Consider the following 63,875-nt stretch of genomic DNA (forward strand, 5'->3'; position numbering starts at 1 on the left):
TTGCAGTAAGTGTGAATTTATACTACGCAATATCATACCAGACTGATAAGTCTGACATCCAAACAATACAATAGTACAATATTAAAGAAGTTACCTTTAATCCCAGATTCAAATTCAGTTCTCCACTTAAACTTAAAAGGGAAACATAGTCAGGGTGGGTCGATTGGAATATCAACTGTCCTGTCTGAGTATCTTATCGTAAGTTAACACGACACAAAACTTAATTGCTATTTGAGAAGATCCCATGTTACTATTTTAGTAACTGAAATTATGTCCCAATATGAGAGCTCTACTTTAAAAGGAAGATACACCAAGTCGTTATTTTATATTATACCTAAGTTATATCCAGAAAGAGAAGATTCCCTAAAAGTTTTAAGTATGAAAGGGGAATAAAATTATGTCTCAGCAAGAGAGCTCTACTTTAAAAGGAATATAACCAAGTCGTTATTTTATATTGACACTAAAGTTAGTGAAGATTCTTTAACAACTTTAAGTATGAAAGGGGCATGTTTCTGTCAAAATTACAATTAGAGTTATGGGGATTGTAACCACACATGCAGATGATGATTATTAGGAAATAGTTTTAATTTTAAGTCATTACCTTTTAAAGTACCAAAGATATGTCTATAAAGTTTTCGAAAAAAAATTAACATGAAAATAATTCGAAGTATAACAACTTGGTGACTCTGACCTTGGATATAATGGGCCCAGTCCCTGCACATACTTTGTTTGCATGCTGAACAATGTTAATGTGAAGTTACAATAAAATATAAGCAATAGTAACAAAGAAAAAACCAAGGTTGTCGAAACACTTTAACCAAGAAAGCTCACGCCGACGCCGACGCCGACGCCGGGGCAGTAGATTAGCACCCATATTCTCCGAATAGTTGAGCTAAAATGCAATTTCCTTTAATTATTTATAACATAAACATGACAGTATTACTAGATTATAAGTAATCACCTATTGACTTTAAAAGGACATGCATAGGTTTTTAGATATGAAATTGTAAGACTTTATATGTTGATGCGATGCTTTACAATTTACATTTTCAGTACGGAAACTTCTTTTCGGCGATACATGCCCTTTGGTGTCGATTAGCCGTAAAATCCAACTCACCAACTCACTCTATATGCAAAGTTTAAAGTCAATAACTTGAATATTTATCAGGTTATGCTCCGGACACGAAATATGATGGATAGTTTTGCTAGAAACGTCGTACGATTTGATTTTATTTAAATCAGACATACTAAATTTTAGTACCCTGTTCTATTCGCTACCCGATCCATTTCAATACATGTCTGCAAACAATAGCAAAAACCAACAATGCTGGTAATTTTCTTTTAAAATCTGGATTTGTTTAGAATATTTGAATGTTTCTAAAATGTTTATATATTGATATATCTAGACCACTTTTATATGGAAATAATGTATAAATATGTTAATGTAGTGTTTTATTGATGATATATTTGCACTGCATTATCTCATTTGCATCATATTTTGCGCTATTTTCATACCAATATCAAATTGTACAAAATTAATGTTTAATTATGGTGTTTTGTGTGCCTCATTTTCATACGGGGTAGGCCAATGAAATGTAAGGTTTCATAGAGTCAAAGTGACAAAAATCCTCACCATAATGTAGGCATTGTAACTAGAACCACAAATTCAAGTTGACCCTACTTAAAGTACTGCATTTTTACTTGATATATCTGTGATTAATTGCAAGGAATTCCACAATCTTACAAAAATACACGGTCATGTTCTTCAAAAAAGAGAAGTGAATCAAAACAAAAGAAAAAAAAGTTTAATAGAAGAAATTAAAAACAAGTCCGCTGAAACATTATTGCAGGCTTTAGGTGACTAGGTACTTTAGCTTAATTTCCCTCAAACCATGAGACATGGAAAAAGGATAATTATTCATAATTTCAGCAAAATGTCCATTTGATGTTTGATCAGGGCTTTAAGAAAAACCTAGGCAAACATCATATGAAGACAGTTTGGCGATTCTGACATTTTAAGTTGTGCAATGTATCAGCGAGCAGGCGAATTTTTAAAAAGATGACTTCACAAAGAGAAATATATTCATAAAGCTACTGAGTAATGATGCTTATACACAGAAAAAATACACTCTGTGTATATGTATCATAATTCAAGGTATATGCATCATGATTCAAGGTGTTAACACACATCTAGAAATATGTGAAAAAGTCAAACCAAACCATTTAATGAACACTATTAAATGATATTTTTTTTTGTTTTGTTGGGTTTAATGTCGCAGCGAAACAATTATAGGTCATATGAGGACTTTCCAGCTTTGATTTTGGAGAAAAAACCCAAAGTGCCCCTCCGTGCATTATTTCATTACGGGCGAGTACCTGGATAGAACCAACGACGTCCATTAAACCAGCTCCATGGCTTCCTTACATGAAGAACTTAATGCCCCGAGTAAGGATCGAACCCATATAGGTGAGGGGTAAGTAATTTGAAGTCAGTGGCCTTAACCACTAGGCCACGGAGACCCTTGTAAATGTTACCATGTATTACAGGTAACGTAGACAAATAACTTTGCACTATCAAGATTAGGATTAAGATTGACGAACAGTTTTCATTTACCAATATTCTATAAGCAGACAGTTTTCCCAGAGTAGCGAGGATTTTTGGGGAAATTTCAAAACTGAAAATATATTAGATTAGATTATTTACATTGAATATTTCTCCCAGTTATGCATGAAAGAAGATACATCAAAGTCTATAATAACGCACATGATACGCAAGACGATTTTCTTTGTCAATATACATCTACCCAGTGTACCGAAAAATTCGTGTTATCTGTGTTTTTTGGGCAACTCTAAATATTCTTAACGTCAATGTGTCACGTTTTCAATGGAATTTACGCTCTCGGTAAATCTGTTCATTTACAATCTTTCCATTATTATCTTTAATTTATTCATTAAACAAGTAATAAAAACATTAATGCAGATAGTGCAAATGGACAATGTTTTGATTACATTTTGGAATTTGATAAGAATATTTAATACATTTAAAAATGTGTATTTCAAAAGGTTAGTGCTCATTCGTTTATAACTTTGTACTAGCATTTCAATGTCATTTTTAGGCTTTATACGATAATTTTTTGGCAGTCGCTAGTTTCGAAATAACTTTAAATTCACGTGAAAAAATTGTGTACATACAGATTTTGAATGATTTCTTTAGAGTTTTTGCATTGATAAAGAAGGGTAGCTGTTAGTACATGAACAATGTCAGCGGTGCACGGCAACAAAGAATACGATAACAATGATATTGAGAATGGTAACAGTAGATTGGACTTGGCGAAAGACACACAGGTCGAGCTAAGGTAGGAACTACTCGTTAAACTTCAGTATTGTACAAAGTCATTTGTTAATTGATAAATTAAACTTTTTTCAACGGAAATGCATTAAAAACCAATGTGACCCACACCCTGCGATATAAGATCGATATTCGTGTCTTTATAAAAGGAGTCTAGAGATTGCGAGTCATTTCCGCCAACTTTGAAGTCTGAATTCCTACACTCTGCCATTTTCAATTTTATCGACAACTGTTAGCAACTTGTAGTTCTAATTTTTTTTTTACATTTTATCAGTCACTGAGTCGTCATCAGTAGCAGCTTTGCTTAGACGGTCATGAGACTCTACCAGGCGCCTGATATTATCGGCAACTACTTCATATGATTTTTTTTTTTTTTGCATAACGGATTATTTAAAGATTATGAACCAAATGACATTCTTTATAGCAGGGATTTTGGGATTGAAGCCGTTATATTAAGGCTGTAGGTGCTCTTCATCTTAAATTTTAATAAAGCTTGAATGTTTCTTGTATTTCTTACTGAAACAACATTTACACCGAACGTTTGCATTTTATCATGTAAATTATCTAAAACGTAGCCAGTGAACGTGAACTATATGAACATTTAAATGTTGACAATTTGTAAAGCGAAATTTTAAATATGTAAAAAGGTTGAAAATGAATAACATGTTACGCTTCACCGCTGCGCCGAAGTACATCATTTATTTAACTTCTATTTCAGGCTTAAATATTCATATTTTTTGCATTATTTCGGTGTATGTATGCCATATGAAATAAACTAGTTTACAATGTAACATAATAAGGCCAAATCGATCGAAATATATCTTTCATACATTTGTATAGAAATATTTAGCATGTTTAGGCTATATCTTAAAATTTGGTATGTGCTTAACCGGAAGTGACGGTGTAAGGTCATTTCTCCAGAAAACAATGTCTAATAGCCGTTATACGGGTAGCATAAATTTTGTTGGGGAATCTATCATTTCCCATGTAGTTAGTACTAATGTCATTGTTGAGGTAATTTTAACAGTACATAAATCCAAGGACTCATCCATATATGATAAATATTTCATTCTTTCAACATGTATGTAAATATTTTTTTATCAAATCTGTTCTGATATCAGTGGCGTAGCTTCTATAAGGCACTGCAGGCCCGGGAAAGTGAAAAAATAAAAATGCCAAATATGCAATAAAAATCGAAAGGTAAGGGGGGTTAGGCTGTAGGAGGTAATGAATCAGTCACTAACGGGAGCGTATCTGGATGGTTTTGAACTGTACGCTAGATATGAGCAGCATAGCAGCGATGCTGCGAGTATGATGTAGGTGAGGGAGTGGGTCTCCATCTCCCAGAAAGTTGAGATTTAGTGAATGTTTTAAGCAAGAGATGCGTTTTCTTGCTATATTCCACCGTTAATCTATTTTGTTTGTCACATTTGTATTACATATTACGGAGGTAATCATTTAAAATCAAAGTTTAGCACACCACGCATGCTTAATGGCAGGGATCGTGACATTGTCTAAAAGCAAAAACTGCAACTCGAGCAGCCCAGGATATTTTGACGAATACAGCCATTTTTTCGTATACTTTATTTACAATGAAGAGTTCTAATTAACTTGACCATGACATTGTGTATCGCTCTAGCACGGCTGAGACTTAGAACGTTGAAGAATCAGAGTTCTGTGAATTGCTCTACACAATTTACTCCCTGTTTTCGTACATTAGACATCAATAGTAACAGTAGATATATAGTTATGTTTCAAAATATTTGTGTCACTGAAACACTGTGTCATTCTATGATATATTTTATTGTACAACTGCCAATACCCGCTCACGCCAAAGGGGCCTAACACCCTAACACTATAATAGTTTGGGTAACTGCATCTAACTCCTACACACGTGAAAAAATCGAATATTCGAACCGTGTGCAAAGCTGTCACTACGATTATTCATTTATTTATTTATTAATCATTTAATAACCTCCACAACGTCAAGATTACATAGGCAATGACTGGAACGTTACCTAGCACATTAAAGGTATACTAGGTTTTTTTGTTTTTATCGTATTTGAAATCTTCTTCATTAATTAATACATTGCGTCTGCATCCGCATTTTGGTACGTTTTTGATACCTCGCACTTTAAAGGTATACTAGGTTTTTTTGTTGGTTTTTTTTTTGTTGTAATCGTATTTGAAATCTTCGTCAGTGTTTAATTTAATGCATTGCGTCTGCATCAACATTTTGGCAAGTTTTTGATTAATGTATCTATGCGCACATTGCAAACGTTTCAAGTTTTCTCACGTGAAACGTAACATTTTTTAGTCATTAAACATCTAATTTTGGCAAATGCAAATTTAAACTGCGCAAATTGCTAAAAGTACTTCCGTATTCAGATATGGATAAAGATTGATAGATGTTATTGCAATCATTTATAAAGTCTTCGATATCACGTAAGCAGTCACGTTTTTCTTACTCGAGATAACGGAAGACTGCCATTTTTATTCTCCCACTGCTCTGTTTTATTGCACCTTATTGATACTTGAATAGCAGTAGTAACTGTTCATATTTTCTAATATGAAAGTCTTTAGCTTGTATCCGCTTGTATCTTTGTAAGTTCGAAACCTCGCACGAGGTGTCTATTTTTTCATTTTTCATTGTGAGGAAACCATAAGGTTGGCTTTCTGAACAATTTATGGCTTTATCCAGGTATCAGTTCATACTACAGGTTGGCTTTCTGAACAATTTATGGCTTTATCCAGGTATCAGTTCATACATCAGGTTGGCTTTCTGAACAATTTATGGCTTTATCCAGGTATCAGTTCATACATCAGGTTGGCTTTCTGAACAATTTATGGCTTTATCCAGGTATCAGTTCATACTACAGGTTGGCTTTCTGAACAATTTATGGCTTTATCCAGGTATCAGTTCATACATCAGGTTGGCTTTCTGAACAATTTACGGCTTTATCCAGGTATCAGTTCATGGCCTAAAGTTATGTCCGAAGGAGACATCCGGGGTCTTTCTCCCAACATTAAACACTGTTAAAAGCTGGACAGTTCTTTTGAGACATAAACACGTACTTGTAAAAATTACAGTTGATGATTTTATACTAAACCTCTGAAACTGTTTAGGGTTTACCTACATAATTGTTTTCCATGGCATTATAACACTTGCTTTATTTTCACTTGTTGCTTGTTTCTACTTAAGTTTGTCACTTAGGCAGACAGAATTTTTAGTTCTTGTGAGACATATCTATGCGAAATGTCTTCTACATGTATAGAAAACTTCAACTAAACGGATGCACAATAAACACATATGTAATTAAGATCATATGACATTAAGAATTCATTTAAAATATACGAAACTTAAAACGATTCACAATATATGTTCGACATGAAATGATATGTCCGTACTCCCTATATAAGATTTGTTCACTTTTACGCTATAGATCACAATAATCCAGATGCCACTGATCACGTGAACTGCAAACTGCAAAGAAGATAAGTATGATATACAGAAATGAAGCAGTATCAGTATGCCCAGCTTTGTAAGCAATGTGTAATTTAGAAAGAAGAAATATACACATATATCGTTCGAAGGTGTTGCCACCGGCCGTTCCTGTGCGGTTCCCACTGTGTTCCTTTATATGTTCGTTATGTTCTCGCTGACAGTTTGTGTCGAATTTGAATTGTACGCACAGGCGTATAGGCGTATGCCCAGATACGCGCCTGGCCAATATTGAACATGTAATTAGAGCGTATTCATTAGATATTTCCATGATTAAAAAGATAAAACAGATACCAGTAGTTTTAATTATTTTCTCGCTCGTATACCACCGCCCCGCCAATTATCGCCCCACAACTTTATTAATTTGGCAAATAGACAGTACTTGCGCCGAAAAAAAGGGGTTGCGAATGTCATGATTTTACCAAGAGGGGAAGGGGCCAAGGCCTGTTATTTGAGGGGTGGGGGGAATAGCTAGGTATTTGAGCGATGGGGAATAAAAACCTGATGTAAAGTCAATTTTTGTGGAAAACTGCATGATTTAAAAGAAAATTACTGAGGAGAAGGGGCCTATCAGCGGCCCCTATTATGAAGGGGACAAAACCCTGATTTAATTCTACCCCTACACCTCGGTGCCTCTCAATAATCCGTGAATCTAATGCATATTGAAAACATAAACTGTTTCAAGTTTATTAAAGTTTGAAAGTATTGTTTTTGATTAAAGAAGTCTAGACTGTGCTGTAAAATCTGTTTTTCATAGTACAAAATGCATATCTTGAAGTGCGTATACAGCTTATTTTTCAGTTGAATAATTATTGAAATGTGCATCTGTTTAATAAATAATGATTTACTACATTTTACCGGTGAATAAATATAATCAGAACTTTGGATGCTTAGTAATTAAATCAGGAATGCGTAGCATGAGTGATTTAATTATTCGCATCTTTTTATCCATCAACAAAATACAGGAACATATTTTTATCAGTCACACTGTGAGTGATATAGGTTTGCTATTTCTTTATTCACTCCAGGAGAACTACGTTCCAACGTAAGTCAAGTCTCATCGATTTAATGTGACTTATCTCAACGATGAAGTTACGGTGTCGCTCCAAATGTCCTTGTTAATTCATTTATTTTGTGCAATAAACAGTTGATTCTACGTTTTCATAACTTAAAAGATGAGTTTGATGTGTGGAACCTATATTAGCTATTTGCAGCAGATTGGAAGATACAACGAACTAGTTTCAAATAAACTTATGTAAGCTACATAAATGTTACAAGTCCGCAACGATTACAGACAATATGTGACGACGTCTCACATACAGTGTTGCGAAGTTTCAATATCATAATTACCATCTGAACTTGTAGAAAATTCTTATGTTCATTTCATCTTTACGTCGAGAATATTTTTGTGACACTTTCATAAATGACTGGATGACTGGATGACGCGTACGCCTGAGAAAGGTACAACAATTTAACCAGTTTGACAAATGTATTTGTCGTCACCATTTTACACGTTATAGTCTTACGCACGCTGGAGTAAAATTCTTTGAAATGGATGCATAAAATCATATACAATTTCAGCATGAAAATTTAAAGGTAGAGTTTATGCTCTACAATAGAAACAAGTATCTTCAGGTGTTCGCTATAGAATTACTTTCATTTATATCAAATTCCATGGCAATGTTGTAAACATTGTTGGTGGTTCCTACACAATAGTGGTGTTCTGCTGAACTACTACTCATGCATTCAGTTTTGAAAAAGTGTCTACATGTTATGCATTTCATTTTATATTTTATATTTATCAAAAGCGGTCAGAGAACCTGAAAGGTTTTAATACTTGGAACAACATTACAATTTTATTGTTTTATATTTTACTGCACGTCTTTCTTCCTCGTTCTTTCTGAACAGGCGCATTTCCTGAAAATTTCATTATTTCGCGTTGTTTTCATCCCCCGATTTTCTTTTTAAAGTCACGAAACTTGTGCATTTACTAAGATACGTCAAACTTATGCAGCTTATTGCATCACCTTTTTACTTTTCTTTTTCAAACTCAATTCATAAAAGTTGTGCAGAAACTCGAATCTCTTTTACTTTGTCGTTTTACTGAATCTCCCTTTTCCTTTCTTTAAATTGAAGTCATGCAGAGATAAGCATTATTTATCTCAGACAGATTGTATTTTACTGCAGCCCTTCCTCTAAAAGCAGAATATAACTTTTGCTTTTTATCTGTTTCATTAAATATATTTTTGTCTTCGCTTCAATTATGTTCGCAGCGACTGGAGTATTCATTCGTGATCATTTCGCTATTTTTTCTGTTTAATCCCTTTGCTTCTTTTAAGTTCACAATTAATTAGATCTTTTGATTATACTAAAATTTCCGTGTAGTTTGACATTTTTCACGTATTTCTTGTTAAAAGATCTGTTTTGTTGCAATAGATTCCTTTAAAAGATCTTGTTTAGACTTAATTTACATTCAGCAAGATTTATAATATGATTTGTATGAATTTTACATAAATCATTTAAAATGGCATTGTATATTCTGTGCGCACATTGTAAGTTAAAACGTGAAAGGCCAAGGCGGCCAACGGTCGCTGACTTCGAATCGCTTGCCCTTTCAACTATGTGCTTGAACTTTAGCTTTGGATGTGGGATTTTTATGTAAGAAATCCATCCAATACGCTTGCAGTAAGTCGTTTGCTCTACCAAGATGCCCGTCCGTATATGGAATAATGATCAGAGAAGCACCAAGGAGTTTCCATGACCACAAACCTTAATATCTTTAATTGTCTCGTAGAGACGTATTGTTACTAAATGGTCTCAAAATAGCTTTTACATTCACACTTATTAAATAGTACGTACATTCGTACGCCGGTAATCAATATTGCATTTATAATCAGGATCGTGAAGCATTACTTCCAGAGCTTTACAAATAAATTGGCTATTTCCTAACAAATATTTTCGTCATCATGTGCAGGCATATTGCTCATTTTGTCCGCACATGATAATCATTTAATATTACCTGCGAATGTAATTAGGAGCCTGAGACGTCTTAACTCGCAATCAAGTGCCATCAGGACAGATATATCTATCCAATTCTTTAACACATGACTGCAATTTTTCTTGCATATCGAATACAATTATGCGTTTCTAACAGATCTTGTTTTATTGCATATGGTATTTTTACATATAATAATAGAAATTCAAAGCAAATAGAAATTCTTTATTTGCAGTACTCTTTCTTATGGAAGAGTATGTGCGCCCAGCGCAGGAAATTAACGTCCGTAAACTGAAGTTATAACGTTTCAGTGAAGCACAATAACAAAGTTTCACTTTAGTTTTATCCTTTGTATCGTAACGGTATGTTCTTTTCGTAATATAACGTATTTTGGACCGAGAAATATACTACAAAGGGACGAAGAGTAGGTCTCAGGGTACCTGATATTGTCTTAGTTCACATATAAAATACCATATATAATAAATGCACGAAGCGCTAGTTGTCATTACCAGCATGAAAATGCAGGCATGGGTAAAATCAACGCAACGGAAACGCCAGTCCGGTTTGCAAGAAATATGTTTTCCTTATTACACATCTGAAAATATTTTCCTTTTTGTTTGTTCCTTTTTGTTTCAATGGACCGCGATCGTGCAATATTTTTCATTATTACATACCTAAAATTATTTTCCATTTAGTTTCCTAAAGTCGCGCAATATTACCGCTTCAGAACAAGTGCATATATCCACAAACAAAGCTAATAACCTATACATATTGACTTTCCAGTTTCATATTAGGTGCGTGTCGTCAATTGTAACGTCAGTTTCATGGATGTCATCACGTTTTAAAATTCTTTTACTAGGACATTTTCAGTTCCACTCTAGCTAAAGAACAAAATTTATATCGTTGCTATAATGAATAATACACGTGTAGTAATTGTAAAAAAGATTTTTAGAATTGCATCGAGAACTATGCATTCATTCTTCCTAAAGTCGCTCTATGTTGCTTAGTTGCGCCATGTGCTTCAAAAGAATCTTTTTACAGACAACAATTAAAGTGTGCACATATATTAGTATAACTCAACTCCGCGCCACCTCGTACATATTGCTTTCATTTGGACAAAGATATCTTGGGGATACCATTAAATGATAAAAAAAAATCTAGGCGTACACACTTGGAACAAAATCTGATTTTCAGTCACAGACTTGCTGGTATGTTTTACTCGAATATAAGTAATGCGTTATGTCACAATACTTCGATGAGTGTCAGTAACGCTTGCCTGTGTCGCGTTTAGAGTTAGTAACATCATCGGTTAGAGTGAGAAACATGATATTAAATAAATATTGCGTGTTTATGATAAAGCAGTTGCAGAAATATATTTCTAAGATTAAATCTGTCATTGCCTTTAATCGTTCATTGACTGTCTGTAAGTATTGCTTTTAAAAAGGTGTAGTATATTGTTTTATTCTGGAAAATAGCAAAATGCTTTTATTTTCTTAATAACAGACGCCTGTTTTAAAAATCTAAAAGTTTTAATCAATCTATGCAATTACATTTGGAATCTGAATTCATGTTCATGTCAAGACACAAGTAAATATAATCAAAGTAATTAATATATATGAAAATTATATAAGCCGTGTCATATTGAGCGATACCGTAACCAGAAGTCGGTGAGATATGTCACATGATATCGTTTAGACATGACTTGCGTTGGAACGTAGTTCTCACGGAGTGTTATTAGCATTCAGCCAAAAATAAACAGAATTTGTTTGTTGTGAATGGATATGGAATATCACATCGAGAACTGATAGGTTATATATTACAATAACTCGCGCTACCTGCTCATGAAAGTATTTAATTGCATCAACTGTCAATGTGATATATTCCATATCCACTCAAAACAAACAAATTCTGTTTATTTTGTTTTGCTGAATGCTAATAAAAGAAATAGAAAACCTATATCACTCACAGTGTGACTGATATGGAACTGGTAATACTGATGTTTGGTCAGTTATACTAAGTTATGATAACTTAGTCATAAACTGAACTTTGATCGTTGTTTGTGTGTTGTTATTGAATTAGCATTGGTTTTATTCCGCCAGAATGGCTCAGAATGCACCATAGACACTGTTAGTTTTTCCAAATTTTCGTGGGGAGGATACCCCAATGCCCCACTACCAAAGTCGCTTCTTCGGCGCATCGGGCCTGCAATTTATAAAATGCCAACTACGCCCTTGGATATGGGGGCTCCTTTTGATACTTGAAGCATGACAATGATCGTATGTGCACGTGTAGCTCGTGATTTAATTGGCATTATACAAAATAAAATTCACAGCACACATTTATCAAGATTAAATGTTATTACATGTAGAAGTCGACTACAAACTCATGTACAAATGTTTTTGGAAATGTTCTCACTTTTGTAATAAATTAGATATCGATTCATTCATAAAAGGAGTCGTTTGAAACGCTGTAAAGCCAAATTACCAGATATAATATTGGAAATTCAATGAAATTATAAGGGACAAGCTGTGGCTCTATGGTTCCTTATTTGACAGCACAACGTAAAAATTTAGAATTACGTTGGCGTGTTGCAACTTAAGGTCAATTTATTATCTTATCATCGGACAAACTGGCATTTTGCTTGATCTTTTAACGGTGTAACGATTTAAATGGATAATCAGTACTCTTATTCGGCGAGAATAACCTTATCATTGTATATCAGAATTAAACGTGTTCGAATACGTGCTTTATGAGCGGTAGTAACGCTTTGTTTGGCACATGCAAATTACCACCTTAATACCCTTACCTATTATACATATTTGATAAATGTATACATTATGAAAATCTTTTTTGATGAAATTGTGCATTAATTCGAAATAATAACATACATAAGAAGCAATGTAACGACTGTAATTTATGTTTCGATTTTTTATTTAAAATTTAGCACACTGAAAGATACTTATTTTTTTAATCATGTGATGATTTAAAAGTATGTCTAAATCTACATCAGTTACTATGAACATTTTTTATCAAAATCTACATTTTGGAACGTTTTCTATACCCGAAAATGCAGTTTTCTACAGAAACCCATCATGAACATTAAACCTAAGGCCCAGTATATTCAAATTGGTAAAACAAAACAAAAAAAATCAAGAACAAGACCGTATCATTTTTATTGCCTGAAGCTCCTTCGAATACAAAGAGGCATACAAAATTTGGTTTTATAAAATTCTACATTGCAAGACAATATTTGTTGCAAATGTGCAGAACTACCTTGATTTATCTTGTTTCATCACTTCGGAAAATATATAGCAGCATGAGTATTCATGTAGTAAAAGACAAGTTTATCTTTAAGTTTCAACAAGGAAGAACCAGAGAAAAGAAGAACAACGTGCGAAACCGGACTCATTGTCCTCGTTTTTATTTGCTTGCTGGCTATAATAGGTTTAGTAATAGCAGTTGTGCTTATAAAGACGGATACCGATGACGCCATACCAGTCGATAACACTACACCGCCACCTAAGGATGATACCACACCTTATACACCGGGTAGATATACATGCTATTAATATAGAAATGCTTTGTCCAACATTTGTCAAGTAAACACCCAAATCTTTATTCAAATTAAATATTTGAAGACATAAATACTTTGTAAGAAAATTAATCTTCCCTTTTCAGTAATATTTACATAAAATTATACGGTATGCTTCTTCAGCACCTAAAGAGATAGGATTACAATTCTTATGAGCCGTATTCTTCAGCGTTTTGTAATATTTTGACATTCTGTCCTGCCGATGATACTATAATCATTTTAGAGGAACGCGACATAACGATACATAGAACGCGACAATAAGAAACATTTTATGTCGTGCTGGCGGCGCGCGCTCTCCATCCACAAGAAGTTCGTGTCGGCGCGTTTGCCTGCACGCCAACACGAAATGAAATGTTTCATTTATTTGCGATGGCGCTCAGCAAGACGAAATAAAATGTTTTCTTGTCTCGAATTGGCGTGCACGCCTGGACGTCTCTACGATAGCTACATAGCTGCATGCGCGCCAACATATCAAAATGGAATCTGTGTTAATAGAGTACACACCTTCGAGGAATAAGATGTTTTATTCTGTCGAGTTCTACTTTTCGTTATGTTGTGTTGTTAGCTTCGCGAAAACGACACACAGAACTTTAAAATTTTCGTAATGTTGCGTTAGCGTGGGCGCCAGGACGACACAACGAAATATGCCGCAAAAGACGCGACATAACGAATTGTCCTAAATCAACGACCATACCATACTTGAGTAAACAATTAAAAAACAAGAGCTGTCTCCATAGGATGACACATGCCCCCGATGGCACTTTTAATGAATAGTTATGGCCGATGTTAGAGTTTAGGACCTTTGACCTACGGACCTGGGTCTTGCGCGCGACACGTCGTCTTACTGTGGTACACATTCATGCCCAAATATTTTAAAATCCATGCATGAATGACAAAGATATGGACCGGACACGCCCATCAATGCACTATCATGAAATATGACCTTTAACGTCTAAGTGTGACCTTGACCTTTGAGCTACGGACCTGGGTCTTGCGCGCGACACGTCGTCTTACTGTGGTACACATTCATGCCAAGTTATTTGAAAATCCATTCATGGATGACAAAGATATGGACCGGACACGAATGCACTATCATGAAAAATGACCTTTAACGTCTAAGTGTGACCTTGACCTTTGAGCTACGGACCTAGGTCTTGCGCGCGACACGTCGTCTTACTGTGGTACACATTCATGCCAAGTTATTTGAAAATCCATCCATCGATGACAAAGATATGGACCGGACACGAAAATTGCGGACAGACAGACTGACAGACTGACAGACGACAGACTGACAGACGGTTCAAAAACTATATGCCTCCCTTTGGGGGCATAAAAACATAATCACATGATAAGGGTAAAACATCGTTATAATTAATTATTAGCCATTACGCCGTTTTGATCTCTGCGATATTCCTCTCCGGAATGAATCGGCAGTAACGTAATAATAATATGACGTCGTAATGATGTGATGGCATACACATAAAAAATTATAAAATCATAAACAAAATCCATGCATTTCAGAAAAATTAATTCCCAAATGATTTGTGAGTTGTTAAATTACCTGTTTATAGATACTCCTCAAAATTCCGCCATGTTTTGCTTTCAGAGCATTTAGTGTTATTATTTGCGTTTTACGAATCAAAAAGTATGAATGTTTTCCCTTATTTTGGTCATCAATTAATTCAACATGTACAGTCGTATGCAGTCGTTCGGAAGAGATCACTTGAATCACTCGTGCTACACACTCATGATTTTATTGTACAAAACAAAAATCCTATCTCCTATGAGTAATATAAAAGATAATTATTCCTAACATGAAATTAGAAGTAAAATAAGAAGTAAAAATGAAGGTTATATATACATGTAAATATGATTCCTCAAGCAATCAAATAAAGAAGACTTCTTGCATACTTTTCAAAATTGCAAAACTGGCAGTGTATTTGATACGCGAATGTTATTAGTTAAATAATGCATAGCTACATGAAGTATCTTTACATTTAGAAATATTGTGTCATTGCTTGCATTCGTTTCTCCATTTATCACAAATTATCTAACAAACTTGAACTTCTTGAAAGCTGAATAATAAATGAGTGTTATAAATGTCCGTGTTAATGTTTAAAATACGATACTTATTAAGGAAAAAAGGTACACAGCGTCGGCTTTCATATTAAGGCTTGTAAGACGGCGTTAAAAGTTTTTATCAGACCAGACAATACTAAAATAAATAAATAGAAATTACTTAGCAACAAATACAAACCTGTCAAATACATAAACAAGCTGGTTGGAATTAGTATTCTTAGGTCTATAATAAGCATGTAAATTCAACTGGATATATTGCAGTCTTGCCAGTTTTGTCGCGTAATACCTTATAGGTGTATTTGTTATTTATAAAATCCAATATGATAGTCAGTAACTAATCTGAAATATGTTTAAACAATAAATTAATTTGAATATGTTTAGAAAGACGATTGCAGGGTTAGGGGAAGGGAGGTATTAGACTACCTTGGATCAGCGGAAGAATATTTGATATAGTTAGACATTTAATATGTCAGAATCTAAAACTGGAAAAGAATAAATCACAGAAAGGAGTCTTAACATTTTTATCTTTATAGCTACATGTCTTTACATTATATAGAGTACGGTTTTGTTTCCGTCTACCGAGGCCTCAGAAATTCTTTACGTCACTTTAAATTAAAAGTATGTGTCGATCTATATTACCAAAATGTTGCTAATATACACCTTGAAACCTTAAAGCTGAGACCATTTTTAAGCCGACAGTAGAAACAGATTGATACAGTCTTACACATATATAACGTACAATATACTTCCTTTCTTTCAGAAATATGTTCGACACATGATTGTGTGCACGCAAGTAAGTACTGTTTTATCTTTAGAGTGAAACCATACACTTAAAAAGCCTTTGCTATTAACCAAGAGTTTACACAAAGGTGTTTTGAGATTGCGACATTAAAGGTATATTTCTAGTATCTGAGTCGTCAAATTATGACAATACAGCATGTCATATATCGCAAAATTAAAATAGCCTGAATTCCTGTTGTAAATTCCTGTAAAGCATACGCAATGTTTAATTTACATACCCTTTTAGAAATGTCGAGGGATGATTTATCACTCGTAAAGAACTTTACCTTCACGCAGTCATGTTTTTTTTAAAGAATGTATCAGAATAAGTATCTCTCATGTCACTTTCAAAACGATTTTTTTCGATAACTCCATAGTATCAAAAAGTTAAGAGCGAATTACCAATAAGTATTGTCGGTATCTGTGATTACCGTATCAGAATAAATAAATATATGACTGAAACATTTGTTTATGCTATAATTTTGATATGTACAATGTATTAATCCGAGAGTGCTAAAATGTTAACGTTTGCTAAAGTAATGTGGTTTTAAAACCGCTTTTCTCTTTTTTTAACAATTTAATGCCCGACGAACATAACTCAATACAGCGTAACAATACGTGTTATATTAATAGATTTATTGAGGGTATGTTGAGTAAAAAGGTTTTGGTCCTCTGAAAAAAAGACGGAGAAAAGTACCTTTTAAAACAGTCATTGTTGATTTGGGTCATGTCATAAAAATTCATTTAAGACTCAATAAAATATACATTACGTTAAAATCTAAGAAAAGATCAAATACAAATACAATACGATGGCAACTTATGGTATAGGCGGCGCTGTAAATCTCCCTTATTTATTCCTGTCTCTATTTATTGTCTTGGCATTCTGAGCAATGCTGATTTTGTGGATAAATCTGTAAAAAACTGTTACTCTTCTAATAAAAATGATCTGCAGCGCATAGAACGTTGAGTTGCTCCATATAGTCTCTATACTATCATTATAATACTGATGTCTTTACACCTTCAGGACGTTTAGGACTAAAAAAGGACTTATAGTTCGATAAAGTGGATAACAAGCAGTCTTGTCACTTGCCAGATAATAACTGCATCAGTGAAATTTTTACGAAAAATTCTAGATAAATAAGTGGATATGTGGTTGGCAGAAATATGCCACCATAACATTACACAAACTTGATTGTGTCTGTAAAATACTTTTATTGTGTATCTAGGTTCAAGAATTTTGCAGAATATTGACAAGGCAGTAGATCCGTGCGAAGATTTCTACATGTACTCGTGCGGCGGGTGGAAGAAGAAAACTGTTATTCCGCAAGATAGATCTTACTATGGTGTGTCTAGTGAGCTCACAGACTCTATCGAGGTTACAAATAAAAGTAAGTATTTATAAGTAAAAGACCCGCAACAAGGGAAGTGACTAGCCATTTAAAAACTTAAGGAGGTAGGTTACCTTGTTACAAGGGTAAATTCAAATTAGTTGAACCGCAACGTCTTTTTGTAGTCCGTGTTATATAAAGTTTTAATTGCTAAATTCTCAGTTTCGTTTGTCTCTGTTCCTTCAAGTTCAGTTTTTATCCAGGTTTGAAGAACATGACCCTCCAAAGGTATTTCATATGGAAAGAAGAAGGAAAATACGGATATTTAACACTTTTCAGTGTATTTTAGTTTCATTGATATCCGTGGAAGTCAGCATAATCTATATTTTTACTAGTATGCACGTTAGCTTTCTAATATAAGCTTAAAATGTATATGTCGCGGGGCTCGTGTTTCCATGGTAACGCATTTTCTCTCATTTTTAGACAGCTATGTATAAAAATAGGGGTTTTCGACGGCTTCAGTGCCATTCTGTTAATGAACAACATGGAATATTTGGGTAATATCATTAGCAAAATACCAAGCACTATACATGGTACCCTATTTTTCTTAAAGTTTAAAGTAACCATGACAACAGAGATGTTTAAAATGGCTTATATCTTGCTTTTTGTCGTAATTTCTTATAAAATAATATTGAATAATATTATCTTTCGAGTTGATGTAGCTTTAAAACATATTATTTCTAACGTAAGTTATATTTTCGTGTTATCTGCATTTATTCAAACACATTTCTAAGCTTAGAATACTTACAGCAGTACCCCTCGTCTGGCATTGTTCATGGAAAAATCGTTCAGCATGCTACTGTTATTCTCATGGATATTGATGAAATGAAAATAAAAAGCCGAATCTGTGTTTCTTAAATAGACTAGTGTGAACGCTTTTGAATTTTACCTTTAGATACATAGGTCACGGGCTTCGTTTCCATGGTAACATCATTTCAATTCAAGAAACCACAATTTTCTACTGAAATTTGAACAATTTTAGATCTTAGTTTTAGTATATAGGTAACAAATTATCAACGGAACCTGAAAAATAGGTATTACAAATCAAACTGCTAGATTTTTTATTTGAAAATGGCCGTAACAAGTAACCTCTCACCTAACTATATTCCAAATAACATTGGTTACCATCATCCATTTTCGTACATTCCGCATAACATTTCAATGTAACTACATAACAGAAGCAAAATATTGATTATTATTCAGAGCAAAAGACTCATAAAAATATTTCAGCAAATAATGGTTATTTGAAAATAGTTTGAATAAAGAAAATGCACAGAATTACGTACTTTCAAGATAAAAGCTATTAATTTTGCGCGGTAACTGACACGTAACGTCATGACATCAATGACGTCATTTTAAGGCAACATTGTTTTGAAGCGTTTCTGCGGCAATTTATTCATTATTTCTGCATTATTAAACCATAAAGCATCAGATCGAAGACACGTTCATGATTTGTTTTCAGAAGAATGAATATACAAACACATTTAGTTTGTCGTAAACGTCGTCGTAAATCGTCACGTTAGCTTCCGGTTAGACATGTGCACATACAAATATGAAGGTAACCTACCTCCTTAATGAACATTATTATAAATTTATAGTTATAAAACTGTTTTTTGTCTTACCGACATATTGTGAATTCAATTCTACTCCTAATGTATTTTCCATAAACATTATCTGCTTATTTCATTTACCTCTCCTAATGCAGTGAATGTTTGTTTTTTGTCAGCAAATTCTGGAGCTTTGTAAACACCGTTTGATGCATATGCAGCTACTGATATATGGCAAAATGCATGCTGTATCGTAAATTTGATAAAAGCCAAGAGTTGATTTTCTACATGTGACCGTTGAAAATTGGCATAAAATCCATTAATAATTATTTTTTTCGCAATTTCAATGCAAAGTAGCAACATTTATTACCATCGAAATGCAAAAGAAGATACCTTGTATGTGATGGTTCGTTACAATAGAACCGGAAAAACAAAATCATGTATAAAATCATTCTTCTGGTTCTACTAAAGTACTAGTGATGTTGACATTTAGAACTTTAGGTTACTTCCTTAAATACTTTGTAATGATACTTTGTTAATATAATGCAGTTAGCTATCAGATGACTATGTTATAATTCTAGTACGTTTATCCTAAACATACATTAAGGTAACATATAACATATCTGTAACTTTCCTTTTGCATCTGTAATAATAATTGATATTTATTTTTATTTCTCACATTGCTTTCTGCAAACATGTAAGTATGAAACGTCCTTGAGCAACTACAAAACATGTTAATTTCTCATTAGGTCTGTCTTGAGACATTCTGAAATCACTTTCTTTCATTTGCCTTTCTTTTTTATTCTGAATTTAACTTGCTTGAATTGAAATCGTGTAGGATTGTAGTGAATGATAGTGGCAGGTGTACAGCCGGCGATGTACGAGTTGAATGGTTGATATTGTATTATATATTACGCATTACAAGCAAATTGTACTGAAATTTCCGAAATATTCACTTACAAAGTTGTGGAAAATACGTCTAAAGTGTTGCATATATATTTTAAAGACTGACGGCTTGATATCACTGATTGTACCAGGGCCAGGCTTGTTGCACAATGGTATATTATCATTTTCGATTGAAGGCAAAATCATTAGCGTGATATTCAACAGAATGCTATAACGCGAGCATTACGATAATCAAATGCCTTCATGTGAGAACTCTATCTGTTTGAAATGTAATGTATAGACGTATGGACATAATTCATCAATCACATTAACGCTTACAGCAAAGTTTAGCGCGTAATTCTACTTGATCTTATTTTGATGTTTCATTTCAGATCTGCTTGAAGAAGATAATGCATCATACAAAAATATATCAGCCATATCAAAAGCGAAGGACATGTATGCATCTTGCATTGATTTAGGTAAACTGAAATGAGAAAGTTTAGATATTTCATTTGATTATTTTCATATGATTCATATATATATAAACGTGAATGGCAGAAAAACTAAAATTAACATAATGAAACACTTTGTCGCCAACTTCGTTTCGTAGTCAACACCAAAAAATTTTTTAAAGCTTTAGTCACGCATAATCAACATTATTTCAGATAATCAATATTATAATCGTTTTATAGATTTATTTAGATAAAACTAAATTCTGTTATTCAATACAGGCATACCAGCTTTCATAAACTGTATATTATTTGCAGAAAAAATCGAACAGAAAGGTTCTTCTGCCGCTATACCTTTGTTAAATGAACTAGGCGGTTGGCCCGTTCTTGGAACTAATCCCGGTGGCAACTGGTCGCCTAACAATTTTAGTCTTTCTCAACTGTTGATCTCGCTTATACAATACAACAACAAGCCTCTAATCTATCTATATGTATACGCTGATATTAAAGATACAGAAAAATATATTATTTACGTAAGTAACGTTTATCTTTACTTTTCAAATAATTTTCATTATGTTACCTCTCTTAGTATAAGTGTTCAAAGCAGTAGCCCTGTTTTCTGGACGTAACTCTTTGCAGCATTTGCTATTGCCTTTTGCATACCGTTAAAATAATTAACCTGGATTCATACCCGCCACTTTATATTGAACAAAACTTAAAGGTTTTTAAAATTTAATTCGGTTGTCAATATTTGATTGTATGTTTAGTGGCGTTTACAGCTTCGCACAAGGAAAGTTACTATATGTATTTTCGTCTATCTGTTTGTGTGTCTGTCATTGTGTTGCAGCAGCTGTATGGTAATACAAAACCTGAGACTAGAAGAGCAAATATTAGAAAAGTATAGTACAGCTTACAGTGGGGAGCGTGTTAGATGTGAACGTGACCAATGCCTTTAAATAGACAGTGTGAATGTTGCCGCATTTTCTTTAGTAAAATTCATGAGCAAACAGACGATCTTTAAAAATAGTGACCTAGTACAGAATATATATATATATGTGATTCATAGTATGGGACACATATCTAGAAATATTAGAAAATAAAACAAACAACAGAAGACTTATTAAAATCCTGGCTGTGTTATCCGATATTGCAGGTAATATAGGAAGATTACGGTAACCTTGAATTCAAATAATATGGATAGGGCTAAGATATCAGTTGGATATTTCACAATTTTAAAACGAATTACACTTACATGAAATTTGAGCTCCTTGCTTTCCGAAAAGTAAATGAAAAATTCGAGACTTTCTGCTTAATGTTTTGAGCGACTATATGCGAAATAAAACAAACATACTGTAAAATGTCAAACAAAGTTTGTATATGTGTGCATGTGTAAAGTGCTCAAAATTATGTTAGATCAGTTCTATCTGTTACATTATATGTTATATTTGACCAAGATGTTATAAAAGTACCCATTATACAAGTGGTTTCGAAATAAAATTGCTTCAGAGTAAAAATGATAAAATTTTGATATTAAGGGCACACTACTCAAGACCACCTCATCTGATCTGATTCTTCATGAAACATGACTGTTACATTCTTCTCTGTCATAAGGATTGTTTTGCGACGTACAATTGTACTGGACTAGTGTTAACATGTAAACTATGGTATCTTCATCAGACGAAGACACATATCTTTAGACCTACTGATCAGATTCGTTCCATAATCAAATATGTGCAAGATCTTTTAGAAGTCATTGAATTAACAGTCCACTATTTTATCCTATGCCTCTGCAGTGAAACTTTAATGTTGATGTCTAGTACATACATTATTTTATATTTTAAGCCGCAATATCTTTAAAGTGGTTAAGCTGATCTAATAGCAAAAGTTATGATTTTATTGTATCTTTTTTCCATTAAAATAGATGGATCAGCCAGAGTTTGGTCTCCCGGGAAGACTTTATTACTTACTGGATAGCTTATCGTCCATGCGTGAGGCATACATCAACCTGGCGGTATCTGTCGCAAAATTATTTGGAGCTGATGGTGATGTTGCAGATAAAGAAATGAGAGAAGTTCTGGACCTCGAGACAGATATAGCAAATGTAATTTAAAAAATTACGTTTTGCTCATTTTCACTGAGAAATAAAATCTATAAGAATATCAGTTTAAAACATAGAATACGATATAAAAAAAGGACAAACTGTTTAAGTGTGAGATGTATTTTAAAATTTGTACACATTGAAAAAAATGTGACTAAGTGGACACAGCAATAAAGTATTCATAACGTCTGTCACCTCGGAATTTATGATGATAAACACATGTACAATAGATACAAACGGGTACTTGTATGTAAATTTGTTAGTTATTTTCATCGAATATACAAGTATTTTTTCGGTATATATTGATAGCTAAGTATTGTATTTGGTTTCATAGAAAGGTTCACATTTGCATTTTGGGCGCATATGGAATCAGTAATATTATCACCGTAAATTAAAGTACCGTCATAATTACTTCAGATTAGCATGAGAGCGGAAGATAGGCGTGACTACGAAGTTTTGTATAATAAAATGACAATATCGGAGCTTAAGCAGAACATTACAGAACCTGGACCAACTGACACAATACAGGTATCTTTTCTTTACATATGAGTTTCAATGTCGGATATTATGGTAAAGGGGAAATTTATTTTCACTTCGTATATTTTATGGGTATCTTCTGACAGTAGGTAGTCGCTTGTCAGGCATATTATACAGAGACTTATGGATCAGCTATGAAAAAAAAAACTTGTTGTGTAATATTATCCTAATAAAAACCATGATTTAAGTTACTAGTGGATATGGCTGTTATAACCTATAGTTTTCTACCTTATGGCTAGTTTTAAATGTTATTGTTTAATTTTCCTTAGCTAATAAATGAATGTCAACTTGATTGTCTTCAAAGTAAGGCTAATCGCATTAGCCAATACTCCTTTAGTTTAGGTAATATCGAATAGTAGCATAATAGATGGTTCGCTGACTATCTTCCTCAAGAAGCTGAACTTTTGTACATTGTACAATAAAGGGACCAGTTTGAGATATTATACCGCTGATCAAGATTGAAGATATGAGCAATTTCGTCATGCTCTTAATAATTATATGATATGTTAACATAATTGTGTCGCGCCATGAGATTTTTGGCCCAAATGCGGCGTTACGTCATTCGAGAAAAACCCGATTAAAGTTACGTCACAAAAATGAGTGGAGTTCAACACGTTTTCGTGTCAATTAATGCATTTTGTCAATTAACACTATATTATTGGGACGATAAATGAATGAAGAGACAAACGTCATTTACCAAGCAGGTATTGTAACATTTCCGTGTTTTGACATTTCGTTTCATTCTCAAATAATTGACAATTTATCGCCCTTTGTATCAACACGCCATTTGTAAACATGAAAGGTCGTGTGAAAGGAAACTTTTAAACAGTAATTTGACGACTGATTTAAAAGGGATAATGAATGTCATTGAGCGATTTACAGGTAAGTAGTAATATTTACACAATATGTAGAGTTTTAAAATATTAATCAAATCCATATATATTGACCGTTTTGTCCTTCGAAAATATCCCGGAATTGTCATCTGGGCTTTAATTCTAGCTAAAAATATTCAGCTCAGAGATGTTCATATGCTGTTACGGACCTCTGATGGTAATGGGAAATAATCAGAAAATTAAAACAGCGTCAGTTAAATTATGTCAGCTAGAACACCCGCAGTTTTTCAAAAAAGGAAATCACCCCCTCCCGGAAACATTTTACCCCCCTTCTCCATTCCACAACTGGGTTACCTCAAATCACCCCCCTTCCCATCAACTTCCACCAAATACCTCCCTTCTCTTTCCCACCCATTGTCATATGAAATACACCCTACCTCAGCTTGAGAACTGCTTCCACACTACATTTAACTAAATGCACCCCCTCTCCCCCTTCCTCCGTTTCTTTTAACTGTAAATTACCCCCCTCCTATATCCTCCAAATAAGGAGGAAGGTGGGGAGGGGTGGGGGGCATTCAGGAAGCTTACTTTTTTCCACAACAGTTTTCACTCTTATTTCTGATCAGTATGAAAGACCAGTATGTCAAAAGTCACAGCCTTATCCATATTTATGTAATGACTTACAGGAACAGTTGTCAGTTTAAATAAATTATTTCTTATTCATGTCAAACTCACTTCAATTAAAAAAATATAAAGAATAGCTGTTTGTTTTTATTTTGTATAAAACAGATGCTCAATAGCTTTTCATGTAAGTTTGCATTCAGTTCACTTGACCATGATTGTTGGATTCCTCATCACTACATAATGTTCTTTACAAGTTACAAACAACTTCTACACATTAAATGAATATATTTTAAACTTTAAAGACATTTTGCTAAGAAAGTCATGCTTTTGATTGAAACATATTATACTCATAGTATAAATCTTTGTGTTCTGTGTCCTGAGGTAACTAGCTAGGCCATCTTTATCTCACATTTCAGCTTTTTTTAAAGTATTTTTTTAATTTTACAGATCAACTATTGATGAACTACTGAGAAACATCTGGCATATTGCTATGACCTTAAACAAAAAGAAGGAATTCTCAAGGCATGCCTACATACCACATATTGTAAGAGTTTGTGGGTTTGTAATTTTCTGCATTTTTGCAGTTTTTCTATTGTAAGAAAGATAAATACATCTTAAGAATATATACAAAAAATAAATTCCTCTTAAAGTAAGTACAAGTAAGTTAAATAAATCTTAAAATATCATACACATAAATGACCTGATTGTATTAATAGCATTTTGAAAGAAATCATTACTAGTCTAATAGATTCATTCAACAAACATATCTAGCATAAAAAGAGGAGAGTGGGGACATATGCATAATGATTGAATATCATCATACATGTATTTTCCTAAGAAACTGTTGCAGTATTTGAGTATTCATTTAGTTAGACTGAATGAAATAATTCTTTTAAGTGTATGTCTACTAGTATGTTAGAAGATTAGCTAGTTTTTTGTATTTTTGAAAATTATGAGATTGATGGATGGATGGGTACTTATTAGTCATGCTTTTATGTAGATTACACAAAAAAGATACTTTTATTTTTTAAAAATGCTTCACAGTATTCTATTCTATAACTTTCTACTTAAAGGGACTAATACTAATGTATTTTTGTTTTGCAGAATGGCTGAAGGAAGAAAGAATTTCCAGCCAGAAAAATAAGATTCTTTATGAATTTGTGAATGGAAATGAAACCCAAGGAACTTATATATTTGCTTACCATCCAGTTGAAAGTATGCCAATGGAATAAAGTGCAACTGTCACAGAAGTGTACAAAATAAGGTCATGTTTTCTGCAGAAGTTCACCAAGCTGATTCAAACTACAAATGGGAGTCAAGTAAAACTAACTGAACTGTCAAAGTTCAACTGTGAGAAATGTTTGGTAAAAGTATGTTATGTTGTCAGAACAGCAGTGAAGTGGTTAGAGTAAAACTGTCTTCATTGTTTAAGCAATACAGATTTTTTTAAAAAAAACATACTCCATGCATAATATATCTTGAGTGCTCTTTTTTATTTAAATAATCATACAGTTTAAAGAAATTTGACAATAAATTCTATCTTTAATTTTATAAGAAAATAATGCATTGTTGCCATGGTTGCCGTGGTATTAAACATTAATCTGACTATAAATTATTGTAAAACATCTTTCATGTTTATATGTTCTATTTGTTAAAAAAATTAATGTAAGATCATATTCTTTTCTAAGTAATAACTGCATCAACAAAACATTATGTTATCATATGAATCTGCCTTAAACTAGCAAGAGTTGTGTCGTGTGTATCAGAAAATTATGTATATCCCAAACAGTGTCACATCAGTTTACATGAAATGAGGTTTTCTTACTTTTGAATATGAAATTAGACAGCTTTCAATGTAAATAGTATTTTGAAAAACACTTTAACATATTCAATTATTTCAAGAACTTGATAGAAATGGTACTTTTGGTAAGAAAATACATCATGGTTGCTATGGTAACGAGTCACTGATCAGTGTGACATCTGTACTACTACTTTAAGCAAAATCAGTTTATAATATTTCTAATAACTATATCTTTTTGCCTGATTCTCTGTCTAACAGTTACAAAGAGATATGTCAATGAGTCAAGTGTTCTAACAACAAGGTTAATTTGTCATAGTTTTGTCATGTTATCTTACCGTAATCCAGTAAATCTATTTTTGTACAAAAGAAAGCCATATTAAGATTTTTGCAAAAAAAACTGTTATCTTTAAACTCTGTCTGTACACTGGAAAATGTTGACGGTATATTAACTTCACTTTCTTGATGTAAATTTTGGCTGGATCAATCAAGGAACTATTCAAATTGGATTTAACAACTGTGTTGCCATGGAAACGATTTTAGGCGAAAATAATATGTGCTTACATGAAAAAAAGAAACAGAAAGAAATAAATTTAATTAACTGTATGTTGTGTTTGATATTTCATTATGTATTTTTTTCATATTATTTTAAGAAGGAGTCTGAATTAAGATAATCTGCCTCTATTTTGATACAGTTAGACGAAAATATGGTGTCCGAAAAGCGGTAATTTCTCCATAACAACGGCTGATTTCTGTTGTCAAATAGCATATTTTTACTTGGAACATGACAATCTGTCAGATTACCTGAAAACCCCATTTTCGACCAAAATCTCATTTGGGCCAAAAATCTCATGGCCTGACACATATATTTTATTGGTTTTATTGTTTTTATTTCGAAATTTTATCTCTTACTATCAAAAGTTTGTCTTTTATAATTCAAGTCATGAGACCTTCCGGATCTTAAGACTAAGATAAAACGATTCCTATGTCCAATAATTACATTTTAGGGTAAAGGGGAGATCCTTCTTTCTCTATTCTGAGCGTGGACTTAATTCTGTGCGTTAACATCACACCGACACGTCTCCAGGTAGCCCTTTTGAGAATCATTCAGGTTCAAATCTAAGGCGTTGAGTTAAAGCCAGCGAATTTAACCCATTGTAGTCACATTTGCTTATACCGGTATTTTCCATTTTAGTTCGATTGGTTAGAGTACATAAGTGGTGTCTTCGATTTGGAGAACGTGAAGATACAAGTGAACGAAAGCGAACCAGTCGTTGTTGAAGCAATACCGTACTTTGAAAAACTGTTCAGTGTGCTTCAGAAACATGGAAAACGGTATTATCATTTTTTTTCAGCTGTTATTAATATTAAAACGAAACGTGTTTTTGCGGGGTGGGAATTTACAACATGAATATCCTTTTATGTTCTAAACAATTCTTTGCAAGAATTTGTACTGATCTGTTTATATATTAACACTTATTACGTGTATAAGGGGATATGAAGAAATACTCACAAGAGCATTAATTACATTTTTCGAGCTTTAAGAAATATATCAGGAAATCAGCTGTACTTAAAAGGCATAATAAAAAGTTCAGGTATATTAATACTATTTATCTCATTTATTTTGGACGTGTGTCTTTTTCCGTTACATATTTGATCTTTGTATCACTACATGTACCTTACATCTATGGTAGAACAGGAGTAGGTTTTCCTTGAAATAGGACATGCGTAGTGAAAATCTACAGAGGCCTGTCTTTAATTTCTGTGAGTTTCTTGTTGAGCCGTGTATTTGAATGCATTGACATTACTTGATTTTTAACTTTGTGACTATTCTTAGATATTGCTTGCAAGTAGTGTTAGTGCTCAGTACGACAGTGTACACTTAAGGTTTGTATGCTTCTGATTTAACCGTGCCACGAGAAATCCTGTACAACATAATTGATCCTGACCTAAATTTTACTACTCTCGTCAGGTAGTAGTAAAAGTTGTAATCATGATATATAATGCTATTACATACACATTTCAAAACTGCGCTAAGTTTCATTGGAACCAGAAATGTCAACAATTTTCCATACTGACGTTCAAATTTCATATCGCATGTGGGACGTCATTTGTGGCGTCAGGTTCATGTATGCCGTCGCTTTTAGATGTTTTATGAAAATACGATATTACTGTCTCCCACCAAACAGTGGTGTGGGAGACATATTGATTTACTCCAGTCAGTGTGTCCGTGTGTCCGTCTACCTGTCTGTCACAAAGCTTGTCCGCACTCTAAGTCGAACATTTCTCATCCGATCTTCACCAAACTTGAACAAAATGTGTTTGACCATAAGACCTCGGCCAAGTTCGATAACTAGCCAAATCGGTTCAGGCATTTTAGAGTTACGGCCCTTGAAATACCGAAAACAATCAGCCTTTTTGGTCTTGTCCGCACTCTAAGTCGAACATTTCTCATTCGATCTTCACCAAATTTAAACAAAATGTTTTTGACCTCAAGACCTCAGAAAAGTTCGATAATGAGCCAAATCGGTTCAGGCATTTTGGAGTTCTGGCCCTTGAATTGTAGAGAGTAAACAGTATATAAAGACTGACTTGCTATATAGATGATTAGGCAGTTGTTGGAGACATTCGCTTTTCTAAAAAGCAGCTCTAGTTTCAGTTTCACACGGGCTTAAAAATAAATTTGAATCATTTATATTATAATTATAAGTCTTGATGCGTATGTAATCAAAAGATTGTTAGGTTTGCATCAAGAAATATGCACACGTTCTTTCGCGGAATGATATTGCGCTCCTGAAGCCGCGCAATATTTCTGTTGCAGAACTCGTGCATATTTCTCGATACAAATCTAACAACGCATAAGACTTATAATTATAATATAAATATACCTAAATTACGGCACAGTCACAATAAAGTGCGCATTATCCCAAAAATAAGAAAATGAAAATTATTTATATTTTTTATACTCTACGATGTCTTGTCTTATGCATGAGGGCACGTAGTTGGAATAGCAAAAATGTGTCCACAAAGTATCGAAATTTTGACTTGTTTACAACAAGGAGCCGTGTCTTACATACTATTGCCATTAAAAGACACTGGGGTATTTTGTTTGTTTGTTTCATAACAAATCATGGTAAAATTGATACTGGATTTTGTATATGAATAAATGAGATCAAATAAACACAGGTATGGGACAAAAGACGTGTTAAAGAGCTGAGCACATTCCATGTACCTGTACTTACGGACCAAACTAAAATAATGTTGCAATAACGTAAATCTTTTAAACATCATGTTCGAATGAAATTTATATGAACGATATGCTCATGTGTACATTTATAGATCAGAATCTTTACTGTTCTACCTTTTGTTACAACATGATGCAAGTTCACGGCTGCCTATTTAAGTAACTTTTATATTTTGAGCGATTAATGAAATGGCTATCTAAAACCTGACTTAAGAACATCTCGTTACTAACTGTTTAAAATTTTTATGCATAGCGTATTTGAACAACAAACTGTTTTATTATCATTCAAAGACATATTTACACCGGTAAAATATAAATATTCACTGGAAATAGGAAATCTTCATTGGGGCCGTGTCCTACACGATTTTTGTGGACAGCCTAACTGCTGGTTTTAACACCAAATGTCTTAGTTATATGTGTATATAGACCTTCAAAGCCATTGACTTTCTTCAACCCCGGTTTGTGTGCTACATTATAAGATACTGCAAATTTTCATAAAGATTACATGTCAGCTGATAGATACCACAATGTAAACGTCTTCATTGAGAGAACGTTTCGTATACGCATCGCACAATATGCCTTAAGCGCTGTATTGTTAGCTCACCTGTCACATAGTGACAAGGTGAGCTTTTGTGATCGCCCTTCGTCCGTCGTCCGTCGTTTGTGCGTCCGTGCGTGCGTCCGTCCGTCAACAATTTCTTGTCTGCATGATCGTGGTTTCATTTATGATTTTATTTTAACCAAACTTGCACACAACTTGTATCACCATAAGATCTCGGTTCCTTTCTTGAACTGGCCAAATTCCTTCATGGGTTCCAGCGTTATGGCCCCTTAAATGTCCAAAATGGGTTTCAGAGTTATGGCCCCTGAAAGGGCCAAAATTAGCTATTTTGACCTTGTCTGCACAATAGCAGCTTTTTTTATGATTTGATTTTTACCAAACTGGCACACAACTTGTATCACCATAAGATCTTGGTTCCTTTCTTGAACTGGCGAGATTCCTTTATGGGTTCTAGAGTTATGGCCCCTGAAAGGGCCAAAATTAGCTATTTTGACCTTGTCTGCACAATAGCAGCTTCATTTATGATTTGAATTTAATCAAACTTGCACAAAACTTGTGTCACCATAAGATCTCAATTCCTTTCTTGTACCGGCTAGATCCCATAATGGGCTCCAGAGTTATGGCCCCTGAAAGGGCCAACATTAGCTATTTTGACCTTGTCTGCACAATAGCAGCTTCATTTATGATTTGATTTTAACCAAACTTGCACACAACTTGTATCACCACAAGGTCTTGGCTCCTTTCTTGAACTGGCCAAATTCCCTTATGGGTTCCAGCGTTATGGCCCCTTAAATGTCCAAAATTGGCTATTTTGGCTTTTGCAGCCATGTAGAGACTTCATTTTTGGTTTTATTTGATACAAACTTCCAAAATATCTTCAACGACAATAAATCTTAGATTCCATGACAAATCAGATCCAATCGTAGGTTCCAGAGTTATTTGATATCTGATTACCTCCCCTGATTGTAATCAAAATGGATTTATATCAGTAAGTACTTATAGGACTTATTTGAAAATTCATTATTGTCATTAGTTAGACAATCAGGGTAAATAACTATGGACTGATTTTATGTCAAATTACCTCCCTTTATTTCAAACTAAAATGGGTAAATCTCTGTAACTAATGAAGATACTGATCTGAAATTTCATTTATGTCAACAGATTTATTTGGCAGAGCCTTCTTTTGTTCACTTACAATATTTTTTTTAATTACTTCCCTTTTACGTTACTATAAATAGCTTATTCTTAGTAACTTTTTTATTATTGGCCATAGGGAAAAACTGAGACCACTTTTCTGTGGTACAACATGGATGGTACCTCCAATTTTTAGGTGCATTTTGACATATCTGTACCTTGTAAGAATTGTTTTTTCTTTTTGGTTAAATTTTTCCCTTTGTTGTTCCTGTCCTTTGGACTTAAATATTTTTACTGAGGACCTTCTTGTCCTCAAGTGCAATGATAACAGGTGAGCGATATAGGGCCATCATGGCCCTCTTGTTTTTATTCTGTTACTTCCCAGCTTTTTCCATATTCTTGTATTCCCGTGACAGTAACTGAATAACCAAAGACCAAAATTAGCGTTGTTTTTGACCAAGATTGACAACTTTGGCGTCTTTGAATTTTAGTCATTTCACTCCGCGTTTGTTTCGTTGGTTACGGAATTGCAGAAAGCTGTAATAAATTACTATAAAAAAACCTTACTTCATACTGTTCATCAGAAATACCACAAAACATGCTCAGCCACCAAATGTGCGCACTTTATTGTGATATTGCCCACATTATCCATACATATTACGTTAAACTGGCAGATAGTACTGGATATAGGGCGTATGAAGACACATAATAGTTCCAAAAGTATACTAAGACCTTGTTTATATGTTCTGCACAGTCGCACCCGGATATCCGTGTACTATTTGGTATGTCAACGTCTCGGCAAATATAAGAAATTTCAAATTCATTCATTTTGGAGAAAATGATACAATATTTATCGTGCTTGGCAGACACATTGCAATCCGTTTTTAAATTTCAGTATGTATTGCAATATTGCATTTAACACAACACTTAAATTCGGACTGGAACTGTCCATCTAAATCCATTCTTGCAAGGCAGAAATATGGAACAAACAAGGATAGATGGACTGATAAACTCCGAATACTCTTACACATTCTTATGCATCAATTTTGTTGCAAGAACAACCCTACCACAAGTCACTCACAAGCAAATTGTCGCTCTACAATATATTGATATATACAAAATTAATACTGTATTGTTCATGGCTATGTAGTTTTGTGTTCGCTTTTAACCTGGCTTCTTAACTCAAATGTTCCATTTATATCTTCAACAGCGTAGTTGCCAACTATTTGGTGTGGTTCATCATAAAGAATCGAGCGAGTAACCTTGACAGTAGGTTTACGGATCTCATTACGGAATACAACAAGGTAAGACCGTTGTTTTTCTCTCTTAAGTATTGTCTGATAGTATTGTTTCATTCACATTTCTTCGGAAACGTTGTCTGCAGTGTTTAAAATGTATTTTGGAGGCGGTTTTGACCAGCTAGAGTTAAATATAATGCCTAAATTTATTACTGAACATTTCACGCAGTTAACACTCATAGTCATTTATCATGTTTATAACCGGTGATGTTCATATATTTCGTTAAGACTACTCTGAAAATAAAACAATAAAGTATACCAAGCATAGTTGATTTAAGCCATTTTAATGGAAAATTATTACCCTCACAAACAAATAGCATAAAGGAACAAATGTGATAGAGAAAATTTCGTGTAATTTAAATATTATCCGAGTAAGTGACCTATTATAAAACCCAATGAGTGTATAAAAGTATTGCGGACATTTCTTTCACTTTACTTAAATCTGTACGCCTAATATGCTAATGAACAGACTAAGCTAAATAGAATATGCTATTATATTATTTTTCTTGGTTGCATTCAAAGTTTCCAAAGAAACTCCATACAGATTTTAATAGAGCTGCTGCAAGTTTTAATAAGAACCTAGAGTCAACTTTTGTCTGTGACTTCATTTTGTCAAACATACAAACAGTCTGTTAATTGTTCAATCAAAACTAAATTTGAGTAATAGAGACGAACGCTATAAATCATATTTAAGACAATAGTATCTGGTATTTTGTAACAGTCATGTATCTGGTAACTTTATGCGTGTTAGTACAGAAAATGCCAACTGATAGCGCTAAGAGAACATTTAGCATTGTGTCGGCGATGGGTAAAATTACAAAAAATGCGATATGCACCAATCTACTGACTATCGGTTTGAGTTATTATTAAGCTAGCGGAAAGCACTCGACATAAAATGTTCTGCTTTTAAATTATTAAAATGAGTAAGGATAGCTGATTTCATCTTCACATAATCATATCGAAACGTAAAATGAAATTCAGTATTGTAGCTAATATGTAATTATTTTTATGACTTTAAGGCATTCAAGTCATACATTATATGACGCGGTTAGCACTGGCCTACTGCATATCATTTAACACTTGACTTAAGTAATCTATGTTCATTTTTAGACGTTCGATTTCATTCGTCTCGGAGAGCTCCCTTATGGACCATTTACATTTGATAGATAAGCTCTCATTACAAAGTAAGCGTAAATAATGTTTTTCTGTGAAAAGAACTTTCTTTTGTACGATGTGTTCATACGTTTCCATGTAAACTGGTCCAGTCGATTGTGTAAAGTATGCACGACAAATTTCAACGCACTTTGAACAAGCCCGGGTGTATTCCATAGAAACAACAATTTTGTGATGTATGCCCGACTGAAAATTCCTTCCCAGTTGTGTAGAGAACAATTTATCAAACAATGACACACATTTATCATTTTAACATAAATGTTACAATATTAAGTTACATGCCGTGATTAAAGTTTTGAATAATGAATAAGTCATAAAAGAAATTTATCTGTGCACCAGTTCAACTATTTGTCATTAAGTTATTCTGAAATCGCGTCACGTCACAAAACGTGTTTCGTACAAGGTAATGCCATGGTAATAAAATTGACGTCCTCTTTACTGAAGATGCCTTTATAACACGTACCTTTTATCGTGATAGATTTTTCACGTTCAAATACATAACGAAAATCATACTATTAGCCATAATAGGACAGTAATTAATGCTTTCATCAGTATTTAGGACTGCTGTGTTATGGTAGTTCAAGACATTCAGATCAAAAGATTTCATACACTATAAAATTTGATAACACCCATATACTCAAAACTTCAGTATATAGTATTACGTAAAAAATGTGCCGAATAAAAATATAGATTTGTGTTCTCGGTGTTTTGCTAGAGTGATTAAAAAAAGCTGACACAAGTTTTCGTAATAGGAAAATTGCAATTTTGGTAACATTTTGATAGACTTTTTTTCTACAATGTACTGGTTCGAGTCGTAAATTCGGTCAGGTCTTAAATATTCGGCCGCCCACTTTAAAGCTTTTCTTCGAGCCAGATGCTTGAGAACGCATCTGTGTCATCACAAGCACTTGCGTTAGCAACAAAGTCGGCATTAAAACAGAATAGAAAAATAGAGAAAAAGTTGTCCTTCCCTATAAAGTTGTGTACTTTAAATAGTAAATATTTTGTCTCGCGGGACGCGTGACGTCATTGCACGTGCTCGTTTATGCTAAGGCCCGGCAAGAATTAATTCAAATCTAAACTTTATAACACAAAAAGTACATGCGTTAATTAGCATTAAACGCGTTAAAACCAAGAAAATGAATATATTGTCCCTCAACGTCATTGAATTTCATTGTCTACGTTTTTTTTCACTTTCACGTCATTTCCTTTTGAATTTTCCGTTTTGGGGCCGTAATACGTTTATGCTTTGCCACGGAACGCGCATATATAAAAATGTGTTATAATAGCACGTGAGCGAGAGATTCTCTTTACTCTCCTGTTGAAACATCCCCGAAAAGTGACAAGAACAGCAGTTTTATTCTATAATGTGTGACAAACAGTGGCGTAAAAGTTAAACTACGTCATGCTGGTATGAGAAGGATGACAGGCGCTTTTTAAATCTCTGTTGGCAAGTATGCTATTGAAAATTGATTGCAGTTTGTTGAAGAAAGAATAATTTTGGCTGCAGCATCGATTTATTTCCAAGAAAATGTTGAAATATAACCAACTTTATGTTTCAAAAGTGGCCGAATATTTACAACCTCTAGAAGGTAAAATGTGGAGGCTAAACCCGTCTGTTATTTTAAGCGCTTTTGTACCATATTGTAAAAGTCCGTGAATGATAACAATTAATGTTGCTTGTATCAAAGCACATATGGTAGAAATTTTGTACAAATCGATTGTAAAACGAAAGAAATATTTATGAAAAACCGCAAAAAGTGGCCGAATTTACGACTCAAACCAGTAGATTGTAATTAAACTTCTCACAGTCGTATACTAACATAAGACCAAATATGATATAATTAAATACAATGGTTAAGTCCATATGTTTGTTTATGAGATATATTTGCCAATGATTAAAAAATCTGTTGTAATACATTTACTCATCTCTTACCATTAATATATAAAATGATTGTCATTTCCGTACACCGAATCCAGGCTTTATTCTTTGTTTTCCGTTATCGCGATTGCTTAATTCAGGTTTAATAACGTTTGTTTGTTTTTTGTTTTGGGTTTAACACAGTTTTTCAACAGTATTTCAGTCACGTAACGGCGGGCAGTTAACCTAACCAGTGTTCCTGGATTCTGTACCAGTACAAACCTGTTCTCCGCAAGTAACTGCCAACTTCCCTACATGAATTATCAGAGGTGGAGGACTAATGATTTTAGACACAATGTCGTTTATCAAATAGTCACAGAGAACATACATCCCGCCCGAGGATCGAACTCACGGCCCAGCGATCCGTAGACCAACGCTCTACCTACTGAGCTAAGCGGGTGGCAAGGTTTAATAACGCGATGAGCTGCTTTAACTGAAATATTTAGACAAGCTTATAAAATAGACATTGAATGTAGAAGCTTGGACACATATTACAATCCTACACGTCTTTAGAATAAAAATTCTCTCTTATTTTAAGACAAATTACAATATATTTCAGTGCTTTACAATATGTACCATAAGAAGTGAACAGATACATACTACTCCTTGGACGATGTTAGGAAGTCAAAATCAATATTTGAATAAGTTGCACAGCATTTCAGCTTTACTTTTATCTGTTCTACTCCTAGGTTTTGTATGGAACAACATCGTCTAGTGAAAGATGGAAAGAATGTGTGTATCTCACTGAATCTTATTTCGGCATGGCAGTCGGTCACATGTTTGTCAAGACAAAATTTGACAACTCTTCGAAAACAGCGGTACAGTGTCATTTTAATAGCATTTCAAGTTGCAAACAACATTAATGAATACTTGTTTAAATCCAATTATGATAAGAGTGGATACGTCCTTATATAGACGCGTATTCATAGTTCATAAACAGCTGCAGGTTTTGAGTCGCCTCGTTTTTAGACTGAGTGTTGGGGTGCAGGAGGCTATTCAATACATTACTACTTATAAAGCTCAGATCATCTTAAGCCGGTGCTATGTGGCATTGGATGTGTTGCACTTGTTATAATAAGAACTGTTTCAATAAAACAGGCTAAACTTTCTTTTTTAATCAGTTGATTCAGTTACTTGTTCTCCTGATAGGACTGATTTTGTTTTTGTTTTTATTCTTTTAATGAAATTAGTTTTCTAGTTTTGCAATCTGCATCTTGCATAACAACTGGTATGAGTCATATACTAGATGAGTAAACAGTCTCTACCGACTTTGATTTCCTCATCAGTTTTGAAAGACTTTACAGAATGAAGCATACAACTTTCTTTGCATGCTAACGGTAGTTGAAACCCAATACGTGAAGTGTGCTTTGTAATTGTGTTTTTGATAAAAATCCATGCTGGATATCCTTATTGGTCTTATTGCTAAACTCTTATTCTTTTAGGTGCATGATATGATCGGCAACATAAGAAACGCTTTTGATGAGCTATTGGATGATCTTGACTGGATGGATGAACCAACAAAAGAACTAGCAAAGGAAAAGGTATCAATTATTGTGGGATGGAAATATACTTCCCATTCCCGATTGGACGGAAAACACAAATCATATTCGTTTTAAGAATACTATATTTCATGATAAATCCTGTAAGTTTACGTAAAATTTTGCTCAATGTATTTCATTTATTTCAATCATGTGGGATTATAACATTCAGTTGAATTGATTCAATAACCTCTTTACTTGTTCATTGATAAATGGCCCCGACCAGTGTCCAACAGCAAAATACGCTACATGTATTCATTTATCTAGGAAGGCCTTGTTGTCCAAGAGATTAGGTTCTGTGACTTTGACTCACTGGCACGCCAGTTATGTGAGTTCGAACCACCGGTCTGGATATAAAAGTAATTTATCTAGCTTGCATACGGAATGTTTGTTACTCTATTATTGTGTCCGACACGTTTTAATAAAAAGAGGGGACGTTTGTGTCTTCCTCAACCGTCAATAGGTTTTATGTCGATATATAGCCTAACATTATGTCGGCTTTACTTACTTACCTAACTAGTCATAGACATGAATCTAGACTATTCTAACACGACCAGCAGATAACCTATTTACACATAGGAGGAAGTCAATCAACGGTTATTTTGCGACAATACATGCCCATGCAAAATAGTGGCGTCATCCTCTATGTATAGAATGATCTAGGTGCGTAGGCTAGCACGAAGTGTAGTTCCATGTCGCAAAAAGTAGTTACCCTTTTTTATTCTCACACTGTTTATATTAGTATGTCGAGTTAGAATCCAAATTACAAGTTTCCGAGTATGATTAATCGTGTGGCATCCGTGTGTCAACGGCCTTCGACAAGTATTCGTACGCATAAGAACTCAAAACACGGGGAATTCTACAATAAACCACGCTTGGGAACTCATTATTTCTTAAATAACATAATCATTCACATGTAATATTTTAAACTGACTCTAGACAATTATATTCCATCCACATTCATAGTAAATGACCTTTGTCTTTTTTTTCAGGCCGACGCAATTAAGGAATGGATTGGTTATCCAGATAAAATCCTGGACGTGGAAAAGCTCAACAAGCTGTATGAAAATGTAAGGAATCCGATGTTATAGATTTTTAATCTTCGATATTATTTACATGTAACATACTGATTACACATGTATATAGCGTACATGTTCATTCAGTTCCATACCCCTTTCGGCATGGGTAATTTTCGTTCAATTACAAATGTATATCTTTATGGGCCTCCGTGGCCGAGTGGTTAAGGTCGCTGACATCAAATCACTTGCCCCTCATCGATGTTGGTTCGAGCCTCACTCGGGCCTTTGAATTCTTCATGTGAGGAAGCCATCCAGTTGGCTTACGGAATGCCGGTCGTCCTACCCAGGTGCCCGTTCGTGACGAAATAATGCACGGGGGGCGCATCTGGGGTCTTCCTCCGCCATAAAAGCTGGACAGTCGCCATATGACCTATCATATGTCGGCGCGACGTGAAACCCAACAAAATAAATAAAAAGCAATTGTATCTTTATCAGGAGTTATGAAAGCAAGTGCTTAAAGCGTATGCAACAACTTCTTAAACATTTTCGCAAAGATTTCCTCCAACTCAAATTTATTTGTTCGCACACCATATTTATAGGCTACATGGGCGCTCATATTGACATTTTGGCCGAATGAATTCAGATCTCTGGCAGACGCATGTTGCGGAGGATATCACACATTTTCTTGTCTTCTGCGACTTTTTTCTTACTAAAAGTGCTTAAAAGTTGAAGAGTACTTCGATTAATTTTAAATTGCACAAAATTAATTGATATTATTAGTTACACTGCTTGTTGTAACGATTTCATCCTGCTAACTACCCTTTACTTTCATACTATTATCGACACCTATTGTAATTAACAAATCTACTTACAGTGTAGATTGGAATCCAGCTATAATTTGTTCGGTTATCACGTTTTGTTGATTAACCCAGCCATACAATGCACAGGGAATTGTATTTTGACTTAATCACAAAACGCAAAAACTCATATATACAGTTTATGAACTGGTTTTGATCAGGTACGCAAAACACCTTCTGTCCCATCCTTTCGAAAATGATCAGATTTCACGATTGAAACTTCAGATTTTATCGCGTTTCCTGTTGAATCCTATATCTTGCACGTAGATTAAATGGTCATTACATTAATTGCTGAGTAATAATATGTTTATCCCTTACGGCCTTGTGTCCAACGCAGAGTTATTGTTTTTCTTTTTTGCCACTTCTTCACGAGCCTTAACTAAGTAGAAAATTTGAAATGGCATTGAAACACAAACATTACTCTAGGAAACGATATCTTTAGTTGAAGCTTTTGATCTGACTCGTTCTTTTTTTTTTGTACGTTTTGTCCTCGTGCGTTGGCTTTGTGTGCGAGTTTGTGTATGTTTGTGTGATGAAGATTAGCATGAATTTTTAAAGACATCTGACAGTTTTCTATATGTATTGTCAAGATATGAGTTATATGACCCAGGGAAGTGTCTTCGCCTTTAGTATCTTGAACAATGTTTTAGGTCCAATCGCTAAGGTGACTATATCTTAGACTAGCTGACAAACGAAATAGAATGTCCTTTATTAAAACGTAGAGATGGTAAGAACAGATATCTCATACATAGATTTTCCTCCGGATACCTTGCCTACATAATTCGTGTACTGATGATTCGTAAATGATTTCAGTTATGAGCTAGACAATTTCAGGGATCAGGCAAATCACTAAATGTTTCAAACTAACAATCTTCAATTAATAATAATAAGCACAAACTCCTATAGGCTGGATACACTTTACTTGACTGGTCTTTTTGTTACAGTTCCCGTCAGACAATGTCTTTGAATCTACAACATACGAGTCCTGTCATATGTAGCATTCAAGTACCATATAGGTATATCCTCGATGCCTTGGCGGTACTTCGCCAATAATGCTGAATCGTCTATAAGCTGGAACTATACTACTATCTCAGTAGATGATCAAACTCTCGATCTACATCTCAGCTTTCCGATGCTCAGCCTATATTTGCTATCGTCTATAGCATTCAACTACCGTTAAGGTAAATTCATATGCGCTGGTCCTATCTTTCGAAACCATGTTGGAATTCTGCAACTCTTCTTGAGTCTATGAACTTTAAACGTTTTCTTTTCAATAATTTATCCGCATTGACAGGGTGGTTGCAATAACCACCTTATCAAGGTACTGGGACAAATTATTAGTTGAATCCTCGATGTATCTTCTTCGATCGCTGGATACCGAATGAACTCTCTGTCATCCATCTACTTACCTATGCTGCGTGATATTTATAGAAATTGTTTCTGATTGGTCTAAATCAATAAATAGTGTTTTACAACGAGTACTTGCTCTAACAAAGATCTGGTTCCATTTAATGTTGTTTATGACATAGTGTGTAATGCTGAGATCCAGCTATCAACATAATGGACCTAAATTAGTCATGAATGACCCAAACCCTATTATAATCAGCGATTTAACAATAATTATAGCAATGGCACCATGAAAAGGGAGTCAAGCATTATTTTTGTACATGTGTTACGCTATCAATATATCGGATATACAAATTATTCTGACATGTATATAGGCAAACATTTTTCTACAGACATAATATATATCGGTTGGTTAAAGCCAAATACGGTTTCTGCTACTTTAATTGAATTTGAATAATAAGTTAATCACATAGAAGCCCGAAGGGTAGTATTTTGGATGGCACAGGTCGGTCGTTCTGTCTGTTTGAAAATATTTCTGCCGGTAAGTTTGTTAACAGTTTTTTCTTGGTTCATTAATTACATACGCTTTGACCAATGACTCTCAAACTTGATTCTAAAATCTGTTTGAGCCGTCAGCCAACAAATGAGTGTTGCTAAAGTGTATCAGAAGAGGGTTTAGAAACCGTTCCATGTGGAACAATTATGATGCACAATGTACAAGGATTACCTTAATAACTTTAAGACATTTCTGCAACTAGAAGAATCAAATCATGACTTTTATGGGTATGTTGTTTAAACAGTTAGTAAGTTTTATTTTGTATACCTATAGTCTTGAATTATCTTGATTTTTCTTCTAACGTTTTCGTCGAACTCATTTACTGGTGTTTTTCTTACGTACATTGTAAATTATTGATAGGAATTCTTCTTGAAATTATTTATTCAAGCATTTTTATGTTTTATATATTGAAATGTTTGTTACAACTATTGCGTTCGTATTGGGCTAGGTTTGTTTCCACTGCGGAACATGTTTAGGTTGATGGTTCCGTAATTCAATGGTTTCGGCGCGTTTTTTCTTTATGTTTCACTTTGTCTATGATTTTTCTTTCGTACATTTTTCTTCATGCATTGAGCTAAAAATTTAAACAGAATTATACACTAAAATCTGGAAAGTAGATCCCTCGGAAGCACCGAGAACAAGGCAAATAGTGAAAATTGCAGACTCGGTTTGATTGAGTCTGTTCATGGGCAGTAATAGAAAAAGCAACACTGCCCACGCCCCCTAGCACCGGCTTAAGCAGTAGTCAATCTTCAAATCTAAATGAGTTGAAATCAATGATCCCGAAGGACCAGAAAATATAACAACACTGAGATGAAGTCGGGGCGACTTTTTACGGCCGCCACACAGCACTTAACACCCGCTGTTGTGAAGTAAATAAAATCTGGAAAGTAGATCCCTCGGAAGCACCGAGAACAAGGCAAATAGTGAAAATTGCAGACTCGGTTTGATTGAGTCTGTTCATCGGCAAAACCTTAATTGTAGGAGATGATAATATGCGTAATTTATATTAAGTTGTTGCGTAAACGTGATTGGAAAAAAAGTATAGATTTAGTGTTCTTCTTTCTCAACATCATCTCATATCTCTCCTTATTACAGCTTATTACTATAGACAAGGTTTGAAGTAATCTGACCATGAATATTTTTATCTGAATGTGTATCAACACGGAAAGACTATGTAGGATCCGTAAAATGTGTGCTGTTAAAGCGATAGTTGTTCGTACGCTTGGAAACATTCTGAACAGATTGTCATAACTAGTGCTGAGATTATCGTTAGGTTTCGAACACATCGCTTTTAACACAATTGTATTAAACTAAAAAGTCCTTTCCTTAATCAATATAGACTCGTTTGTCATATCTGAGTATTCCTTTCCTTCTTTAGATGGTTATTCGAAATTTATGAGGGATTTTCAAATTGAGAATAAATAGCCAAAAAAAGAATGATCGGAAAAACTTTATTCTAATACCTCTTCAGTCAATCATGAAAAAAAGTTCTCAGTTACTTTCGACACCTCATTTCTGATGGTATTTCACGCCGTAATGTTATAAAAAAGGGGAATGCAGCTTCCGCTTAAATGTCCAGCGCCATGTCACGCGACAAGGTAGCGAATGCCCGCTTAGCTCAGTAGGTAAGAGCGTTGGTCTAACGATCGCGGGGTTGCGAGTTCGATCTTCGGGCGGGGCGTATCTTCTCCGTGACTATTTGATAAACGACATTGTGTCTGAAATCATTAGTCCTCCACCTTTGATTCATGTGGGGAAATTGGCAGTTACTTGCGGAGAACCGGTTTGTACTGGTACAGAATCCAGGAACACTGGTTAGGTTAACTGCCCGCCGTTACATGACTGAAATACTGTTGAAAACGGCGTTAAACCAAAAACAAACAAACAAAAGGTAGCGAATGCGAATCCAACAAAGGAAACGGGAGCTCTTCCATTATACTTCCAGATCGCAAAGCTGGAACGTTAGAAGTGACATTAAAATGCATAATTTGAAAAGCGTATTAACTAATAAAATCCGCCCCAGCATCCTATTTCACTTGTTATTTCAGGCAATAATAAAAAGACACGAGTATTATCAGAATGTTCTCAACAGTTTAAAGAAATATATGTCTGAGGAGCTTCGAAAGCTGAGACAAAAGTTCGACAAAAACGAGTAAGTTAGATTTGAATTTCATTTATTCATCTCTATAAATAATTATTTCCGGTATGCATGACAAGAATAAGAGTGAATTAGTCATCTAAATGTAAACGGATAAGTATATATAGTTACTTACCGCTATTAAAACAATAAGGTAATTGAATAGGTTCGCAAAATATTTTTTAGGTAAGAATTTGGTAAATTAAGTAAAACAACTGTAGGAAGTATATTGTGACCAATTAAATGTGATGAATTTCACTTTCAGTTGGAATGATTCTCCAGCCCAAGTTAACGCATTTTATAGTCCTACCATGAATAACATACGTAAGTACAGTTATTGAAAGTAAATTGTATATATTCACGGCCAAAGCATTTAACTTAAACTAACAAAAAAAATTCACTTAATAAGATTAAAAAAAACCCGTAAGGGCAAACATCTGGGGACTAAGGTAATATTAAAGACTACGAAACTTTTTGAGAAACATGCATGAACATTTCGGAAGTTAAGCATTATATTATTTTTTCACTACGTTACCTTATAGATTCTAAGATATACGCGATGAATTAGGTAAAAAATGCCATTCACATAAGCATATAAAATGATAAATGACTTCGAATAAAAAATATAACATGACAAAGCTTAACAAGTTAGACACAGTGCAATAAAGGTAATACTGGTAGTCCAGAATTGACTTACTGTGAAAACAAGACAAAGAAGTAACTTTCGTGATTTGTTTAAAAGTTAAGTAAAGCTCAACTCCGCACAAATACAAAAAAGCAATTTCATGAGGCGAGGGGTGGGGGGTGGGGGAGCTGTTGAAACGGTATGCAGTCTGATAACAAAAGCCCTTAATATTTTTGAGGAGGCTTTGTTCTATTAACAAAATAAGTGAAACCAAAGGTCTTATACGGTTGTGAGAAATCAGGAAAGTGAAAATAAATACACGAAATTAATGATCATTAAGCATGGTTCTTTTGCTGCAGGAGTTATCGCAATGGCCGAAACATTGTTTTAAGGCTTTGAAATGTCAATGGATAACTAAACAGAACTCAGTTATATATGAAAATATTGACAACTTTCAGATCTGATTTGGAAACGACTATATCTATTGTATTTCTAAAAGATTTCATTTATGTTTGACGAATGAACGGTATACCTCATCGAGCCAAAACTAAACAGATATTGGACTGTCCTTAAAACAAGAAAATCAGTATTATTAGAAGTGTATTCCAGAATCGCCTACATCTAATGTAACTGAAAGATATGTTGGAAACTCGGCAAACACAATAGCAGATGCGCACTACAAAGGTTAAGAATATATAAATTGATCTTCTGGTCAAATGGAAGAAATTGGTCAAGTAAACTATTACATTGTCGTTTAAGTATAGCGCTACATAATAATTTCTTTTTCAAATGTAGGGTTTAGTTAATATCATATATGAACACAGTGGTCATATTCTGTAATATCATCGCGACGGAGTAATTTCATGCCTGTGTAAAGTTATTAAATATAAACCCACAGTAATGAACTGTTCTGAAATTTCTTATTGGCACTTATCAAAACATAAAATGTAAGGATAACTTTTCCAGAAGCACAGAGCACCCCAAATACAGACATATTTTAGATTTTTTACCAGAACACTTAAGACAGTATGTATGTCCAAACAGCAGCTTGAAGTTACTATCCAGTAAAAAGAACGATTGTTTTTTTTTACACAAATTGAAAACATATTAAGTGTCCATATATGTTTAATATAGAGGAGAAGTGAGAAGTAGATTAAAACCTAGGCTTGCTAAAATGTACCCTGAAGCTTTATGACCATAGAAAGATCCAGCATGTACAGAATCACTTTCTGATAGTGCTTCTAAATTATCGCGATGATGAGTGAGAGAAGTATCTTGTTTCGATTACAAAGACTTAAACTTATTTTGTTGATAGGGGCCTGCAATAGATGTATAAGGCATATATTGTACGGAATCTGCTTCAGCGTTAAGTTGATTGGCAATCGGATATCACGAGTTACTTGTTCATCTATTTATCTTCCCTATATCATTTATCTGTTTAATAATACTACTGTCATAGTCTTATATCAAGTATGTCCATTTATCTGACAACATTACTACCCGCTCTGCAATAGCATAAATACCCAGTTAAAGACGTATATTTCTGTTATAGAAAGACGTTAGGAAACCCTTTGATGTGTTTTAAATTCATATTCGAGTTGTAAGAAACTTATTTTGTTGATAGGGGCCTGCAATAGATGTATAAGGCATATATTGTACGGAATCTGCTTCAGCGTTAAGTTGATTGGCAATCGGATATCACGAGTTACTTGTTCATCTATTTATCTTCCCTATATCATTTATCTGTTTAATAATACTACTGTCATAGTCTTATATCAAGTATGTCCATTTATCTGACAACATTACTACCCGCTCTGCAATAGCATAAATACCCAGTTAAAGACGTATATTTCTGTTATAGAAAGACGTTAGGAAACCCTTTGATGTGTTTTAAATTCATATTCGAGTTGTAAGATAGTTTTAAAAGTGGGCTTTTAACTCAAAATAAATGGAAAACAAGTATTTAGTTTTTCAGTAATATATTTACAGATAACCTCTTTTAATAGAAGTAAAATGCTGATTGAAATTGTATTGCCTTCGTTCTGGAAAATGTGTGCATTGTGTAAGAATGATTTATATTTGTGAGGATGTTTGACTTTTTACCACAGGATGAGCCTTTGTCAATAATCTGGATAAAAACTGTCGTTTCCTCGACGTGACAGTAACTTGGATAAGCTTACAGTGTTAAATGTTTTTTTTCAAAAAGAAAGTTTAACTTCTAGATATTTCATATAGATATAAAATTCAGAAAAAAAAACAGTCTAATACGTACTGACGCTCACACGTTAAGATATACCCAACGGCTCTCAGAACATTTGTTTTATCTCTACTTCAACCTATGACGTAACAAGAGTTTGTCATTGGAGTACCTGCAAATGAATAACAGTTGTTCGTTGATGTCAGAGAGAATGAGAGAGAGAGAGAGAGTTGGCGTAAATCAAATGAAATTAAATCCCTAATTTCTGTGCTTCTTTACAGAGTTCCCAGCTGGAATATTACAGGCTCCATATTACAACAAAAATCAACCAAAGTAAGTTTTGTTTTCAGATATATTATATAGATGCATTAAAGGTGTATTGCTCAATACGAAAGCATATGTGTCAATAACGTATGAGAAAAATGGTATGGAAGTATACTATGGTGACTGAATTTAATCGATCTGAGGTCTAATATATCAGTGAAGTAATCAGAGCGATTGAAGTGTTTTTTAATTTCTCTTTCACATGTAAGTGTGAAATGGCCAAACTAAGAAAGGATGTGTTTAATGTGCTCAAATATGCCATAAAGAAGAAGATAAGTATCCACTATCAAACATTGATTATACAAAGAATTTTAACTTAATTTCACTAGAGCCTCTAGTTCTGTCGAATATGCCAGCTAAATTAATGTTTATAACTTAACAAAAAAGTTGCCATCAGACACAATTGATGGTAGGTTATTTAACATTATATATCTCTTTTATGTTTTCTAATCTTTCATACTTATACAGTGTTCACGTGTGTTTGTTTCCTGTGTGTCAGTTATCAATAAGTTCTCGGAATATATTGATGTTCGAGCTCATTAGTGTTCGGTTCCCGACCAGAATCTCGGGATACGTTGATGCTCGATCACGTTAGCCCTCAGTTTCCAACCAGTTTCTCCAGACACGTTCAACCTGGTGCTCGAGCTCGTTAATCTTCTTTTTCCCGACCAGTTTCTCGATAAATGTTGTTGCTCTAGCTTGGAAGTGCTAGGTAAGCAACCAGTTTCTCATGATAAGTTGTTGTGTCTTGTTACTAGGATGGAGTGCTTTGTTACAAACTAGCCGCTTGGGATACGTTGGTCCTCCAGCCTTCACTCCTCGGTCACCAATAAGTTCTCGGAATATATTGATGTTTGAGCTCATTAGTGTTCAGTTCCCGACCAGAATCTCGGGATACGTTGATGCTCGATCACGTAAGTCCTCAGTTTCCAACCAGTTTCTCCAGACACGTTCAACCTTGTGCTCGAGCTCGTTAGTCTTCTTTTTCCCGACCAGTTTCTCGATAAATGTTGTTGCTCTAGCTTGGAAGTGCTCGGTAAGCAAGCAGTTTCTCATGATAAGTTGTGTCTAGTTACTAGGATGGAGTGTTTTGTTACAAACTAGCCGCTCGGGAAACGTTGGTCCTCCAGCCTTTCACTCCTCGGTTATCAATAAGTTCTCGGAGTATATTGATGTTCGAGCTCATTAGTGTTCAGTTCCCGACCAGAATCTCGGGATACGTTGATGCTCGATCACGTAAGTCCTCAGTTTCCAACCAGTTTCTCCAGACACGTTCAACCTGGTGCTCGAGCTCGTTAGTCTTCTTTTTCCCGACCAGTTTCTCGATAAATGTTGTTGCTCTAGCTTGGAAGTGCTCGGTAAGCAAGCAGTTTCTCATGATAAGTTGTTGTGTCTAGTTACCAACCAGTTTCTCGGTATACGTTGTTGCTCGAGCTAGAAAGTGCTCAATCACCAACCAGATTTTGGTAGACGTTGTTATTTTTGCTCCTTTGTGCCCACATTCCGCCCAGTTTCTCGGCACACGTTGTTACTCGAGCTCGTAATTATTCAGTTTTCGACCAGAGTCACGGGACAAATTGTTGCTCTTGAAAACGTGTAAGTGCTTGGTACTCTAGCATTTTCTGGAGATATATTGTTTTGTCTAGTTACTTACCAGTTTCTGAAGATATTTCGTTACGTGAGCTCTGTAGTGTCGGTTACAACCAGTTTCTCGGGGTACGTTGTCGCTGGAGCTCATTAGTATTATATTTCCGACCTGTTTCTTGGAATAAGTTGGTGCTCGAGTTCATTAATATTCAGTTTCAAGCCGTGTTCACAGGATAGGTTACTGCTCGAGAGTGTTAGTGCTAAGTTTCCAACCCGTACGTATTATCTCCAAATCAAAATGGATTATTTTATTATTTGCAGTTCAATGAATTACGGTGGAATTGGCACCGTTATAGGGCATGAAATCACACACGGATTTGATGACCAAGGTAAATTAAACCACGTTTCCATGCCATGATAATATTAAACGATATTTGAACGTTTGCAGCTTGAAAAAAGCTTGTTCTTTTAAGTATTACAGTAACTACATAAAAAATAAATGAGATAAAAAATCTTAACCATTAATAACAATCTAAAAAATAAGTTATTTATTTATTATTAATAATCTAGTTTGTTCTGTCGTATGTTTTAGTGTTTTAAATTATCCAGTCCGTCCTTAGTACTTCTGGATTCGTAAATCTCTGAATATTCGAATATCTCTCAATAATGCATCTTACACACTCATTGCCCGGTAATTGTAACACTAATTTGTCTTCATTCCCTTTGTATATTCATTATTGTTCTACATTCTCCTTCAACCTCCTTTCCCATCCCCTTCATACACCTTACCACTTCTTTTCCCTCTACAATGTATCTATATTTGGCATAAATTTATTTGTACTTGCTAGATTTTTGAAACAACCCGTCTGTAGTATTTTTTCCGTTACAGCTTCTTTTTGTTGTGGGCTTACTTTGCAAATGCTTTGCTCTGAGGCTGTGTTTTAAAATAGGGCTCCGTACTTCCGAGAAATCTACCATTTCCTAATATCTTTTGTATGAATCGAATTCTGATGAAATGTGCAACGTTATTCACACTCCCATCACAAACCCTGTATCAAAATTCTGTTATGTAATGCACGATCCGCTTAGTTCAATAGGGAGAGCGCAGATCTACGGATCGCGGGGTTGAGTTTGAACCCTGTTCTCCGTGACGATTTGATGAAAAACATTATGTCTGATATCAGTCGCCCTCCACTTTTGATTCATGTGTAGAAGTTGGAAGTTCCTTATGGAGAACAGGTTTGTACTGGTACAGAATCCAGAAACACTGGTTAGCTAAACTGCCCGCGATTACATGACTGAAATACAGTTAAAATGGCGTTAAACACAAAATGAACAAATAAACTGTTACGTAAATGCATTGAATACGATAATTGTCCAAAAGACTTGATAAAATAACAACATCGAGTGCACAGTTAATATGGATTTACGTTCAAATTACTTTATTTCTTTTTATCACAATTTGCACTTTCAGCATACAATCAAAGTAGAAGTGGTACCATGTTTTATGTATTTACAGGGAGACAATTTGACAAAAATGGAAACCTTGAGCATTGGTGGAATACTTCAATTATTATCAACTTCAAGGAAAAGGCACAATGTTTTATTGATCAATACAGCCAGTTCGTAGCACCGGAAGCAAATCTAACTGTAAGTGAGCTTCTTTTATCAGACAGAGTCCATCAGGTTAGAGAATCAATGGTCTTTTAAGACTAACTAACGCATGTTTTGCCTGTCGGCTTGTGAAATACACACCACGTACACCATTAAAACTCACCACGCCGGAATTAAAGTGAAACTCGGTTTATCGTCCTCATATAAATTTAAAGATTTTCTCGATAAGTTTTTCTTCCCATGTATCGTGTTCACGAGGGAGGAAGTGTTACACGAAGGATGGAGTTCTTCTGATAACCTGTCATGTCGTCTTCTGATAACTGTTACGGAGTTACGGAATTAGACTAAACAGGTTTTTTTTCTGGCGCATAGCACTAAACATCAGGCAAAATTGATCATCAGACTTTAGTTTTACATCCCATTTTCTCTTTTTAAAGATTGATTATTACCATTTCGTTGACCGATTCCTTGTTTTGTCATACAGATATCAGAAGAAGTCTGTAACGTTTTCTAGGAACTCCGTAACAGTTATCAGAAGAAAACATGACACTTCCTCCCCCGTGGGGTTTGGCATCAAATATCAAAAACTGTGCTACAGCTGTTTTTCTGCATTTGTCCTTAAATGTTTGCAGACCATTGACAATCGCAGTTTTGATAATACAAAAACAAATTGTTTGCTTTATTATTTAGATGAGCAATAGAATTGTTGAATCAATTGTTACAACAATGTTCACTACGAACACATCTGCTTTTAAGTAATTTGATCATTTAATCTTTAAACTTGGCTACTATTCATTATTCTCATTGGCATAAAACAATTTCTTTTAATGTGATACTTAGCTAAGGCCTATCATTTTAAACAATCACGCATATTAAAACGCTGCATGGCAATAAGGCGTGTTCACCATACATCCGTTACCTATTCCATTACATGTATATTTCTTTTGTTAATCCAAACATTTGTTTTCCCTTTATGTTTGCATTTTTATGGAAAGGAGTACTAAAAGATTTTATAATCGTCAGTAAAACTCATTGTTCACTCATTAGCAAGCAAATACAGAGTAAACCGTTTCTGAACATTGTAATTAACTAGCCATATATTGCACGGTCTCAGGTTTTAAGTTTGGAACGCAAATAAATGCAATATGGCCACGTTTCTTTAAATGTGAGTATAGACAACAGCATTCAGACAAACTATAAATCCTGTTATATAGGCCACATTTTTTTCGAGAGGGTACGTAATCTAAATGCGTGTATCCTTTTATTTTAGATTAACGGCATCAACACACAAGGAGAAAATATAGCAGATAATGGCGGAATCAAACAAAGTTTTCGGGTAATGTTCATTTGTCACGAGTACAGTTAGAGTTAGAGGCCATAAAGTTAAATTCTGGCCACATATAATGTTTTTGGCTTCAGATGAAATGCATACAGTATGTATTCAACTTCATAAGCTTTTCAAAGTAGGTTATAACGGTAGCAATTATCCAACAGTTCTGGAACATCGCTTTTAAGTGTCACTGTATGTACTCGCAACTATTATTTTATGATAGCACATACCTATACATGAATGTTACATTGTTATCCATGTGTACGTAAACGTAGTGGACGTTGATGTTTAGTTTGCTAATAAGAAGAAATAGGAAGGTGTGATTTTCTTTCAATTTTTGTAATAGAAATATAGTAGTGATATGACCAGGAATATTTTGTTTCAGGCATACAGAAAATGGGTGGAGGTAGAACGACAAAAAATCGAGGAGCCACTGTTGCCGGGATTAAATTTTACACATAACCAACTATTCTTTATAAGCTTTGCTCAGGTTTAAAAAAATTATCTTTTTCTTTTCGAAAAATGATGAGAACGACAACTAGCAACACCTACCGTGAAGAACATTATTTTAGTATTGTTTGAGTGGAACTGACATCCACGTGTAGGTCAAATGTAACGTGTGATGACTTGTTCGAATGTAAGAACTTTATTATGCGAATTAGTAGTTTTAAACTAATGGAAACATGTAACACAACAAGCAAAATCACAGTGTAGACTCTGGTCTTTTCATAAATAGTAAGATATCAACAACACACGCCCCTGGCTACAGCTTTATGTTACAAGTATATATAACAGGTCACAATGATCCCAAAGAACAAGAATTTATAGACCCAAAGACAACTAACCCAATCTATATTTTGTCGATATCTTTTAAAATAGTTGAACGGGATTGAAATATTTTCGTTGAGCGAATGTATGTCTTTAATCTTTGATAATTACTATAGTGATAAACAATCAACGCGGTTGATAAAAGTTACATGTAGAATAATTGGCAATATTAGGTTAGATGTGAATGTTTGGACGTTGAGCTTTAGTGAGCTTTCAAGTTCTTTCGCCACGAGCCAACTTACCTAACAGTGTTAACAATTTTTCATGTGTTTGATTTACAACAGCACAATACACAACTTTAAGTGTCAATTAAAAGAAGCGCAAGTAGTTTACGTCAGAAATGACGTTATGATCTTTCAAAGGCTATTAACAAGACGAAGGTCCAAATTCATATTATCATATGTAATGTAACGTTATAAATGATTCGTGAAATACATAACATTATCTTGCAGAATAAAACATTTTGTTTTGTTTCGAGAAAATGTCTTTAGAGAACCTACTGTTATCATCTCAATACCACTATGAAGAAAAGCAAAAGTATGTCTTTAATTATATAAATGCTTCAGTTATGAAAATAAGTATACCCTTGTTTTTGGGAAAAAAAACGTAAATAATGAATTTGGTATCTTTATTTACGAAGCTAAAGAGACAATTCAAGCAACACTAGGAAGTATATACAACAAAACTGTTTTCCTAGGGTTATTTAGTCACTATTCAAGAAATAACATCTTAAGGTACATGTAGATGTTAATTCAATAAGACTGAAGTGAAATAAAATTATTGATAAAGGCGTTTTATTCTATAACATTTCTCTAAAAAATCACGACTGTCCAGTTAAAGAGAGCGGACTTAAGTTGTTGCATGTTGTCAGTATGGAAAGAGTGCCGGTTGCGTGACAGTTATGATTTGTTAACACTCTCAGAACATTTATCTAAAATTATTGTAGTCCAATATTTCTGAATCTAGTTCTCAGAAAGGTTAATGAAATCCCTTTGTGGGTTTTCCCTTACGTTAAGAAATTCTGTTTCGACGTTGGGCTTTTTAGATCTGTATTAAAAATGTACATCATTTAGAGGTGATATTTATTTCAGGTCTGGTGTGATAACTCCCGTAAGGAATCTCTGATCAGTCTCATTAACACTGGTGTGCACAGCCCGGAACAGTTTAGGTAAGTGTCATACCTTTGAGAATAAAATGTAAGAACATATATCTCAATGTTATACGGCAACCATTCAGTAACTAGTACAAATCTGTTATGTTCCTGTCGAACCCCCACCCTCACCCCAACTTCATGCCGTGTTCATAAAATATAAAACATGTTTCTTCCAATATTTTGGCAGCCAAATACCAATAAACTACACCTGTCAATAAAGGAGGTCAATTTAAGGTTCTGTTAATAAATGATAATATTTATTTACTTGAACGCTCAGTGTATCTCACGCCTGTCATTCTGGTGTGTTTGCCTTCGCCTTATTAGACATTGCCGGTTTAAGTTGATGTGGACAATGAACTGTGAATGTGCTGGTAAATCCTGGGGGTCTTCTAAAGACATACTTGTATTTCATTCACTGTTACAGTAGCTGACTTTGTTCATAAAAGAGCGTCATTGAAGTATTATATAAACAGACTGAATGAAACTAGGTCTTTGTTATGTTCTATGCTTGTAAAGGAATTAAATAAATTTGGGACAATTTAAATGAATGTTAGTACAGGAATGTTCTCATAAGATATTAGAAGAGTTGCTTTAAACAAGCATGAGTGAAATGTTTTATCAAGAGCTCTCCAAAATATACATGTACTTAGAATACATTTTCTAGAAAAAAGATAGTAGTTCTACAAAAGTTCCATACACTATGTTTCCATTAGGGTGGACGGATAGCTCAGTGGTTTGCACACTGGCCTTCCAATCCTGAGGTCGGGGGTTCGATCCCCGGCAGCTAGAATTTTCAGAAACACTTTTCAGTGTTTGCCACCCAACTAGAGGTGTACTGGTTAGGAACCCAGGCAATCCTTGCGTGTACCAGTGCTATACACTGGGCACGTTAAAGAACCAGGATGTCTATTCGCAACGAGCTAGGCTAAGTTAGCCGGACAAGCCTGTATCTGATTTCTGATCTCTCTGTCGTGGGGGCTTTGTCTCACTTTGTCCCTCTGGTCAGATCGCTCTGTGTCTGTACTAGTAGAGGATGAATTATGCGCCCTGTGTGGCTGCATTTGAACTATGTAAAGCGCCTTTGAACGTGAAATTGTTCACGAAAATGGCGCTATATAAATCTGGTTTAATAATAATAATAATAATAATAATAATTTTCATTTTATACATTTTGTTTCTGCCTTCGTCATATGTACGTCCGTCTGTCCGTCTGCATATAGCCTGATCTAGCTTCTCAAAATCCTCTGCTAGGATTTAAACGGAACTTCTAGGAAAATATGAAGCCTTGTTGTGCGTATCCTCGGTTTTTTTTTGTGGAGTCAGGGTCCCTTAAATGTAGCTTTTGAATGAAATTTGTCCGAACTGCTTTATAATTAGCGGGATTTGAAAACGATTTCTTGGGAATGATCCGTACAAATTCTAGCTGAACATGTATTACGAGGTTCATATTTAAATGATCTTGTATTGAGTAACGACCCTTTGATTATCATACATAAAGTCTATGAAGAGTTTTTTTCTGTAATTCATCTCCAAATTTCATTGAAGCCTAAGGGATTTATTGAAATAAGATGTGAATATTGTTGGTATATAATGTTCTAAATATACTGACGAGATAAAGAAACGCTTCATTGAAATTTGGCGTTATTTTTTTCCTAACGCTTTTAATTGTTGTGAAATGTAGTAAATCTACATGTACTCTGACCGACAAACACAGTGAACAAAAACTCGCGCGATTTCATTCAGCCATTTGTTCACTTCATGTACCTGGTCATGATTTCCTCGTGCAGTCCGTGCATGTAAACCATGTGGTTTGATTGAACGATTTTTGCACATGTACATGTGTAATACGACACACAACCATATTTTCAGCTATTCTCTGAAAAAAAACATAGGCTGAATTCTGAAGAGAGGGCTCAGGTTTTGGCTATGCTTGAATATGGGCGAACGCAGGAACAAGTTGCTAGACGTTTTAACGTCTCTCGTTCGACAATCGGCGTCTTATTCGACGTGTTAGAGACACGGGAACGTCTATCGATAGACCACGTTCAGGTAGACCGCGTGTAACGTCAATACGACAGGATATTTATATACGTCAACGTCATTTACGTGACAGATTTGTGACGGCGCAATCTACGTCACGTATAGTTGTAGGTAACCGTGGACGTCCAATTAGTCGACATACAGTGAGAAATCGACTCAGAGAACGCGGAATTACCTGTCGTAGGCCCTACCGCGGTCTAATTCTAACGTTACGCCACCGTCACCAACGTCTTATTTGGGCCCGCAACCATCGCGGCCAGCGTTGGCAGAACGTAGTGTTCAGTGACGAGTCGCGTTTCAACTTATGGAACGCCGACGGACGTATCCGTGTCTATAGACGACGCCATGAACGCTACGCAAACAATTGCGTTTTGGAGCACAATCGTTACGGTGGAGGTGGAGTAATGGTGTGGGCAGCAATCAATCATAGGTTTAAGTCCCAACTCGTCGTTTACCAAGGTAATCTCACAGCCAGGCGTTACATCGACCAGATATTACGTCATGTAGTTGTCCCTTTATTCCGTCAACGTCAAGGATTAGTCTATCAGCACGACAACGCGCGACCTCACGTTGCACGCGTCACCAGGGACTTTCTACAGGCTAGAAACATTAATGTTTTACCTTGGCCGGCGTGTTCACCGGACTGCAATCCGATTGAACACGCTTGGGATTATCTCGGACGGCGGTTACGCCAACGTCAACCCCAGCCAGCAAACGTCCGGGAACTGGTAGCAGCGCTGCACCAGGAGTGGGCCAGAATCCCACGGTATCTGTTACGTAACTGGTGCGGCTCTATGAGGCGTCGCCTTGCTGCTGTGGTTGCTAGCAGAGGTGGCCACACGCGCTACTGATTTTTCTAATGCAATTTCTCCAACCGGGCTATTAAAATTCAAGATTTAAGCTTAATGCGACAATGAAATGATTTCTTATTGACCATAAATTCTTGTAAAGCATCTAATTTGCGAATGGAATTGTTCTTTTCTAATTTTGAATCACGGTTAACGAAAAATTGTATACCGAGTTTGAATGAGGCGTTTCTTTATCTCGTCAGTGTATTTTCTCGGACTTATGTCCATTATTTATTTTACTGAAGAAAAAAGTTCGGACTACTTCTCCTAGTTTATTGTTTGTGTGATTTGACTAAATCGTCTTAGGAATGATAGTTGCAGGTCAATATTATTCATTAGTTATGGATTGTACGTTGACTGATTTGACAAATTGATTGTATTTCATTATTACAGATAGAAATTATGTAGACAGGTACTTTTTCATCATTTTGGAATTATGTAGACAGGTACTTCTTCATCATTTTGGGAATGCCATCAACACCAGTGGAATTGGGAAAATGCTCCTGAAAATTGTTTTATTTGAGAAAATTTGCAAATAAGCAAAATGTGTTAAGTAATTGTTCAACAGTATAACTGTTGTTTTAATGACCAAAATATACATACAAATTAGCAAAACTATTTTAAACCGGCAAAATTCCTAAAAGGTAACACTAATTTGGGAATGCTAATTTCAGAATTGGGGAAAAATACTTTCGTTGCTTTGGGATTACATCCTTTTACTTGAGGTAGATTTATTGGGGAAAAAGCCCTGCTAGAAATTTTTGTCAACGCTTCTTTTCAAAATTCTAGTCCAGATTTCAATGATAGTAAGAAATGCTTGGTATAAAGACTTGTTGAGCATATCATTGGCACGTCCGCTTGAAATATTGTTTGCGGAGTTATTACTCTTAAAATCATTTTTGAATAAAATGAGTAGCAAACCTAGGTACGGGTCCTGCCGCTAAACAATTTTTCACTGATATATGATCCTTAATTTTTACACTAAAGTTCACATAACACCATTAAAAACTTTCACATAACACCGTTAATCAATTTCGTAGTATTCAGTTACAAAGTTTACATTATTTATTTTACATCGTTTTTTTTAGAAATTTAATGTAAATGTAAACTGTCATTTATATACATTTCATTCCGCTATTGTGAAAAGGTAAACAGTAACACATAATCAGATTCGCATAAAAGTAATGCTCTGATCTTTCTTAAAATTATATTCTATAATATAAAGAATCATCATCAGACTTAATATAAAGGTTACAGTGTCAATAATAGTAAATATAGGCAAGTTGGCGAGCGTAGCGAGCCGAAAAAGAAAAGAATGGACTTTCAAGGGTATTTTGATATAATGAAAAATGGAAACTTTGCCGTAAAGAGAGTGCGATCGTACCCGCCGCACCTCCTCCCTTCCCCACGCTGGCTACGCCGTGTCATTATATGTTTCTTTGTTGTAAGTTAACATTAACTACCCCGTTTTATTTTCTCAGCAAGGGAGAAAAATCGTTTTTGAAATATCTCTCAAGCATGATTATTAATTGACGAGCACTTTAATGTATAAGAGACTGCCGAGAAAATAATGTAAAAAAGAGGATAATTTGTTTAGGATTGCGCACTGAAAATGAAATGCACGGCTTCTACCAGTTTCATCCACTATGAATACACATTTTGAAGTGTAAAAATAAACAGTTTAAAAATTTCTACACTACCTTAAAGTGAACTTCAAATGATCACCAAACTGTAATTACATGGTCTCCGATCAGTCTAATTTCAGTAATGGGTGTGATTTGTCATTGTGTTAAAGCAACTTAAAAATAGTGTGCTCGTTCTCGTAACATTTTAACATTTTCTCCATAAAAAAAGCAACAGTTACTTGCTGAGAACAGGTTAACTTGTACCGGTAAACAATCCAGGAACACTGGCAAGGCTAACTGCCTGCCGTTACATAACAGAAATACTATAAGAAACGGCGCTTACCAAAACAAACCAACAAATGAATAAAATGTGTTTTGAAACGCTCCCTAGACAGTCCGCATTCGATGTTCACAGTCAGACTTCACATAAACCGACAACGTCTATTTCCGCGCCATTCACAATTTCAAGTTATATTCATTTTGTTTCTGTGAGGTCAAAATAATTGTCTTAAATTTTCAGAAATGTTCACAAATGGAGATTAATTCTTTACTGTTCAAAAACGTACACAATTAAATACAGATTATATTATTCATGATAAAGTTATTTATTTGTACTGAGTAAAATTAAATTTCAATGAGTGCATACAAAGTTATTGTCGGCGAAAAGACAGACGACCAACCAATAAAGTCTCGTAAATATGCGCATTTTTGTGTAGATTATCATCTATACATCCTTACATATAAACCTCTAGAGATATTGGTTTTGAGGAGGTGATTTCATTGAAAGTTACTACTCCAATTCAATATTTTGTCATTTAGGAGTGAACAATGCCACACAGCAAAATTCACATTTAACAAAGTATCATTTTGTTTACAATGATAATATATTTAATGTAGCCTCACCGCAACTCTAACCTCCAACGTCGTAAAAATCATCTGTTTAGGGACAGTGTGACTTGTTAGTCCATACTTTAAATATCAAGAGTTTTTGTTTTGCCTCAGTCGACTTTCTAGTGCATATAGTCGTAAATGTTTTATTCATTTAGAATCGTGCCGAAGCAAAGCGAAAATGATGCGATTGATTTTAGCTGAATTTAATGTACATTTTCTACTTTCAGGGTAATTGGAACCTTGCAAAATTTCCGAGAGTTTTCGGATGCATTCGGCTGTAAAAAGAACAGTGCAATGAATCCTGAAGATAAATGTTATGTATGGTAGTACGCAGCCAACAAGGGATTAATAAAAACATCTGGGAAAAATTCTCAACAAAATCACGAACAGCGCTTGACATTTCGTTATGCATTGTTATATTAATCATTTGGTCATCTGCTACATGATCTGCACAGATAATGTCACATTGTTTTATTTTTTACAAAAAAAAACAACAACATGAAATGAACGCATAAATTCGGTAATTGTAGTCTATGCAAATACCACATAATAAAGTAAATTTTATACAGCTTTCATAGACAGTGTAAAGTTTGATGAAATATGTTTCCTTCATCTTCAGAAAGGAAGTATTTAAAATGGATTTCCGTTACATCTTGCTTCATGTCAGCTTACTGGAAGTATCGCCTTGTCTGCTTGTCGTATAGCCTATGTTATTTTCTCTGTTTCATAGACTGATGGTTTCTCCAATATTATATTATATTATATTAATATATTATATTATATATATTATCTATACATACATATATACATACCCAAATGTATCTCTAGATTTTATAATTATGCTTGCATTTCGGATTTCGAAAAAATCAAAAATAAGCAAACAGGCTCAAAAATTTGATTGTAAATAATACTCTTTTTGAAAAAGCAAGTAAAAAGATAACATTTTTCTAAAGAAACAAATGATAATTTTACTTAAGCTTTTCACAACGACCTTTAAATGCAAAGTTGTATAAACAGGAGCAAGCGAGAAAATTTAAAAGTAATAATATAATTATTTACATATTTCATTTATTTTTTATCTTATGACGATAGCATCATTGCTGCTATTTTAATCATGAATTCCATGTATCTTCTATCACTTCTTGACATTAAACATATAATATTACTTTTCTTTTGTTTTATTTTATTCCATTTTGTTTGTTATGCATTTGTTAAATTTAACACAAAACATTTAAAGATTATTGATAATAAGTCATACAGAGACTTGTACAGTATTTTGTTGTTGAGGTAGACCCAAAGTGTTTCTATCCATTATTGTTTTAAGCATTGGCGGGTACTGGAAACTACCACCGACCTCCTGTAAGCCAGACGGATGGTTTCTCAAGAGAAAATATTCACAACGAAAGCTTTTTTTTAAATCCAATTAAATAATTCTAATAATATATGATGCTAAAAAGCAAACACATATTTTACTTCTTTTTACATTCCCTTATGTTGTCTTTACCGCTTTAAAATATTGCTTTAAATGGTACACATTTTCCTATAAGCCGTACAAAATGGCCATATTAGACATATCTGATTTAAAAGAAAGTACATTGTATTTTGTTCATGCCAAAACAGTTGTTTGAATCGTAATCAAATTATACTTGATTTGTACAATAACAAGAGAATCATTTCCCTTTGAGAACAAATAACTTCGTTGTTAAAACACAACAAAGAATTATTTGCTCCATTTGAACTTTTTAGCAACAAAGCTTTCAAGTAGCATACAAAATGCAAATGGTATATTTTAGAGATAGCTACCAAAATAAAATGGCTGCCGAAACAACGATATTAAAGAAACGTAGCAAATTGATTTTGATGGACTAGATGTTTAGAGTTGCAGCAAAAATACAAATTCGTAAGATATGTAAGATAATCATAAAATTCTATTTGTTGATAACATGCCACAGTTTAATACCTGTTTTCGTGATTTTGTATGTATCGAGATTTTTTTTGTGTTATGCAATTTTCTTCTTGCATGTTCTGAACTAGTCTGTACAATGAGTCTGAAATACCTTGAATATACAATGTCATTAAAACAAAAAATATAACATTTAATCCGTCCAGATAGCAAAACTATAAAGTCTTCAGATTATAACACAATTATGAATCATGGCCAGTGTCAATATTTGCATTTGTTCACTTGCAAAGAACAAAACTAAACGATAGTTTAAAGAAGTCATACCTGATCCCGTGACTGTCATTTGTTTTTACACGATCACGAGTACACTCCATGAACCTAATATAGAGTTCCGCTTATGTCGGGTCAGTGCTAAGGGACTGTGGGATGTTGCACATTTCATTGATTTTAAAACAAAATGAGTGTACAGTTCTTGACTGGTGAACAAATAAATCATTTCCAAGCGATTTTATGATGCTAAGGTAAATATTATTTTTTTTTAAACAAAAGCATATTCATAGTTTCTGTGAAGGGTATGATGTGCTTTTTATAGTATTTTGGTGGAAAACATGTACATATACTAACTCTCCCTCGATGTCTTTGTCAATATATATCATAAAGCAATCTGTATAGTTTTAAAGTTCTCACTTATTAGCACAATACTAGTATGTTGAACAAGAAAGTTGACAATTTCAGAATTAAAATGAACAAGAGCTCGTAGAACACGAAATGCCCCCCCCCCTCCACTTGATACATTTATTAATTGCACAAGAAACAGAAATTATTTGCACGCTGTAAACAAAAGTTCTACTGTTCTGGTTCAATGTCACCCTGACCTTTGACCTACTGACCTCGAATTCAACAGGGGTCATCTGCTGGTCATAATCAACCTCCCTATTAAGTTTTGTGATCCTAGGCACAAGCGTTCTGAAGTCATCGTCCGGAAAAGGTTAAATTGTTCCGGGTCAATGTGACCTTGACCTTTGGCCTACTGACCTCAGAATCTGTATGGGTCATCTACTGGCCATCCATGACAAACCTCCCTATCAAGTTTCATGTTTCTAGGCCCAAGCGTTCTCAAGTTATCGTCCGGAAATGGTTTAATTGTTCCGGGCCACTGTAACCTTGACCTTTGATCTACTGACCTCAAAATCGATAGAAGTCATATGCTGGTCATGAATAACCTCTCTATCAATTTTCATGATCCAAACATTCTTCAGTTATTGTCCGGAAACCGTTGAATTGTTCCTGGCCAATGTGACCTTGAACTTCGACTTAAAACCTCAAATTCAATAGAGGCCATCTGCTGGTCATGATCAACATTCTCATCAATTTTCCTGATCCTAGACCCAACTGTTTTACTGTTCCTGATCAATGTGACATTTTGACCTATTGATCTCAAAATCAAAAGGGGTCATCTGCTGGTGATGATCAACCCCCTAATTAACTTTCACGATCATAGGCCCAAGCATTTTTGAGTTATTAGCCGGAAAATGTTTAACTGTTCCGGGTAACTGTGACCTTGAACTTTGACCTACTGACTCAAAAATCAATAGGTTTCATCTGCTGGTTATGACCATCTTTGATGATCCTAGGCCCAAGCCTTCTTGAGTTATCATCCAGAAACCGTTTAACTGTTCAGGGTCACTATGACCTTGACCTTTGATATACTGATCTCAAAATCAATAGGGATCATTTGCTGGTAATGACCAACCTTCCTATCAACTTCCATGATCCTAGGCCCAAGCGTTCTTGAGTAATCTTCCGGATATGGTCTACATACCGAGAGACCGACATCTACAAAACAATATACCCCTCCTTCTTCGAATGGGGCATAATAAGGAAACAGCTTCGGTATAATTTAAATTATTTTACGGCCTCAACCTAGTTTTAGAATATACATGTTAAAGCGACTACCCCAAATATTGTGGAGTGAGAATTTATAAAATCAAACGTTTACCTATATTCACCTTTATATTTAATGTTCTATCAATGTATTTTCATCGGATTCCGTCCAAAATCGTTGTTTTCCTAATAAATCAAAAATAAAAACATACGTCTGGTCTTTCTGATGAGGGTTTTCCCTTTTTAAGATAAAACGAAATCCTGGCCATCAGGTAACTTGTTCACTTACTTATATACATATATATAATTTCGCTATTTACAGGTAATTATGTTTAAATACCATCCGCCTTTAATATGGTCTTATGTTTTTCAAGCTTTCCTGTGATATTTTTAACCTGTACGGCTTTGTTTTAAATTTCTTAACAAGCTTACACTTCAATTTAAAAAAACCATTGCCCGGTCATAATTTCGGTATCGGCTGAGTTAAAGATGCTACTCATTTAAGGGAAAAGGAATTCCACACAAAGTATGTAATTCAAAAAATTGTCAGTCGCGTGCAAGCTTCGAACCATCAAAATTATCACTATAAAATGAAAACGTACCCACCCACTCAGCCTACTACGCCATCAAGCCATCTGTTGGTATCAAGCGTAATTCTTTACTCTACTATTTTTGTTGTTATTTAAATCACAAAAAAGTGTACGATACCTATAGATACTTATCCGCTCTATTACTAGTGACGGAAGCAAAATAAACGCATGCACAGTATATGATTTGTTGCCCACGTGATGAACGTGTTATGAAATACTGTAGCGTCTCATTCTATATTTATATCAATGTTAACAAAATAAAGTGGTAACGGTTTATAAAAATGCGTGAGAAAAACGGCGAAAACTCAAATTTTCCCGTAAATCTTGAAACTAGAGACTTATCAACGATAAGGTGTTATGTAGATATATGAAATAGTGGCGTCATTTTGCCACAAATTATTTTAAAAATCACAATTCACAATATGTAGGTTAGTCGCTTTAATGGGCTTGATATACAAAAATACAAATTTGGTTTTATGCCAAGAAAAGTTTGGCAAAACAATTTTTTTATCTAGTCTTACATTTGGAAAAAATCTAAATGTGTTTGGGTATTTTATCGCAAACTAGTATTAGCAGAACGGCTATATCTACTTCTCTGTATCATCTAAAATGACATTTGACTATTTGATATAAAACACTACAATTAGATGTATTTTTCTACTATTTAAAACAAATAGTGATCGTAAAGTGAATGGAATAATGTCATTGCATATTTTGATTTGTCGAAATTTCAAACAGAATTTAACAACAAATCAATCTAAATATGCGTGAAATTTGATTAAATAAGATCTTAAATTATGAAAGATATCGTCAAAAATTTTGATTTGTATGCTTTTTGAGACTAGATATCTTGATTCGACTTTTCCCAAAAATTATTCACTGAGAAACGTGCATGTAGCTTTAAATTGTTCATACATTTCAAATCAGGTGATCGTAATTGTAATAACAATCTTAAAGTTTTCATAGAAGTTTCTCCTCATACATTTTGAAAGAGGGAAAGAAGTCGTAATTGTAATATGATTTTTTTTTCAATTATATGATAGCAGTTCGTAGCCGTGTACAGCAGAAAATGAATAAATATTATAGTAATGGGTTATATCATTAGATAAGTATATTAGGTGGTGCTATTATCTATCTAAAGTAAATGTTGTATCGATAAAAAGTTGTTTTGGCTCAACAATTGTTATTTAT

General features: G+C 34.4%; 1 protein-coding gene and 1 long non-coding RNA gene across 2 annotated transcripts; both read left to right on the forward strand.

The window, feature by feature from the left end:
* The first annotated feature begins 2,752 nt into the window (after positions 1 to 2,752).
* On the forward strand, positions 2,753 to 59,472 carry LOC123526523 (neprilysin-like). Its single transcript, XM_053523017.1, has 23 exons — positions 2,753 to 2,902; positions 3,215 to 3,356; positions 13,202 to 13,395; positions 16,278 to 16,310; positions 17,524 to 17,685; positions 20,510 to 20,596; positions 20,885 to 21,099; positions 22,488 to 22,667; positions 23,082 to 23,192; positions 27,652 to 27,791; positions 32,607 to 32,700; positions 36,478 to 36,606; positions 37,231 to 37,329; positions 38,319 to 38,396; positions 43,157 to 43,260; positions 43,511 to 43,569; positions 46,349 to 46,400; positions 48,300 to 48,367; positions 49,498 to 49,628; positions 50,863 to 50,928; positions 51,308 to 51,412; positions 52,842 to 52,918; positions 58,535 to 59,472. The coding sequence occupies exons 2-23, from the start codon at positions 3,259 to 3,261 to the stop codon at positions 58,632 to 58,634; spliced, it is 2,382 nt and encodes a 793-aa protein (XP_053378992.1). The 5' UTR covers positions 2,753 to 2,902; positions 3,215 to 3,258; the 3' UTR covers positions 58,635 to 59,472.
* LOC123561045 (uncharacterized) lies at positions 23,745 to 27,062 on the forward strand. The gene is made up of 3 exons (XR_008367002.1): positions 23,745 to 24,083; positions 25,106 to 25,202; positions 25,763 to 27,062. It is a non-coding gene; the product is annotated as an uncharacterized LOC123561045 (long non-coding RNA).
* Positions 59,473 to 63,875: the final 4,403 nt, after the last annotated feature.

This window comes from Mercenaria mercenaria, chromosome 14 (assembly GCF_021730395.1).
Source record: "Mercenaria mercenaria strain notata chromosome 14, MADL_Memer_1, whole genome shotgun sequence".
Taxonomy (NCBI): Eukaryota; Metazoa; Mollusca; class Bivalvia; order Venerida; family Veneridae; genus Mercenaria; species Mercenaria mercenaria.

Excerpts from the sequence above, each read along its gene's own strand:
- LOC123526523 (XM_053523017.1), top strand. The coding sequence starts at position 3,259 with ATGTCAGCGGTGCACGGCAACAAAGAATACGATAACAATGATATTGAG. Across the intron at positions 3,357-13,201 it reads GACACACAGGTCGAGCTAAG|TTTCAACAAGGAAGAACCAG; the intron begins GTAGGAACTACT and ends TTTATCTTTAAG. Across the intron at positions 32,701-36,477 it reads TCATTACGGAATACAACAAG|GTTTTGTATGGAACAACATC; the intron begins GTAAGACCGTTG and ends TTCTACTCCTAG.